Source organism: Manis pentadactyla, chromosome 15 (assembly GCF_030020395.1).
Source record: "Manis pentadactyla isolate mManPen7 chromosome 15, mManPen7.hap1, whole genome shotgun sequence".
Lineage (NCBI taxonomy): Eukaryota > Metazoa > Chordata > Mammalia > Pholidota > Manidae > Manis > Manis pentadactyla.
Window position 1 is genome coordinate 58,195,353 of NC_080033.1, and position 72,089 is coordinate 58,267,441.

General features: G+C 42.0%; 1 long non-coding RNA gene across 1 annotated transcript; it reads right to left on the minus strand.

Annotated features, from left to right (window-relative positions):
• Window positions 1-33,719: 33,719 nt before the first annotated feature.
• Window positions 33,720-40,767, minus strand: LOC118918725 (uncharacterized). Its single transcript, XR_005027235.2, has 3 exons — window positions 39,073-40,767; window positions 38,008-38,094; window positions 33,720-33,810 (listed from the first exon to the last, which is right to left on the minus strand). It is a non-coding gene; the product is annotated as an uncharacterized LOC118918725 (long non-coding RNA).
• Between the last annotated feature and the right edge of the window lie 31,322 nt (window positions 40,768-72,089).

The following is a 72,089-nucleotide window of genomic DNA, read 5'->3' on the forward strand; positions in this document are numbered from 1 at the left end:
AACTGAATAGGCACATCTGGCCGGCAGCTTTAAACAGGACCGAGTCCCCGAGCCTCTGCACCCAACGCCTCTGTGCTTTTGCAGGCTGCCTGCCATTTTCCCTAGGTGAAGAAAGGCATATCAGCTGCCGGTGAAGGAGTAAGTCTGCAGGGCTCCGTCCCTGCTGCTGTGCCATTTAGGAGCCAGCAGAGCGCATCGGCAAAGGCGCCTCGGCCCCCGGGCTCCTGTTCCTTCCTGCGCTGTAGGACAGGATCAGGGAGCAGAAACCCACGGAGGGATGCCGAGTCCAGCTTCTGTCTGAGCCTGGGACCGGATTCCCTGGTTGGATTCGCGTTTGGGAAATGATTTTGGATGCTTTCAAAGGCCCTCTGCTGTCACCTTCCGGCCTCCCGGCCCCCAGCCCCTGGTTACCCTCCCCGCTTCTCCCACCGTGGGGTGGCAGGCAGGAGATGCAGGCAGCCAGGCTGACAACAGCGTCAGCCCTCGGCCTCTGCCCTGGCATGGAGACAGGAGCGGGGTCAGAGCGACGTTACCCAGGCTCTGGGCGGCCCTCTCTGCCCGGCCCGGATGCTCGGTGGGAAGTCTTCAGTCCGCGGGTGAGAGGGCGGGACCCAGGGGGCCAGCAGGGCTCCTCAGTCAGGTCGGGCTGGATGTGGGTGTTTGTCTTCCGGGGCTCTGAATAAGTCTGATGCTGATACACACGTGCGCACATGCAGGCACACGCACACACACCCTCCCTCGTCTCCCAACGCATAGGCTTGCCAAGGTGATGGAGGTTTGGACCCCTCCTCCTGTACACCGGCCACACAATTTGATTTCAGATTCGGTTTTTGTTCTCAGAGTCACAGCTTGATAAATCTGAGGAATGTACTTTACAAGGGTTCCCAGAGTCACTTCCCTAAGTTGTGGTCACCCAATCTGTAGAGTTTTGAACTTAACATGAAGTTACTTTGCCTGACGATTTTTGCACAACTTTGAAAATCAGGTTTATTCCTACCAGAGCATTCTTCTGGGGCTATTGTTCCAATACTGCTTTTGTTATTTATTTGTGTGGTGTGACATACGACAGGAGGGGGAGAAGGGGTGTGTGTGTGTGTGTGTGTGTGTGTGTGTGTTCACGCCAGAGAGAGAGAGAGAGAGGGAGAGAGGGACCATGCAAGCTGCCAAAGGAAGAATTGGTTGGCTCAGTCTAAAGCATTTGTATGGTGGTGACTTCTAGAAATGTGTGTGCATGACAGACTGTCTCAGATCCAGCAAGATACGGGCAGCTTTTCCAGCATATATTATGAATTCCAAAATGTATAATAAATACACATTTTACAAACGCAGTATATGTTTTAAAATATAATATATGCAAACAATCTTATAAATCACTAGGCTTGACACTAGTCAGCCGAAGAGGCTTCTGGGGAAATGGTGCTGTATGTGTGCGTGTGTTTTTAATAATGTAAAAATATGTGTAATATGTTTGAAAAACAACAGCCAAAAACCCCTTCTACCTGCCAACTTTAAAACTTATTTCCCAGGAGCCTCCTGCAGCCTAGACTCTCAGGGAAGTTGCAGGGGTTTTAAATACAAAGTATAAATATGAATTAGATGGGAAAGCTCCACCCACCTCTGTATATATTTCCCTGATGGACCTGACCAGCCAAGGCTTCATGTGTCAAAAAATAATTATTTTATGGTCTTCATGCAAAGGTTTCTGCAGTATTATTACACGAGTCAAAGTCACAGACGGCAGAGAGAGTTCCGGCAGATGCCCTGTTCTGATATACCCCGTGGAGCCTCATGCTGTCATGGTGTGTTAGGGGCTCAATGTCAACCCAGACTATGAATATCGTGTCCTTTGTCATCTGGAGACACCCTTTGGATTTTTTCTCAGGCCCATTTTTAGTATTTAGTGGTTTAATGGAGCTCTCCTGGTGGTGGGTGGGAATGGTCACAATGGGATTCTGCCTCTCACAGTTACACTTTACTGGACCCCTTAATCTCAAGTTACTATGTGGGTTTCACCTACTTGTGGATACTGACTCATAGGGCATCAATATCCTAATCCTAATCCAGGATTGACTGGTAAACAGTGACCCTCACCCACGCCTCCATTCTGCCTCCATTACCTCCCACCAACCAACCAAAACTAGCAAAAGGGACAAGAATTTCTCAATGTTGCAGCCAAATTTCCAACACAAAAATATGACAAGTGCCCAGACAAGATAAAGTATACTTATAAAGAAGAAGAATTCTACAATGTAAAGTACATACTGGAAAAAAAACAATATATGCATATATTTAGATGAAAAGGATATTTATTCCAGTGTTGTTTAGTATACTGGAAAAATAGAAGCAAAGCAAGTTCCCAACAATGAGAGATTCTTTAAATAAATGATGGTAAATATGTGCAGTGAAATATTATGCAACCATTACAAAAAAGAATATTTGGAGTCTTGGAAAACATTCATTATACATTAGTAAATGTAAAAAGGATACAAAGCAGACCAATTTAAGAGCATTCTGTATTCTATTACATATGTGATTGCCATCATGTCTTACTTATTGAAAGCTGCAGAATGCTAGATACTCAATATGAGCCCATTTTAATGTTTCTGTAAAAATAATACATAATTATACATTTAATATATATTAATATCCTATATATTCATTGAAAAATACTTGGAAGAATATACTTCAAAATGTTAACATCGGTTATCTCCAGGTGGGAATTTGATGCCATTTTTATTTTCTTCTCTTTGCCTATCTGCCTTTGTTTCTGCAGTGAGTAAAAACTGTTTTTGAATAAAAATTAAAAATGTATTTTGAAAGTATCTGGTGTCCCAGGGAAATAAGCCAGCAGTTAAAGGCTTAAAGTCTGCCCTACGTAACGTGGGAATCAGGCAGTAGAATCAGTGCCCTTACAACACCACTCTGCCCTCATACTCCCTTAAGGGGCTGTCCTTGGTGAATGCCCATGGTCTCTTATTCTCTGGGCCCCTCATTAGTTGGTAGTTACCCCAGGACTGCCTGAAGATCTCCAGGGAGAAGTCAGTACCAGGTTCCAAACTAAGTCTTTTCACATTGGCGGCAAGAAAGGCGCCATGGCCGGAAGTGACCCGAGTGACCCTTTCCCCTTGGTCTTAAAAAGCTTGTGGCTAAAGGGACGGGGTTCAGCAGAGGCAGAATCACTCGTAGCTCTTCTTCATCCCCTCCTTGCTGGGTTTTCATTGGCCTTCTGTTTCTTCACTTCTCACTTCAGGACTTTACACCTCATTGTCATAAAATAGGTAGAATGCAGCCAAGGAAGCAATCCCAGTGAGAGGATGAGAATACCACTGATAAAGAGCTGCCCTAAACCAAGTGTCTGAAAATTTCATTAGAACACAGCAATGCTCATGAGTTGACGTATCATCTGTGGCTGCCTTTGAGTTACCCTGGCAGAGTTCAGAAGATGAAAGACACACCATACGGCCCACAAAGCCAGATTATTTACTATCTGGCTCTTCCCAGAGAAAGTTTTACTTCATGTTTTATTATGTATTTGGGTTTTTTGTTTTTTTGTCTAACTTCTCTTTCTGGGATGTAATATCCATGAGGGCAGGGAACTTGATTTTCCTGAAGGTTCTCTCCCTAGCATCAAGGGTAGTCCCTGGTATGTAAGAGATACTCAGTAAATCAGTGTGGAATGAATGAAACTGAGCATAAAAAATGACAGATGAAAAACTTCATCTGGAGGCAAACATTAGCCAAGGAAAAGAAGACAATCCTGTGTAGTTGTATCACATTGTTAAAGAAGGTAATAAAAACATAATTTTTAAAGGGGAACAAAGATCATAAAACAAGAAGAGAAGGGAGACTGCAAAGTTAAATAAATTAGGGACAAAAACACTATTGTAGAATGTACAGATAAATTAGAATAGCAAGGGCTAAAATATGACTAGCTAAAATAAAATTCTGATATAAAGAAAATGCCTAATCATGATGAGTGGTGAGGGAAAAGACACATAGGAGAGAAAGTCATCAATGTAAGGGCAGTCCAAAAGTGATTCTGAATAAGGATAATTGATGTTCTTAAAGTAGAGAACCCACAAATGAAATTTTTTTCAGAGATGTTGTAGCCAAAAGAATTTCCTACAATGAAGAAATACCAACATTGAAAATAAAAGGTAAATTAGACTGGTAGAGAAATAATACACCTGAGCTATATTCTGGTTAAAATTTTAACTTTGGAAACAAAGAAAAATTGTTTAGCTTTTTCTCACATCTAAAATGCAAGTCACCAGCAAAGGGGATGGAGTGGGAATCTGACAGCATCTTGACTTTACACAAACAATGCTCATTGACAGAGACACAGAGTAATGTCTATCCAGTATCAGGGAAAGGAAATGTGACTCTGATGGGGGGAAAGTGCAAAAAAAAAAGTTATCTACCTTGCAAGCATATATCTATACAAATAAAAGACACCCACATACACAATCTATGGACTTTGGAAACTTTCTTTAGAATTACAATTAGATTTTGTTATGCTATGTTTCATTTAGGCATATGTACTGAATTCTTTGAGGCATCATTGTGTTGGGAGCCCGGTAGGTTCTCATTTGGTTGTCTCTAAAGTTGTCTTCTCCAAGTCTGGCCCGAGTCAGGCCAGTTAATCAGGGGGGCTGCCTCTCCAACTCCCTGGTGCCCTGCTATTTGTATTGTCTGGTTAGTGTGTTCCACAAGCCTTTCTAACATGCATAATTGTTATCAGAAGATTCCAGGAGCATCTTACATACTTTTTAATCAGTTGCAGTGTGTTATTTGTGGAGCTGATGGTTGGTCCTTCGGATCAGTTGTGGGATTGTTCTGCCAGGAACAGTGTTAGGAGTTCGTGTCACCTTCTTCAAGCTGTAGCTGTCCATCCTCATGCCTTGAGCCTGATCTGCTTGAGAAATAGCTCGTTTCTAACTGCCAGGTTTCTATCTAAAAGGTTTAATGCTATTGTTGAAAAGATCCAAAACCACATAAGTGAAAATATCTGGCTGTTTTTCTGTGGAGCATAAGACTATGAGAAGTATAACAAAGGAATTATTCAATACTGATACCTTAGAGAGTTGAGTAGCGATTTCCACTGGGCTCCCCATTACCTTTGTCTTAAAATTTTCTTAATGTAAAAGATACAATGTTCCAAGGAATGTGAGCCTGTCCTTTTCTTCCTTGTAGCTGTAACATCTTATATTACTTTTGATCACTAATATGTGATAAACTATAAATACATTGTATACTGCTGACTGAAAGCAGAGTAAAATACCAAGTAGGCTTATTTCTGGGAGATATATGTATCTATTTTGAGGAGTAACAGGAACATGACTACTATCTGAGACTCAATTCTCTGAAAACTCTTTGAAGGGGAAAACCAATACCTTTGATGCGTCACTGGGGTCACAATTTCTGTCCTAGTTTAAAATTTGTGCAAAATGAAAAGATTATGAACTGGAAGCTAAACAAGAAGGTTCAAGAAAGTTATATATATTTTCTAATTATTATATTTAGTTATAATCAGCTGAGAAGTGTGGGATTGCCTCCCTTCACCCCTACCCCCCACTTACTGGTAGAAAAAGCAGAAGAGAGGTGAAAATTCTTTGAAACTGTCCTCTGAGCAAACAGTTACCACTGTCTTCCTCCTTAATATGAAGACTTTGCCCCAAAACAAGCACGTTGGAAGGGACTCCCTATTTTGGCTGTCTGAAACTATAGTTACAACATGAAAATGATGAAGTTGCTTAATAGGAGATTTATAGCAACCACAAAAACAGCAAATACTTTATTTTAACTGAGTAGAATATGAAGACATATATTCTTATCATGATTCAGTTTGAGAAACTTCTTCCTGGGGTTTAAATACCATTTTAATCAAATTAATGGAAAAGAAAAAAGTACCCAAGAATCTTTCCTTTTGGACACAAAAATTGAAAGGTACATCTCTTTCCATCATAAGTATGAATTTAAGATGAATTTAAAGTAGAGTGAATCCAAAAATCTCCAGTGATTGCTCTCCCAGCTTTTATTAGGCGCTCAGCTTGGTGTCCTGCAGACAGAAATGCTTTCTTTGGGCAAGAACTACAAAGTGAAAAAAGTCATGAAACTTTAATTCCTCCTACAATTTTGGGAGTTATTCTCCTCTATGAATGGTAGGCCCTAAGGAAAACACTATCGTAGTTTTGGATTTTAAGAAATATTTCTCGTACCCAGTAAGAAGGACAAATAGGATGCCATCTAGAGCTAAAAGCCACAGAAAGTGGCCTTGCTCTGGGACTCTGGAGCCACAGGGCTGCCCTTGGGAATGATGAATCATTCTTAGGCAAGGTTGGTATTAAGTAAAGCTGGGGTGACTTTCAGTTCATTCTGAGAATTAAATATTTTCATTAGACAGGAAACAAGGACACCAACATGCAGTTTGTCAGCCCAGAGATTTATCATGATTAAAATGCTGAGAGAGTACCAACAGTGTTTCCTAAGTCTACTTAACAAGTGTTTGTCAAGCCCTTAGCAAGACTTTTTGAGAAAAAAGAACAACTATGAGGCATAAGCGCTCACTGAAGAATCAGGCCAGTGTGTTTAGTGAAAATAACTCAGGATACCTGAAAATGCGTTATGTAATTTCATCAATTTCTCAGTCTCTATAGAACCCTTTCCTTAAGAAGCTCTGAATTTTGTTCTAATCAACAAAAGTTTCTTCTAAATTGGAAGATGGGAAAGAGAATGATAGGATTTTCTGAAACAGCCTTGATTTGGCCCATATGATAAAATGTTTGGGCCATCCCCAAAACATGCTTTCCGTCATGCAAACAAAAGTTTGCCACATTCCTGGAAGATCTGGCATTTGTCTTAAGAGGTTCTCCTGTGAGAGTCTAAAAGTATTCTACTTTTGAAAAAATAAGGAAATAACCAGAACAGAAACATAACAAGAAGATTTCACATTTACGAATCAAAGAAATAAGGGAGGGGTGTAATTTCCTTATATTTTATTGATTTCAATATTATGCAAACCAGTACCATGTTAGTAATAATATTGTAAGAAATACAGCCATTGAAAAACAATTACAACTCCAATACCTGGTTTCCTAAATCAAACAGCACAGCCAACTAGATCACAAGATACATAATATACAATCCACTGTGTTAAAAAAGAAAAAGGTGGGGGTGGAGCATATAAGCTTCATCATCTAATACGTCCTCAATACTATCCTTTCCCTGTCCCCACCCATCACTGTTTATTACTGTTGACTTTAGGGTAAAGCAAAAGATGTTACCTGCAGATTAAATCCTCTAAAAGCCTCACTATATTGCTGAGCAAAAACATAGAGTGAAAGCCTAGATCATGCATGGGGTGTTTAGCCTATTGGACTTTCTAAATGTAGAAAAACACCTCCGCAAGATCACCCAGTGAGAGATGACCCATGAACTTGTGCCTAAGCACATGTAAACCATGATGCACTGAAGCTTCATCAAATAATAACTATACTTTTACAGTCTGAGAATCTCCTTTTAAAAACCTAAGGAAATACATACACACATACATGCACAGCACATGCGAGGACTCCCTATCAAGAGAGCATGGTAAATTCACACATTGATTCACTTCCTTTGCACCCTTGCTTCCTAAATATAGGAAGAGAAAATCTAATAAATAGTTGGACTTAAAAGCACAGTAGATCTCCCCATGGACCAAAATGGAACAGAAATATGAAATGAAGAATGGGACTAAAGCCATGGATCCCCTAGACTCTCCATCTGGAATTAGGCAGTGGCATCTTGGAATTGGGTTCCTGTGGGGTAACAGAGACTAAATATGCTTCATGAAAGATGGGAAATCAGCAGGCTCTGTGCAGAAGCGAAGGTAAGGTTAAAAAGAGGACAATTTCTTTTAAAATCCTGCCTGGAGATATAACTTTTTAGGGAATTATGGATGTGGTGAAGTAAGAGGACAAAAATACAGCTTCCAGATAATTGGAACCAATTTACCATGCTATCTATTAATTCCTAAAGATAGCTTATGAGGTACCCACATATGTCTACTATGAATTTCAAAAAAAGAGAATAGGAATGTGGTGATTATTATATAATTAAAAGCATAATTTCTTATGTCAGTGCACTCTAAGTTTAAAGGAAGCTAAATTAAAATAATTCCACACCAGATATATTGTAATGAAAAAACAGAAAAAAAGAAAACTATTAGAAAGGCAGATTATTTTCAGAATAAATGAAAATTGGATTACTTGTAAGTCTGTAATTAGTGGCAGCAATAATTATCAGAAACAGAGTACTAAAAAAAAATTTAACTGACACCATACACTTTAATACCCAGCTAAACTCTTTTTAAGACTAAGAGCAAAATAAAATTCTTTTTAGTTATATATACATTAGGAGTTAAACCTCTCAGAGCTTTACCAATAGAACCTAGAAGGGACTTTTAAAAATCAATAAGATGAAAAAAAAGGAAAGAAGTAAAATATGTTAATAAATGTAATTGTTTACATTTTTAAACAATTTTGTACTTTAAAATAAAAATGCTAGACAACAACAACAAGCTGGAGTAGGGAAGAGTTTAAAAGAGAAAGTGCCATGATCAAGAACATGATATAAATAGGTTTGTTATAAAAATCTAGTTAAGTTTATGTTTTAAGAAATGTGTAACCTTTAAAAGAATACACATACAATCAATAGTTCAAAACCAATATAGATCAACATGACCAAAAATTGGTTTTTTGAAAACTAAGAAAGTAGACAAATCTTTGTGGAAAAATTGATAAAGAAAATAAATAAAATTTTTAAATGAAATTATAGGAATGAAAAAAGTAAATTAACTACAGGTTGAGGATTTCAATAGTCATAATTTTATGCCAATAAATTTGAAACAGAAAAAACTTAACAGTTATTGAGAGAAAATGTAAAGTGCATTGTCTCCAGAGGGAATGAAAATAATAACAATTTAAAATTTGAATATATGATCAAATCTCCCACCACAGAAGACACTAAATTTGGAAAGCTTTACAGATTTTTTACCAAATTTTAAGGAACCAAAAAAAATCCCTAACAACCTATTTGTGAGAATGAAGAAAAGAGGAATTTTACCCAACTTATATTGTGAGGCTAATAGAATCCCCAAATCTGTCAAGACCAAAACAAGAAAAGAAAGCCAAAACCAAACTCATTTATGAACCCAATGCAACCTAAATAAGCAAGCAAATAAATGTAAAAAACTAGCAAGTTGAATTCAATATATAAAACATAAAATCTCATATTAATGAAGAATTAATTTTAGGAATGCAAAATGGTTCAAACTCAGAAAATTTGTGCAACTACTGGAAGACAACTTGATAATAAACTATAAAACATTGAAATGCATAACATTCTCTATCTTGTATTCCACTTACAGGAATTTGTAGATATGCCTCAAAAGTACACCAAAAAATATATATGAAAGACATTCACTGGAGCATTATTTTTAAATAGGATAAAGACCACTAAATTTCTGGCAAATGGAGGACTGGTTAACAGAAGTATATGGTAACCCTGTGGTGGAACACTGTGTGGCCTTTACAGAAGGGCATGGGTCCTAACAGACTAACACAGAAACATCCCTAAGATACACTGTCAAGTGAAAAGTACAAAGTGCAGAAGAATGTGGTTTAGTTTGAGTCCTTTGAGAAAAAAAAAAGGGTGGGGGGGAATGAATGGGTTATATATATTGTGTATATTTTACAAATAAATTTTGATCACGTACACATGGAAAATGTTTGTGATCAAATACATGGAAATGTCCTGCTGAGTAGAGAAAGAACTTATTTTTATTCAATGCCTTCCTTTTTTAAGATGAAATTTTATAACCATGTGATAAACTACTTTTTATATATATATATCCAAAAGGGCCTATCTAGATAGTAGGTTTATGGGCAATACATATTCTTCATATTTTAATAAATATTTTTCAAGTGCTCCATAACCTTTATACCTATTGCTCTCTGTACTACCTCCCTGTAGCATGTGAAGAGCAAGGATATGACCCAGTGAGTCTTGGGACACCCTTATCAGTTTAGCCTCATCCGGGGCTGATAGATTGTTGTGGAGCAGGAATATTGTGTGGTGTGCTGTCTAGTGGCATTTTTTTTCTCCTGGGGTGAGGGGTGTCAAAGGAGTAACAAATATTGATTGAATATTTTAGTAATATACTGATAATATTGAGAATTTGATATTTCTAGCAGACAGGTTTCCTTTTACTTTTCCTAAATGGCATTAAAGCTTACTGAGGGCAGCTATTATTTTATTTGTTTTATGTCCCTCCTCTGACTCCAGGACAGTGCTTAGCACAAATTAGAAGCTCAGTAACTACTGGTGAGAGAAATTAAATCAGAAGCTGTGGGACTTTCTCTTCCTTCTTCCCATTGACAGTGTTTGCATTGGAAGATAAAGTGTCAAATTCATTGATTTAACAAATATATGTTGTGTGTACTTTTATGCATAGCTATTCCTTAGAGTAATGGATCTCAGACTTCTTCATTTCACAGACCAATAACGTTTCACCAAAACAATTGAGAGAGACAAATATTTTATTTTGTGATGTAAAGTCATTTAAAAATACATACTGCAATCTACTATCACCAACAGGCCATTAATGAAAAGACATTTAACACACACACATACAAAAAGTAGGGAGGCTGTAATCTCAGAATCAAAGCCGGTTGTCTAAATAACAATAGTTAGTACTTTCTTTTTTTTTTCATTTTTGCCTCCTATTAGTGAAAACGCATCAGGGATGAATGGTATCCCATGGGCTGTGTGACTTTGCCCAATTACTAGGGCTTCCTGAGGTTCAAGTTGCTGCTCTAAAACGGGGCAATGCTATTACCGAGTTCTGGGAGTTACCATGAGGATTAAGTGAAGACATGCATGCAAATCACCTACCAGTACTGGACACATGTAAGCACAGTAAATGTTAGCTATTATTATTGTTGTGAATGACAATACTGTTGTCTTGGAATGGCCACTGTGGAGACTAAGAGGAAGCATAAGACCTCATTTCTTCCCTCTAAGAATTCAACATCTAAGTGGGAAGAGAAGCAGGCAGTAGTAAAATGCCCATGAGTGATGTGGACCATGAGAGGCAGAAGGGTGCTGCACAGGATGGAAACTGTGTAGTGGAGGGGGAGGCGTGGTGGGTGGGCTGGAAGATCCTCAGGTCTGTGTCAGCTGGGATGGAATATTGCCCTTTATTAGGTGCTTACTGTGCATTAGGCCTGTATCAGGTACTTCACCATCATCTCACTTCATCCCCACTCAAAAGCTATGTAGCTGTTCCTATTGTCATTCCCATTGTACAGGTGAAGGAACTGAGGTGCAAAGTCACAAAGCTGGTCAGAGGTGAGATTCTGATTCAGTTCTCCCTGCAGCCAGGCTGCAGCATGGACCCAGGCTTCTGCCCCATGCTCATCCAGCCCCACACTGCCCCTGTAGAGCATCTGGCTTTAGCCAGTAGGCCAGGAAGAGCCAAGGAGGATGAGTGAGGGGCACAGCCTGCCCCAGGGGGTGGCCTAGGAAGGTGGCACATGGGATACAGTGAAATGGACTGAAAGCAACAAGACAACTTTAGAGGGAAACAAAAATGGCCCATTTGGTTGAAATGACTGCTGCTAAGAATGAGCCCTTCCGTCCCCCAAGATTTTACCTTGTGGCTTGTAGCCTAGACTTGGTCATTAGTGATCACTGTGTACCCACATGGCTCAACCCTGTGGCATGTTCCACTCAATGCCAAATTCTAAAAGATGGCCACGCCTGTGCCACAGCCAAAAAAATCAAATCATAGCCTCTGGGGTGAAGCCCAGTGGACAGATCTGGTGTCATGAGAACATCTTGAAAAAAAGAACCCCAGGTCACCACCACCACCACCACCACCACCACCATCAAAGCCCAGGCTTAGCATTTCTTTAAAATCAGGACAGAAATCACACAAATCACTGAGATTCAGGTGCCTTCCTTCCAAGATCTCTGCAAGTGCCTGATTGCAACCTGGCTTCTTCTCTCCCCACCTAGAACACTCTTCAGCTCTCAGCACCTCCCAGCGCTCAGGGCACCAGGCCAGTGAGAAGCCCTGAAGCTTTGGCCCCATCAGCATCCAGGAAAATCTGTGTCTGGTCCTCATCTCTCCTTATTTAAACTCCCCACCTGATTCCTCTGAGCAGCCCAACAGAGGACCTGTGCTGTGCTGTGTTAATGCCCTCCACAGGGCATCAACCTCTTAATGAGGGGCCAGTCAGCCCTGTGTGGTTTTCACATCAACCCAGCACATACACTCACGCCCTAGTCATGTCCTCTCGGAAGGCGAGCCACCACCTCAGTCAATCATCAGATACTTATTGAAGTCCCTACTGTGTGTTTGGCCCTGAGCTGGGTGCTCTGGGATGAAAAGACCCAGTCCCTGCCCCAAGACGAGGTCAGCAGGTAGCAAATGCTAATTAGCACCAGTTGCTGTTCTCAAGGCACATCGCTGGTCATTGCTCTATTTTGCCTTTTCTGGATTGCATTTTTTTTTTAGGCACTTGGGAGGGATTTGACAAATCTCTACTAAAATGAGGTGCCTGAGAACCTGTTTGAACAAGAATTTGGGCAGAGTGGATTCAAAGTGATTTTTTAAATGCATTATACCATGGGAAGAACCTCAGTGTCATTTGTCATTAGGAAAATGTAATTTAAAATCACAATGAGATACTTGTAGACAACCTATTAGAATGACTGATACCCAGGGCTGGCAAGGATGTGGAGCGACTCTAACAGGCCCACACTGCTGAAGGGAATGCAAAGTGATACGTCCACTGTGGGAAATGTGTGGGCAGTTTCTTCTCAAGTTCAATATAGTTAAGAACCAAGCAATGGCACTTCTAGGTATCTACCCAAGAGAAATGAAAACATATGCCCGTACAAAGACTTGTATATGAATGTTCATAGCAGCACTGTTCTCAATAGCCAAAAAGTGGGAACAACCAACATGTGCAAATGCTGGAGGATAAGTGCTGGGGAGTGTGGGGTAACCGAGGATACCCCTTAACCATAAATGCAGCAAACTACTGATACCTGCGACGGCAACAATTCATCTCAGAAGACTTGTGCTAAGTGAAAAGAGCCACTAACAAAACCTACTTCCTGAATTATCCCAGAATTAATGACCTCCTGGAAAAAAAATAGGGACAAAAATAAGATCAGTGGTTGCCCTGGAGACCCAAAAGGGTGATTAACAAAAGAAGGACAAGAAGGAATTTTTTAGAGGCAGTGGAACTGTTCTGTACCTTGAGTGTGGTGATGGTCACGTGACTGCTCACATTTGTCAGAACTTATAGAACCATACACTTTAAAAGAGCAAATTTCCCTGAACATAAATGATGCCTTAATAAGACTGTTAAAGAAACAAAAAAGAATAAATGATAACTATCATATTAGGATAAAGGGTGTGCTCTTGGCATAAGACAGTTGCTCAGTTAGATGACAAGGCTGAAAGGAAGCAATAACCAGAGAGCCTTTCACCCCAGAAGTGGAGTCAGCCCAGGGCTTCATTCCCTTACGTATGTCCGCAGTGAGTTCTGAACAGCCTACAGCAGTGGGCACTGCTCAAAGCCGTGCTCAAGCCCTTTGGGGTGTGTTCCCCGGCCCGCCCTGCTTGCAGTTGCCTCACTGTAAGGGGCTGCAGAGGTTCCCACCACCCTCTGTCCTAGTTTGTAGGAAGCTTGTCTTTAGGGCTGGCAGCCAGGCCACCCTCCAGGCCTTCCCCGGTCTCCGTGGTTATCCCTAACCAAGGGGAGAATGCAATGTTTCGGGTTGCGCCAACCCTTCATTTTAAAACAAAAGCCTAATGAAAGGGCAGGTGTGCCCAGAGCCCTCTATGATTAGCTGTAATTCTTGGCAGAGTGTGACATGCTTATTCTTCTGAATTAGCACAGGGCACAAGGCATTTACCACGGTGCTAATTGCTATTGGATGAAAACAAGCAGCCCCAGTATGTGGGCATGAGGCAAGACAGAACAGATGCCAAAGCCATTCAGAGCCATACCCTGCAGCGGGCGCTGCGCCAGCGCCTGAGAACATGTCTGTCTAAATGTCAGTCTCCTGTGGGTAGGGTGTGGGGAGGTGAGCCTGGCATCCAACATGATTCTGGTTGGGTAACTGGGCAGCCACACACCTTTCTTCCTGCCCTCCATGCAGTCAGGACTCGCAATTGGGGCCATTCCTTTATATTATGTAGACAGGGAAAGAATGTACGTATTCTAAACCATCTCCCCCCAAACTCAGGAGTATATGGAATTTCTTCTGTAAGGGGATGATTGTTCTCAAGCAAAGAGAATCATAGGCCAAGTTTAACTCATACTCCAGACTTCTTCGAAAATACAGGTCTAGGAAAAATGACAGATTTCGGTGTCATTTATCGTGGAAAAAGATTTGTGCCACCTACTTCATTTTCTTCTTTCTTCCCAAAAATCACCAAAGACATATGGAGACGGAAATGTCTAGTAAGCTAAATCTTCTGAGATCTTCCAAGTATAGTAACAGAGATCAGTAATAGAGCTAATATCCCTGTCCATTGTTATCAACAGATAGGTCTGGAGGTGATGAGGGGGCTTCATAAAATGAAATGACAAATACCCTTCTTGTGGCTCTTAATTACTTCTATAGATAAAAATAAAACTCTGGAAAAAAATAAAATTAGGAAAAAAGTCTCACTGAAAGTGAGTTTGCTTAGCACCTCAAGACGAATGGCAACAGCGATACTGAATCTTTCCTGTTCCACTGGGGTGACCGGGTCTGCTTCTGAGAGTCTCGTCGGCTGCCCCTCAAGGATACCCCCAGGCGGGAGCACGCTGCTGATGGAGACCCTCGTCAGGCAGAAGGGAGGCCAAACGCAAAGGTGTCATGGCAGATAGTCAGGGCTCGGGAGGGAAAAGCATCCTGTAAGGAGGAAGCCACCCTCTGATGTCACCTAGACTTATCTGCTCTGTGGGAGAAAGCTCCTTGTTTCAGTAAATGTCACATCTTCTTGACTGGGATCTCAAGAAGGAACGAATCTAAGCTGGGTTAGTCATCACCAAGGGCTCCTCTGTATGCCCACAGCCTGCTTCTCCCAAACCTAGCCAGGATTATTCTCCCCGCTGAAACCTAGCTGCCCCATCACAGCTTGGGGTGATACGTTGAAGCCATGTGTTTCTGGTGTAAGCAAGATGAGCCCCCTGCAAGACCACTGTGCCCTTGGTCTCAGGATGACATCCCCCAGCAGAGCACAGGCTCATAAAAGGAATGGGTGTTCCACAGAAACTGAAGGAGAGATGGTAATTAAAGTGTTTGCTTGAGGCCATCAGAAATGGATGAGAACCCCCTTTTCCCCTTCCTCTTCCTAATCAGCCTTCTCCGCTGTAGATACTTGCCCCTCTTCAACTGCCCCAGACCCCTGAGGTTCTCACGAAGATACAATCAAGCCACAAATCATGTTTTTGCTCTTTCATCAGCATGCCTTCAACTGCAAGGGTGTATTGGCGTAGGACTCAAGGTGCCTGGTTTCAAATCTCTTTTCTGCCTCCCAATAACCAAGTAATTGTGGCCAAGCCCTAAGTGCTTGAAGTCTGCCTTTGCGTCTGTGAAATGCACACTGATGAATATTCCCCCTTCATGGAGCCTTCTGAATATTCCAGGTAATAACACCTCTCATAATGCCTGTCACCTCTAGCTGCTCACGTATTTCTTGAATCTCAAAGGGGAAAGTGTAGATAATATCGTGTATGTAAGTTTCCTTCAGAAAGGGAAATGTGTAGTCATTCTTTAAAATGTGTAGTAGCTACATCAACCCCCCTACCCCGAAAAATGAAGAATTTGTGATGATAGGGTTGTAAAACTCTGGATTTCAGAAAAGACCCCAGCTTAAACTGCCTACTGGGTGCAAACTGGCAACAGACACACCAGTTCAGCGGCGACTATTTGCTTATAGCACCTAAAGGTTACATTTGCATTTAAGATCACCGCCCTGTCACATTTTGATGAATTAGGGACCAGCTAGATCTTTCCTCAAAAAACTTCAGTCCCTGTGATGTAAAGCGTAAGTGGTTTGTTTTCAGAACTGGCTGCTCCATTGCCATGTTCCCTCCACTGTTAGCAATTGAGAAAGTGGTCAGGTTTGGGGAATTCCTGCTGGAAGATGAGGTAAGCGTGGGACACCCACACCCAGGGGCTGCTTACATGTTTATTATCCTTGGGAACCCTAGCTTTTCCCTTCAGGGCCAGCGGACATCAACTGCCAGGAGGACTAGGACCTGAACTACCTTCTTCTGTTGCCAATCAAAATGCTATAAATCACCACAACCATTTTTATACAAATGCCCAGAAACCTCAAGTAAAGTAGAAGATCTGCGTTTGGGACAGAAAACTGACCAGGGAAATTCCAGAAGGGCTGATAGGGTCACAGACCAGAATTTCCAGGGTGACAACACAGTAATTTCCTCATTCCTCTTCTAAAGTACCTCTCAAAAGTACCAAATACCCCGCAGGCTGATGGGATTGGTCAAAACCACTTTCCTCCAACCTGAATGATCAGAGCACCTCAGCTTATGCAAGAGTCCTGTGAAGAAACCTGCCATTCACAGAAAACCATTGTGGACGTCTGAGGGACGTTCAAGGATGATGGACGTCTGGAAGCTGTGCCCACCCCCCGCTAGGAGCGAGGGAACCAGCCGGGCTCAGAAGGAAACGGCGGCCACGCTGACCCCAGCTCACTTCCTCCCATCAGCCCCTCGTTCCCGCGTGCTTTGCGGGTCCCCGGCTGACCCACCCTCGTCTGCAAAGCCAGGTTCTTCCTTTGCCACATGTACTCGGCTGCCTAGTAATAGAGGAGTCAGGACTTCCTAGATTCTGATTAGGAGAATCTTGCGGCTTTAATCAGGAGCCCAGTGTTTCCAGAATCACCTGTAGGAGGGCGGTTAGGAGGAAAGTTTTAAAGAAGAAAATGAAAAGTTGCCCACACTTGGAGGGAAGGGGACTAGATGGAGGATGCTGCCAGGAAATTTAAAGGGAACCAGGAAATGTTTGATTTATTTCTGGAAATGGAAATGGGTGTGTTGAAGGGATCGGGGGAGGGAACTATTAATGAAAGCCGGGCAAAAGGGAAATGAGGGAGAAAAGGAGAATGGTGAGCAAAACCTTGGGGTCATGTGACTTGAGGTCACTCCTGGGCTTTCATTTTTATAGGATGTCCTCCTCTGTTGCCCAGCACCACCCAGCCAGTGCCTGCTAAGCCCCGTCTTTTATCCCTACAGAAATACTTTTAACAACAGTGGATTTATAAAGCTGGCAATAGCAGCCTGAGTCTGTGACAGGTGAGGTGGACAGGAGGGCTCCACAGCCAGCAGCTCCCTGGGGCCTGTGCCAGTCTCTCTCTCTCTCTTGTTGTGGCTGCAGAGCTACGGCTGTGACTCCGGCACATGGCTCTTTCCTTCCTTCATTAGGGTCCCAGATAGAGGGAGGGGTATCCTTGGGAGCAGAGGGACATGGACCAGGCAGCACATGGGTGGAGAGAGAGAGTCAACTAGGTGGGGAGTTGGTCATCCCAGACATCCTAACAATGAATTATAAATGCCATCTCATTGAGAGAGGCCATCGTTGGGTTCATTATCAATTAGTTCTGCTATACAAAACACCACCCCAAAACTTAGTGGCTTAAAACATCAAAAATGTATTATTTAGCTCATGATTCCATGGGATGGTTGGATGGCTGGACAGCTAGGGCAGCTCTTCTGGCCTGGGCCAGCTCAACTGAGATGGAATGACTTGCCCCAGGTCACACAGCTAGTGTGGCAGAGCCAAAATATGAACGCAAGCTCCTTGACTCCGATGCCCATGGTCTTAACTGCCAGGCTGGGCTGGCTGCCAGGATCCAGCTGGGGCATCACAGTTCTTAGCTGAAGTATTGAATAACAGCAGTGCATTAAAGGTGACCTGTCTACCTTAGGGCTGCTCCTTAAATGTATTCATGTGTTTTTAAATGTTCTTTACCTGAAATTCAAGTGGCTAAACATAACTCTTCTCCCAGCTTCCTTCTCTCATCACTCTGTCCATCCATCCATTCTTTCATTCACAGATATTTATCAAATTCACATAAATGTGAAAATGTGTCACGGTGAACAGACCCTGGCACTCTGTGTCTTTACTTGTACTTCAGTTTATTTCCTCTGGCTTGTAGGTTAATATTATACCCATATTACAGATAGAGAAGTTAAATCATAAAAGGATCCTGAGACTGTTTGTATTTATACTAAGGGATAGTAATCAAGTGATAGTTAATGATTTTCTCTAGCCCGTTGTCCCAGACAACAGATTTCCTTTTCTGATATTTGAATTAGAAATGAATACTTTACATTAAAATGAGACTTTATGATTTATATATTTTTTAATACTTCATATGGTCTCAAGTTTAAATGGTACCAGAAAGTTTTAATAAAGGCCTTCTTCCCTCTGTTCCCCAAGCTGCAATTTTTCCTCCCCACAAATGATCAATGATTTTGGTTTCTTGTACATTTTTCCAGAGGCATTTTATGCATTTATCATCAAGCACATATACATACACATATATATATATTGTGTGTGTGTGTGTGTGTGTGTGTGTATTTTTCCCCTTTTAGTATATAAATGGTAAGTTACCAGATAATGCAGTTCTATATTTTGATTTTAACTTAATATATTTTAGATGTAATTACCCAATCATTTATGAATGCACATAGTATTCTATCATATGGATTTAAATAATATATTTAACCAGTCCCCTATGGATGTACCTTTAGGTTATATCTAATCTTTTACTATTCTTTATAGTGCTGTAATTAATAATTTCATACATAATTCCTTTAATAAATATGTAGGTATATCTGTTGCTGAAATTTCTGAAAGAGAATCATTAGTTTAAAAGTCAAGGGCACCAGGAACAAAGAACACACGTAACACCCAGATCTTGGTTTCTAAATATCCTTCTCTACTTAAAGAAACCAGGGCTCCTTGGAAAAGTGTCAGTTCCAGGGCAGGAGCTGGGAGGGCACAGGATGAGCCTGGGATACCTTATGATGCCAGAAAGTAAGGAAGTATTCAAAGAATGATGTGGGCATGTCAAAAGGACACAGAAGTCAGCTTGAAAGGCCATTGGCTGATCAAGCATGACACAGTTTGGCTACCGAACTAACTAATGATGGTGAGACAGGGACCATAGATGTAGTCAGAGTAGAGTGAGGGCCTCCAGAGGGGGCAGGGCAGGATATTTGCAGTCAGAGCAATGTAACTACATGCAAGGAAACCCCCCTGCTAAAACTCTATGTTAAACATTGAGCTCTAGAATCATTCTTCAGTGAAATCAGTTAATGTTCCCCAGATAAAGAAGAGTAGCACAAGTTTTATTATGCTAATCATTTGTAACCATGTGTAAGATTCACTTTAGCATGCTAAAAGGCCCAGGCCTGTGTGCTGTCTTTCCTCCTTCAGATCTGACGAGGTAATTCTGCAAACTGAGCAGCTAACTGAGCATGCAGACCCAGCTGTAGACGGCATGGTAAAAGGCAGGAAGAATTCCATCTTAAAGATAAGATTGCATTTTAACACCCAGGAAGTTCAAGAGGCAAGATTCTTTAGCAAGTAGACAATACCTCAGCCCACCTTGGGGGCTGGGCAGGCAGCCTTTTGATGTGCTCCCGGACCAAGGCGCCAGGTGTCCTAGAGAGAAATCAAGGCAGGAAATTCCTTACAGGTAAGTTAATTTTTAATATTCAGGGCCACTTAACAAGTCCACACCCCTAAGTATTTTCATGTTCTCGAAAAATCCTCAACTGCCTATAAAACCCCTAGACAACGCACCACCACGGACTCTCTTGTCCCCTCCTGGCGTGAGCTGGGAGCTCTGTCCTTTCACTTTGTCTCTAAATAAAAGCCTGTACCTTGCTCTCCTACCTTGACTGTTTGTGAAGCTCATTCTTCGGCTCTGCAAACAAGAACCTCGGCATCAATGGTATAACACAGTACAACCTATTAAATTTATGAGTCCATCCTGATATAAACAGAATATTTTCACAGTCACAAAATATCTTTCCAAAAGATACTTATTAATTACAAAGCAGTCTGTTTCACAAAACAGTAATCTGGCAGATACCATCATAACCAAGCGATCAAAATCGGATCACCAGTAATGGGGCAAACTGACATTTAGTACTTCTGCGATGCACTGAGGGGTACACAACCTCACTCCTGCGGCATCTTTGCCAAACCCATGTGCCCTCTAGCCAATCATGAGGAAACATCAGACACCCAAAAGTGAGCTATTCTACAAAGCAACTGACCAGTTCTGTTCCCAATACCTCAAAAGTCTGAAAAGGACTGAAAGAATTATTCCACGTTAAAGGATACTGAAGACACATGACAACTAAGTGCCAACAGATGATTTTAGATTGGCTCCTACAAGAGGAAAAATATATATATTTTTTTATGGTGAAGGACATTAGGATGCAAGTGGACAAAATTTGAATAAACTATGTAGATTAGATAATCGTATTATGTTGATGCTAATTTCCTGATTTTGACAACTTTTCTATGGTTCAGTAACAGAATGTTTTTGTTTCCACATAATTTTCAGAGGTAAGGTCATTGGAAAAATGGTATATGTGTATGTAAATATATAGATGCATGTAGATGTAGACATAGATATAGCTATGTACAAAAAGAGTGATGGGGAGGGACAAGGAGGAGAGAGGAGATTGGGAATTATAATGCAAATGTTAAATGTGAGCATTTTGCAAATCTTGTCGTGGGAAGTCTCATTATTTTTGCAACTTTGCTATAATCTTGAGATTATTTTATAAGCTAAAAGAAATACATGTGCATTTGAAATTTTGATAGATTTTGTCAAATTGCTAGCTACAGAAACTCTACAAACATCCTCTTCTTCCACCAGCAATGTACACAAGTGCAAAATATACTCACCCGCTACCCCAGAAGAATGTATTACTCCTAGAAGGAATAGGCAAAGGTGTTGTCTCCATTTTACATAACTGAAGCCTCCTACTCTTCAAGTGAGAGTAGTGGTTAAGAACACAGGATTTTGAAACAATCATTATGTGCCACTTCACCCCAATCAGACCGGCAAACATTATAAAGTTTGAAAATACCAGGCGTTGGCAGGAATATGAAGAAATGAAAACTCTCATAATCTGTTGGAGGGAGTGTAATTAATACAATCATTTTAGAGAGTGATTTGGCAGTATTTAATAAAGTTGAAGATGTGTACATGTATCCTAGAGAAATGCTCACACACATGTGTGCACAGACACACACACATGGCCGTGTTCCCAGCAGTGCAACTTGTGATCATGAAAAATGGGAACAAACTAAATGTCCCCCGAAAAGGAGAATGGTTGAATACATCGTGACTATTTATTACTGTGCAGTAATTAAAAGAACTAGAACTATAATTTCAACATAGAAAAAGTTCAAAAACACAATATTAAATAAAGAAAGCAAACCACAGAAGAATGTGTACCCTTTCTGTGCATTTTTTAGAGTGCTTTATGTTGTTTGTGACACACATACCATAAGCAAAGTACAAAATCTTTCCCAGGGGGACTATGGCACCAGCTTCAATAGCATGGTTATCTGGGGGAGAAAGTGAGAGGCACAGGCGTGAAAAAGTACAAAAGGGAGCTTCATCTGTATTTGTAACATTTTATTGCCAAAAAAAAAAAGGTATATATAGGTATATAACAAACATGACAAAAGTATTAACATTTATTAAATTGGGCTGCTAAATACATAGGCACTTATTAGGTTATTCTTTGTACTTTTCTGATTGTTTAAAACATATCATAGCAAAAGAAAAAAGTGGGGAACAATGAATATGAGCCTCAAGGTCAAATAGTTCTGGGTTCAAATCTTCAACACTTACCAGTTGCATAATATTGGGTGATTTTCTTAACATCTGTGGGTTCAGTTTCACCATTTGTAAAATGGGAGTGATACTGCTTGCTTTGAGAAGCTGATGCCAAGAATGAATGTGATGTGTATATAAAGCCCCAACACAATGTCCTAATAGGTGTTCAGAAATGGTGGTTATTACTGCAATCCAGTGGTTCTCAACTGGGAACGATTTTGCCCCCCACCGCAAGGGACATTTGCCAATGGCGCCTTCGTTTAGTTGCCACAAATGGGGTTGGGAGATGCTGATGGCATGTAGGAAGTGGAGGTGGGGGATGCTGTTAGACATTTTGCGATGCATAGGAAATTGCCTCCTGCTACCACAGCCAAGAAGTATTTGGCCCAAAATGTCAATAGCATTGAGGCTGAGAAACTGCTATAGCCCAAAGTTGCCCAAAATTTGAGGTGGCCTCCTGACTCCCGGTTGCTCTTGCACCTACTGCACATGAGGTTGTCAGACCCTCGCCTAGTAAGTGAGTAGTGTAACCGGTGATGGGTACTAATCCTTCTAGCTGATCAGCTTCATTCTGGGCAAAACTTCATATGTTACTGAGCAGAACAGCTGCCTGGTGTATAGACGTCTTCATAAATATTTCTTGAATCAGTGAATGAATGAATGAGTCAATTCATTATGAATGAGTGCAACCTCCTGAAGGGTGGAGACCTAGTCACTGTTCTTGGCATGGCTTCTCTGGTCTCCCATTCATTTGAAATGGGGGTCTACTCCGCTTTCACTTTCTTATATAAAGAGAACAACCAAAAAACAAGTGAGTCAGAACTGCAGCCCACCTCAGAGGGGTCTTCTAACAACTAGGGGCTAATCTTCCAATGACCTTTGTCAAGACACCTCTGGAATTTGAATTTGTTCAGGCACAGAACTCTCCAACTTCAATGGGCCATGGCCGCACAAAGTGAGGATTAACCTCGATATGATGAGCTTAATTATGACTCTTACATTTGATTCCAGCACAGCTTGCAAAATGTACATATTGTTATTTTAAAGCACTGTCAGGAATACATACAATTCCTTGCAATTGTGTACTTTTTGCTTTATTCTAGGTGCTGATTTGGGGAACCCAGACACTGCGGTGGTTCAGAGGATGACTTTGAGAACCTTCTATCACCTTCTTGACCATCGTTTTTAGAGAGAGTAAGTCCCACTTCTTTCTGAACCTCATTTTTTCTAATGTTTGCTTTGGCAATGCAGAAAACCTCACCAATTGTTTCAAAGGATATAAAAGTTACTAAAATAGTCCAGACATGTTCTAGTTTCTACTTTGTTCATGTATATCCACAAGACAGGCAGGAGAGGAGCTTTATCAAACAGCACAGTGAATATAAAAGGTACTAGGACTAGACTTCACTTCTAGTCCAAACTCTCCATGTGTAACTGGCTGAGTGACATTGAGAAAGTTACTCAACTCCACTTCATCTGCAAAATGGGAGATCTGGGCTGGATTGTTTGGAAGGTATTTCTCTAAACTCTTTAATATCACACCCTCTTGAAGACTGAACCTCCAAAGTATCACAGGCAATCCATCTGCTTCTATCTGGAGTGCTTGTTAAAAAAAGGACCTTCCCCAATCCCCACCCTTGATCTACTGAACAGAATCTCTGAGGCTGCAGAGCAGAAATCTGCTTTTTTAACAAGCTCCTCAGGTGAATTGGATGCACAGTAACTTTTGAGGACTGCTGCCCTAAGCATTCAGAGCACTATTCTGTGCACACGTACACTGAGTTCTGTGAGATGGAATGAGCTAGGTCTGGACCCGGCAGGAACTGGCTGGAATCACTTGTATCAGTAGACTTAGCAAGAATGATACCTGATGGCTGTTTTGCCTTTTGTTTCTTGGCTCTGTACCTCCCCCTTTGGCTCAGTCCTTCACTCAACACTTCTTTGGCCACATCGAGGTGTCTTGCATAGTGTCCTTGGCGCTCCTCCCCTGGGCTGCATTTGAATGAGAGCAAAAGTCTTTTGAAAATAACCATTGAGGGAGAGAAGCTCCTCTAGACTCTATTCAAAGCATGGTCGTGTCAGTCTGTCACTCCCAGAGATGCTGTAGTCATCGCCTCCTCATTTGCAATAGGATTTGCTGTTGTTCGTTTGCTATGGAAGGCTGGGCTCTGCTCCGGAGAATGTCATCACTATAAAATGACTAAGGGGATGTGGTTGGAGGTAAATCATGCTTGTATGTGGAACCAAGATGGAGACTCCTTAGAGAGAGGCGGCTGTGCCCAGAGACCCCAAATCAGACAGCACAGACGATGCTCAGAGCTCTGGACTGTGAATGAGAAAAGCATTCAGACCACACTTTAGTCCAATTCGGTTGCCAATACAGGATATGTTGCATTTCGGGCTTTCTAGATTGTGTGCCTAAATCCTCAAGGAATCACAGGCACCTCTAAGGAGATTGATGTCTTAGAGGAAAACTAAATCCTGGCTTTGAAATATAAACAGTGTCTCCCAGGACTGCCTGCAGAGACTCCCCATCAGGATCATTCTAATTGCTCAGTGGGGTGACTATTGCTCTTCTCCAGAGCTTCAGTAGACATAATTTTCTGGAATCAAATAAAGGGAATTGGAGCTTTAAGAACACAGCGTTACTGTTGTCTGGGGGTCAGATACAAACCTCTCCTCCCAAATCCCAGCCAAGGCATTATGTGTGATGTGTAGTGACAAGTGCCCCTTCATGAGAAAACCACTCACCCATAAAGAGTTTTCCAGACAACACCCATTGCTAGCTGGGGATGGATGTGGGCTTTATTTGATCTGGGTTGATTTATTTGTTTGTCTTGCTTCTAGAACAGCATACCTTGGATTTAATGTCTTGAATACTGAATCCAATACTTCTAGGTTCACTGACTTGTTATTATTTAGCATTTATGAAATATATGTCAATGCACTTGGCACTTTACAATGGTTCATAAAAAGGCAGGATCCTTGCCATTGAGCAGACACTTGCTACTGGTTGAATTCTGCCTACATGGAAATGATCACAGGACAGATCTGGATGTCCTTCACCCCAAAACAACTGTCCTCACTGCATCTGAGTCCAAACAGAATTGTGGTTGCTGCTACCATTTTGACAATCAGTGTCCTAATACAATAGGCTCAGCATATAGTTCCTGGTACTTAGGAAAGCTTAGCAAGCACAGATGGATGGACTGATGGATGGACGGATGGATGGATGGGTGGATGGATGGATGGATGGAGAACTCTATAACTTAGTGGACATCTGTCATTTCCTATTTGTCCCTCCACCTGTGGCTTTATTTATGTGTCTTACAAACCTGTGGTTATAGCTGGCTGACTTGGAAGGGAACTGTCACTTAAAGGGCTTTTTTCAATGAAGATGAGATCAATATATCTATGAGGTGGACAGAAACATAATGAGAAACTGGTAATGCAAACCTATATGAACTTGTTGACAATATGATATCGATGTCAATTTCTTTGTTTTAAGTAAGTAAGATATTACCATTGAAGAAAACAAGGTGATCGGTATAGGAGGGGAATCCCTGTACTATTTTTACAACTTCCTGTGAGTCTATAATTACTTCAGAAATGAACCACGTGGACTTCAGCCTTCACATCTTTGTAGTCACCTCACTGCCTACATCTTCCAGTCACTGGGCCCTCTACTAATAAAAGCACAACCAAGTATGTCCTTGCAGGACTCCCAAAAAGCAGAAGCCAAAAAAGAATTAGACGCGCAAGAGATTTATGGGGGAAATGCCTGGGTAGCATAGAGTGAGAGGGAGGCAGGCAGGGAGTCTTGAGCAGTGCTGGGCAGTCCTGACACCTGTGAAGGGACAGAGGGAAGGCAGCTTTGGGTGGGAAGAGTGGGACTGCATGAGGTCAGAGGAAACTCCCAGCTGAGCCAGCGAGGAGTCCCTGAACACTCTTTGCCAGTTAGAGGGGTCCCGGCGGGGCAGGAGGGCCCAGTGTTAGCATCCCCACCAAGTCCAGTTGTCATTGGAGCTGCCTGGGAACAGCCTGTCCTGGAACAAATACTGGGTGAGCCCAGCGGCCCTGCCTCCATAGCAGCTTATCTCCGGAGAGCGTGAGCAGGATGCCTCCAAGGGCACTATACCAAGCCGTTCTCTCCATCATCCTGCCTTCCTGCCCAGCTCTTTGGTGACCTTGATACCTTATCCCTCTGTTGGACTCATATTCTAACTACCAAACCAGAGTGACCGCCACCTTCTGCTGCTTCTATGTATCTGTCCCCTGCCTATCCTGTATACCGTAAAAAGTCTTAGACCTAAGACAGTTCATCCACCAGATGCGTGTGTCATCCAATGTCAGGTGGCCCTCCCCACCCATCAGTATCTCTCACTTTCCTTCTCCTGTTGATTCAACGTCACATTTCTCCACCCATTTATTGAAACCCTGCTCCGCCTTCATCAAGCGCCTCTACACTGCCCCCACCCAGCGTTTCTGGGCGGACTTCCCACGCAAGCTCCCTAAGTACCCCTTCTCCCTGCTCCACACTCTTCGTCTTCTCCCCCTTTCCTTGAGTGTTGGAGAAAGAAAGGTCCTTCCCCTCTGCGGTGTCCCCTCCCTTTTTGGGCTCTCCCTTGCCTCCTGCCTGCCTACGTTGCTTACATCAGTCACCCCCGCTGTGGCATACTCTCTGCCCCACTGGATTCTTCCCCTTGTCTATGAACGCTGGCTTCTTTGTCCAAATGGGACTTCCCTCCGGATCCTTCTACCCGTCTGAGCTATCCTCGGGGATGTCTCCTTCCTTCTCCAGACCTCTGGGGAGACGTGCCCCCTTGCTGCGCCCTCCCCGTCCTCCCCAGACGCCGGCGCCGCCTCCCCACTCAGGCGAAGCTGCCCCTTCCCAGGCCCGCGCCGCGGAGCCCCGCGCCTCCCCTCGCGCCCCAGCTCCCGTGGCTTTCGGGCTCAGCTGGCCCCGTCCACTCTCCAGACACCCCCCCCTGGCCTCAAGGCCGTGCCGCCCTCCCCTCTCTTCCTACCTTTTCATCCTTATCTCTTCTGACCTCTCTTCTTACTGCCTCTAGACGTAAACGTTCCCTCAGGATTCGGCCTTCACACCTCTGGATTTGACTTCACATTCTCCTCCGTTTTCGGGATTTCCTCTCTCCATGCTCTGCAGAGACTCTAGACTCCAGCTCCAACTCCTCTCTCAAAGGTTTTGCCAGAGCTTCAAGTTCTGCGCTGGCAACGTCCCTCCCGTAAGCTCTTCTCTCCAAGCCCTTGTCTCCGCTGCTTCCCTGTTTGTCTTCCTGAGACCCTGATCTGCCAGCCGCGCGGGCTGAAGTCCCGTCGTCACCTTGGCCCTCCGTCTCCATTGCTCTTCCCTCCCCGGTGGGGTCTCCCCGGCCCTTCTGTGCCCGCAGTCGCTGCCCCGGCTCCAGCCCTTGCTCCCTGTCCCGCGGGTTCCTGTAGACACCTCTCAGTTGGTGTTTCCACCCTGGGTCTTCCCTCCTTCAAGGCCCTCCCAGCCACTGATGGCAGTTTTATTTTCCTATAAGCATAGCTTTCACTAGATCCCTTTTGTGCTGTTGAAACCTTTGATGACTCTACATTTAACTCAACTCTTTCCTGCCTAGTAGCTAAAAATAATCTCCTCCAAACTAAACTGCCATGATATTTTTTTCTAAGGATTTTTTTCTAAGGATAAATTTTAGGATTTATTATTAACTGATTATTACTAAAAGGCTAATTCTCCCAGTTCCCTCCCTCATCACTCACTGAGCACCCCCGAAAAGAAATAAATGTATGTGTGTATGTGTTTTATTCTTGTTCCCAACCTCTTCCTGTATGTTTTCCCCGGGAGTGACCAGCTCTCAGGGGGAATGGGCAGGTAAAGCATTCTGCTGGGTTCTTCTCTTAAACAGGGGTCATGGTGTGGGGACTAAGAGCAAGGTTCTGGGAGAGTTCCGCCCACATTCAAATCCTGTAACCTTGGACATATAGTCTACCTCTCTGAGCCTTGGTCTCTTCATCTATAAAATAGGCTAATAAGTGTATAGATGCCATAGGATTATTTTGATGAATAATTAAGTGATGCACATAGGCTGAGAACCATGCTGGGCACCTAACAGAGGTCGGCGTTCACCACTGTTATTGTCATCCCCACTGTTGTTTTATCATGCTTGCAGCATGACATTATCCACAGCTTAATTATTCACTGTTTGGCACGAGAGACCAGCTTGGGAATTATACACAACTGGTGAATTAATATCCTGAGTACTTCCACTAAGACATCAGGCTAATAATTTTTGGTACTTTAGATAACCCATGATGGGTCCCAGAGGATCCTGCAACCAAGAGTCTACATTTTTTCTTAGTAAGAATGGACATGTTTTTGAGTTTTAAGTCTCCGTAGTTTAATGTAGCAGCTTCCACTATGGGACAACTGTAAATTAAGCTAAGGAAGGAAAGAAAATCCCATTGACATAGAAATCTCTCCCCCCACCCCACTCCCCACACATGAGATAATACATGTGACTCAGATTGTAAATGAAAGCAAAGACCTGGCAAAGACGGCCAAAGACAGAATGCAGGAAGAAGGAGGGGCTACATTAGAGGAAGTTTTTAAAAAGCAATCTGAAATATATAGAGGCTGATTCTAACAAATAAAGACATTAAAATGAGGATTAAAATTGGATGGCTAAATGGCTGCCCAACATTGCCAATATAATTAATACCACTAAACTGTACAGGTAAAAATGGTAAAATGGTAAATTTTATGTTGTTTTTTCACACAGTAAAAAGCAATAAATACACACACCGAAAGTATATAGCAGTTTATAATAATATTTTTCTTGCAGAAATGTTTTTATATGCCATATCTGCTTATGTCAGGTTAGTGTTCACTGAGCACCTACTATGTACAAACCCCATGCTTGGGACATTGTATCATGATATGTAGCTGTATTTCTTTAATGTGTTACTACTCAAGTATTCATTATTACTGATGAAAGGATCATATCATACATGAAAGGGTAAATGGCTCTCAATGTAATCTTCATAGACCTGTGGGAAAACTACACTTGTCTTAATTTACAGAAAAAAAAACTAAGGACCTGGCTTCAAAAGCGTTTGAAAAGCACTTCTGCTATAAACATGGACAGCTGGAGTATGAGCCAACTAGCTCCTGTAATATCAGCATTATACTTAAAAGAACAAATATGTTGTTTTTTCCCATCTTACTTTGCATGAATCAGTCTAATGGCAATCACTAAAGAAGGTCACAGATAAACAACAAAGTCCCTTGTAACTGGCAGCAGAAACCTGGCTCCCGTAAGTGGCATCAGGCCTTCCCACTGAGAGGCTGTCCCTACAGTTTGCTTTTGGACTTCTCCACATATGGACAATGACTCTGGTTGATAAATGATCCACTTCGAGTCTGTTTCTAACTGGCTTTCCACTTGGAAGACACAAAGAGTAAGAATAAAAATAGTGATGTAGTAGAACAGACAGCTTCTTACAGTGGGAAGCAGAATTAAGCAGATTTATGAAGGAAGGTAGATTATAATTTGGTGAAACTCCATGTGGGCAGCAGCACTGAATAGTTTCAGTAGACACAACTGTTTTCATTGTAAAGTGTAATACACATTTGGAAGAGCGCATATATACGGTTTCAAGTATAATCATAAAGGAAACAAGTATGTCATCACCTCCTAGATCAAAGCATGGAACATTGCCAGCCCCTCAGAAGCCCCAGCCCCTGACTGTGAGTTCCTTTTTAATTGTAACCTCCTTTTCCAATACAGGTAACCATTTTCCTAGGTTTTATAGTAATCATTTCCTTGCTTTTCTTGAGGGTCTTAATGTATCTGTCTTGCTTCTTTTGGTCAACATAATGATTAAGATTCATCCACAAAATGCTTTCATGTTCATTGCAGTGTACTATTCCATTGCACAAATAGAATGCAAAGTATTCCTGTCGATGGATACATGGTTGCTGCGGTGAACATTCTTATCAGGCATCCTGGGCGTGTGCTCACAGGTTTCTCTCAGGTGAGGGCTCATCATCACCCCAGGGAGTCCACAGAGGGTGCAGTCCCACCTCAGAGTGTCAGTTCAGTAGAGCTGGAGTAGGATCTGAGAGTTCACACTTCCAGAAAGTTCCCAGGAAGCAGATGCTGCCAGGAGTGGGGACCACACTTTGAGAGCCACTGCTTTAAGTTATAGAAAGGGATTTGTCAGGTCAAAGCATATACAACTTTTCAACTTTATTAATTAATGCAAAACTATTTCCGAAAGTGTCTTTACGTTCCTGCCAGCAGTGTGTGGGTGTCCGATTGTTCTTAGGCCCATGCTAAGAGTTGTAACTGTCATACTTCAATTTTTGCCAAGTCAGTGGGTGTGGAAGTAGTATCTCACTGTAGTTTTAATTTGCATTTTCTTAATTCCAACAAATTTGAGCACTGATTGGCCATTTGGATTTCTCTTTTTGGTGAAGTGCCTATTCCCGTCTTTTGCTCATTCTTCTGAGGGTTATCTGTCTTTTTCTTACTGATATGCCAATACTCTCTTCAGAAAAGGCCACCATAAAATTTTCACTAATTAATTTTTTAAAACTTAAAGAAATCTTGGTATAGTTGAACCAAATCTCCCTTTGTAATAGCAAGAATGAGTGCTGAAGAGAAATCTTTAGATAGCCTCTCTTTTGCAAATGGCTTCATGAAAAATAAGGATATTTTCACCAAACAAGTTACTAACTATAAAGGCAAAACCATATACAAGAATATCAGCATTCTTCATACACTGACAGAAAATGTGTCTGAAAGCACAAGGCCATCTTTAAATGGTAATAATGCAACTGAAACAGATCATTCAAGAAAAGGAGACCTATTATTGAGGCCAACATGTCCATCAACAGTTGTTAGCTTGTCGCTGAAGAACAAAATTCTGAGTAGCAGAGGCTTCAAGTGAATGAAATTGTATCCAATTCTCAATCTAATGAAAATGCTTTGGGCTCTGAGCCAGAGAGTAGATTTGGACCATGGATGGGAATTTTTTCAGGGCCTGAAATTTAAATGACTTAAATTATTTTTAAAGTATCATCCTACTCAGTCTTTTGGAATAAAAACATGGTTTTCAATTTTTTTTTTAAAACTTCATCTCAGTATAAGAATAGAAAGCAACATCTTTGCCCTGACATGGTCCAGAAAAGCAGACACCTCCTTCTAGTCCACACAGCAGAGAATAAAGACACCTATCATAACCTCCTTTGGCCCACAACACACACACACATACAAGCATACAAATCTACACAGTATACATACATATGCATGCACAAAACACATTAACACACAGGCACATATATACATAAACATATTAAATACACACATATGTATGCAGACACACACATTTTGTGCTGGAAAATTTGAGGCAAATATGCATATATATCAACTTCATATAAAGGATGTATCTTCCATTCTGAAAACACTCAATATCATGTCATGAAAATGTCAATAACCCTCAGTTTGTCAACAGTCAAGAACAAAGGAACTCTTTTAGGGCTACTAGTTTGTGTAAAATGTAATTATTTGGGAACTAACTGAAGGCAGCTGCAAGTTTTAAGAATAGAAAAGTATACTTCAAATTGTTGCTTATTTTAAGAATGTCATCCCCTAAAGAATATGTAGATTTGCTTTAAGATACAAACACTTAAAAGGAAAACGTGTTGCTATGGCTCACTCATGTGCTTTCTCTCTCTCTCTCTCTCTTTTTCTTCCTCTCACTGTCTTAACTAAGGTGGAATTAACAGTAAGTAGAGATTAACTGAGAGATCTGTATAGCTGGAAAAGATCCCCAAGCCCTTACTCCGTAAGAGGCATAATCAAACTACTACCTAAAGCCTGCCCTCCCACCCCCAGCACCTCAGGGCTCAATGGGTGGCAGTGGCCCAGCTGGCTACTTAGGGACCCAGTCAACCCAGAATCTACATTCCCAGTCCATTTACCTCTAGACTTCTTGTCCTGAGCCCTGTGCTCACAGCTCCAAATATAGCTGGAGAAGTCCTGCTCAGGAACACAGACCATTAAATCTGTGACTTAGGAGCCCTTTGCTGTTCTACCCTCATTCCTCCAAGCCCCTGGCCATGAGGAGCAAGCCAGACCCTAGTGATCATCAGAGCCTTCCAGCAGGGCCTGGCTTTCAGGATGCTTCAGGACCATGGACCAGCTCTCTCTTAGAATGTCTCAACTCTGGGGCTGGGAATCAGAAGACAGATGCCCGCCTGTCGGCCGGTGAAGCTCGCCTAGCCTTACCGGGACTGTGCCTGGGGAACCTTGGCTGAAGCCTGGGACTGAGGAGTGGAGCTCCTCACTACAGTCCAGGAGAAGATGGATGTGTGGCCTCATGCTGTGACAGTGTCTGCCACCCCACAGCCGCCTGACGCCCATAACCCACCAAAGTACATCTGATCACTGTTCAAGGCCAAGGATCCAACCCTCTCAAAGTCCACAGATCTAAAGAGGCAGCACAAGTGCATCAGCCTTTCCTTCTACCCTGGAAAGTCCCTTCCTTCTCTTACCCTTTCTTTTCTTCAATTATCAAGACCTTAAAGTAGTTGGGGTATCAGACTGTCACTCTTCACAGAGTTGCAGGGACCTGTTTGGAACACCTAGACCATCACTAAGGACTACAATCCGGTGAGGTTCCAGAAAGTTCTAAAAGCCCATGTAGGAACCGGCTTTGGACTGTACATATTCCCCTCCATGCTCCTCAGCCCTTGTAGAGCTCTGAATGAGGTCTTCTACTTCTTTCTGGAAAATGTCCTTGAACACAGCCCTCATTGATTTACATCGGCTCATCTCAGATGGCCATCACATTTGTGACATCTCGTGTTTTATTCACATATTTATCTATTCACCCAACAAATATTCATTGTCTGCTGTATGCCTGACACTGTGTTGAGTAGGAGAATCTAAAGAATAAAACATAGTCCCTTTCATCAGGGAGCTTACAGCTTACAAGAGGAGAAAAATGAGCAAATCAAAAATAAGAGAACGATGTGGTAACTGCTTTTAGCTTTGGGGAAATGGAGCTGGAAGCTTCTCAATCAGGTGTCCTTGCCCATGGGAGTGGAATTTGACTGCAGGCAGTGGCCTGCCTCTGACAGCCATCCTCCCGTCTGTCCTTCACAGGGTGTCTCAGTACAGGGTGCCAAGATAACAAACTTCTCCAGGTCCTGCCAGTGTGGAGCTGGGGTCATGGCAATGCGGGTGGCTTCGCCTTCCACCTGCAATTGTAGGACCTTCATCCTCACCCAGAATCTCCCCCGGGTGCCTGGAGAGTAACCCAGTGGGGGATGCATGTGCGCTCACACTAGTCCCCTCCACTCCCACTGATCTCTGAGTCCTCCGCCACGTATCGGTCTTTGTGAGTGGGCCTCACCCTGCCACTGTCATGGCGGCCGTGAGGGTGTGTGGCCACTGTCCATGCGAAAGCACTGCCTCTTGTCATTCCCAAATCTGGTGGCACTGCTGCCTGCCAGCTTCCCCCTGCTGCCGAAGCTGGGATACCCCGCATCACTGAGCCAGTCGCTGAGGGCGGCCTGCCAGGGCAGGGGCCCATACGGCACGAGTGCCCACGTCTGTGTTAGGTTGACCCTTCCCACAGTTCTGCTTTGCCACAGCCCCACCCGCAAGCTACTGTGCTGCTCGGGGAGAAGCCCTTTCCTTCGCTCCGGCTCTGCGTTCAGTCAGTCGCCTTGGTCTCCATGTGCCCCAGGCTCCCACATCCTGTCGCTCAAAAAGATGCTGTGTGAAACCAGCTCTCGAGCTTCCCACTCCACCGAGACTCAGACCTGTGTCGTGCGCTTTGGCCTAAAAGAAGGAAAAGGGAAGGATCATCTTCACAGGGAAAGGCACCCTGTGCCCCAGACCTGCCCACCCGTTTGATCACCCTGTCGTTCTTCTTGAGTCAAGTTGATAGATATGCCTGACCCTCTGCTCAGGATGAACACCTCTAGAAGATTCCATCATTGGCCATTCAGAACTACTTCCTGCACATCTTTCCCCAGCTCTCCAGCCATGCCCAGGGTGTGGGAATCCCTGTGGATGCTGCCACTAAATTTTAGAGTTCTGTGGGCAGTGTTTCCTGGCAAAGTCCCGGAGCCCTTTGTCCTCCACTTCTCAGTCCAGATACTCTCGTGTACTCTCTAAAGAGGTGGCAGGTGAATAAGGAGGAGTCCCAGGAACTAGGAGTTTCACATCCTGGAGGACCACCTTTTATTGGACCGGTGGTGCCATTTCCCATTCTTCCCAGGGGCCGACACACCCGATGAAGCCTTCATGAGTGTCCCACGCTAAACAAGGCCTGAGGGCCCACATGCTGCCTTCACAGCCCTTGCTTTAAAGGGGAGGCAGCTCAGCATGCTGTGGTCACCTCCCAGACCTCCTGACCATCAGTGCATCATTCAAACCTGGTACTTAAACGGGACCTCACATCCAGCTGAGACTGAATGCTTGCGGGACTGCAGCATCCCTGAACTTCCACGTATGTCACTTCAGCAACAACTTTTCTGACTTTTCTTTTTAATTAAATCAAGGTAAGTCAGGTAGTTGCTGAATAGTTGGATTCTGGATGAGTGTGAGGCTGTGTAAATCCAAATGACGCCTCTGAACAGACTACACCAACAAGCATTGTGTCGGATGCTCGTGTGTGTTCACTGTGATCTTTTTCTGTGCCTATGGAATGAAATCACTGCGGTCAAACCCTGACGAGAGCTATTCACATTGAGAATTTACCATCTTATGGAAATGTCAATTGCATCTACTGAAGAGAATATTTTAGGCATGTTCAATATAAAATGCAAATATAATAGCTTAGTGGGCTGGTTATGTCAGCTGTGTCTCACTTAAACCTATTACCTTGGCAGATTAAATACAGTTCCAGATCTTTTGCAAGGAATATATTCTAATGAAGTTACATCATCTGTCAGCTTTTGTGGTTCATCAGTTCAATTGCATATGAGTAGAATGAGGACAAATATGGGTGAAGGAAAAGAGTGAGACACAGCCATGGAGAAATAGGAGGATCTCCCCACAGGCCTTGCAGTACCCACTGAGAAATAAGTTATTTGCTAAAAGATAAATATGAGCAATTTGTAGAAAAAAGTTATATCTTATGTGATGAAATAGGTGAGGGTGCATGAATCCCACCCCACCTGCCTAACCACTTCCACATTTTGATACCTGCTTGTATAACCTCACTCGGCTGGGCAGAGGTGGTGCCATCTTGACCTAGGATGCCCACTCCCCTTGGTGCTTCTGCAGTCTTTTGGGGCACCCAGCTCTCGCACCTGGACTCCACAAGATTCCCCTCTCATTTGACCACGCACTCCACACTCTGACCTCAGCTTCCCCTTTAGTTCTTATTGCTCATCATGCCTTGTCTTACGGTAGCCTCGTCCTTCTAGATGAAACTTCTTGCTTGATGTCACATAATCCACCCTTCCTTGGCCAGCCACTTCCTGCAAGAGCTTCCCCAGGACTGCCCTGTCTCACCCCACCCCAATAGAAAGGTTGCTGGCTCCTGGAACAGCCCACTTTAAGCCTCCACTCCATGGGACAGGGTTGGTAGAAATTATTCAGCCCCGTCCAGTGTGTCTAGCACAGCTCTCTTATCTCATCTTTGCATGGTGAGTTATAAGCTTTGGGGTTTATATATCTAGCAACACTCTGCTGTAGACTTTTCCAAGGGAGCATCTTGGAAATTACTACAGAGAACTGCAGAAATCATTACTCCCTTTTACGAAGACCTTCTTTCTATGCCTTCTGTGATCCTTTTTGCTTTGTCTTACGTCAGTATTCTATGAATGTATCTGTTCATAGCTCTTTATATTTGTACTAAAAAAAAAATGAAGAAGTTGTGCTCAATGGTTCCTGCTCTAAAATATTCTACACGGCTAATGCTGTTAGCACCAAGTCTTACAGTAAAAGAAGATAGTAGCCTATAGAGCTATGGTTACCAAACTGTTAGGTAGGGGAAGTAGGGGTAGGAGAAGTTGATAATTGTGGAAGAAGGCTCTAGAAGGGAAATCTGGGCACACAGGACTTCACTGTACAGTTGTGAACTGGGCTTCAGAGAGCTGGATTCTCTTTTGGGTCCTGCCCTAACTGGCTGTGTGGTACTGCACTGGTTGATCCTGCTCAGCCCATTTCTCCTCTATACAATGAGGAAGTTGACCTAGAGCAGGTTTTCAACTCCAGTCTTGCATGTTTCCATGAAAATGCCTTCCCCAGAAGTCAGGACAGATGGATAGTTGGTAATCTAGAAAATTATAACAAAAGCAACAATGACCAACTTCCATTTTCAAAGTATTTACTGCTGGACTTCAAACTCAGCACTTTACATATATTATCTCATTTAATTCTCACAGTCATTCCTGGAGGTTCATGTCATGGTCCATTTCACAGAAGAGGGGACAGATTTCAGTGCAGTCACCCAAGCTCATTACAACCACAGCAAGAAGCAGTAACAGAGATTCCCATCCTGCTGGGACCAAGTCCAAGCTCACGTGTAGTGAGATAGAGCAAGAAGTTCCAGAGCCTCCTCTCATTATCCTCATTACGTGAACTCTTGCCACACTTCCCTTCCCTCTATACACAGATTCCTGATTTATCTTCTTTCCTGACTTTTAAAACACATGTGTCTGTGCCTTTGGCTCACGTGGAAGGGTAGCATTGTGTTTTAGAGTTCTGCATCTGTTCTTTGCAGCAAGATGTGAATCAATAAGAAAACAGCAAAAATGAATTTCCAAGCAGATGCTTTCAATATGAAATGTAAGTTAAGATATGACCCCAAGAGGGCAAGATTTAGCTCAAAAGAATAACTTTTTAAGCCAGCCCTGTACAGTCCTCTTCAAATAGGCAGAGATGCCAAACACGAGGCAATTGTAATTTTGCTGATGCCTCCTTTGAATCACAAACATTACTGAGGTGGGGGAAGCTGGCACTGGGAGACTTCTCCTCACTGGTGACGGAGTCCATATAACCGCCCAGCCTTTCCATGTCATCAGAGCAAACCAAGTTTGTGTCTTTGAAAAAAATGTAGCACCCCACTCACAACCATCAGACAATGTCTAATGAGTGGCAATTATTACTTATGTGAAGGGTTCCAAGAAAGTGAAGATAATCCTTTGCCAGAAAGTTTTCCACAAATTAAAGAATGGACTCCAAAGTCAGAATTGTGTCATGAACAAGGTCATCACCGTCTCTATTTGGAAATAAGGAAAACCTCTACTGTTTTCATCAATATCTTCTAGGGGGAAAGTCAATCCTCATTACTCATAGATTCCATATTTGCAAATTCACCTACTCACTAAATTGATTTACAGCCTCCAAATCAGTACTTAACTAGTGCTTTCATGGTCACTCATCGACATGCAGAGAGAGGCAAAAATTTCAAGTCATCCGATACGCACATTCCCAGCTGAGGTTGAATTAGGCAACACCCTACCTTCTTGTCTCAAGCTTGACACTGTAAACTAGCATTCTTTTCACTGTCTGTTTACTGTCACGTTTTGCACTTTTGGTTCCATTTAAAATGCTTCCAAGCACAGTGCTGAAGTGCCATCTAGTCTCCTTAAGCACAAGAAAGCTGTGAAATGCTTTACACAGAAAACATGTTTATTAGATAAGCTTCAATCAAGCTGGAGTTATACTGCTTTGGCCATGAGTTCATTACTAATGAATTAACGATATATATTAAGTAAGACATCTTTAAACACAAACACACCTAAAACAAGATTATATACTGATAGGTTGACAAAAATATTGTGACCAGAGGCTCACAGGAACCCAGGCCTGTATTTCCCCTAGGAGCAATGGTTCAGTATTTGCTAATCCAGAATCTGTAGCAACTTTATAGAGCACAACTACCATGAATAATGACAACTGACTATATTTGCAAATTTAGAACTTCCTAATGATGTCTTGAGGTATTTCTTGGGACCGCCAGGAGACTGAAGAACTACTGATCTCATGCCATTTTCTGCTTTGTAGAAGATGGGAACTTACCAAACCATCCTCATTGTTCCTTCTGTGGCGGGCAGCTTTCTCAGCATTCATTCAACTAGCAACAGTTGAGTGCTCCAGAATCTACCGCTGTTGGAAGATATGCAAAAGGAGCATTTAGCAGTCTCTGACCTCAAGGGATCTCACTTCTCTTGGAAAGATCGGGCTTAAGGTTGCAGACGTAGCCAGGTCAAAAGCAAAGTGGAAACATCTTAGAAATGGCAAGGAGAGGAACAAGCTCCCTGAAGCATAACCTAAGGGAAACAGGCTATTTTTCTAATAGTGACCTTGAACTGTTAATTTAGTGTTTCCTCCCAGGAACTCCACTAAGGAAGTTCAGCTTTAGCCAAAGCTCCTAATTAACTCCAAAGTTTCTACCACATCAGCAAACACCTAAAGACCACCCCAGTGTACATTTCTCACCTGACAGAAGTGGAAAAAAAACTGATATAAGTGAGAATTGCACTATAGGAAATCCTTTTTTAGCTATAAGAAATGATTGCTATAGTTCCCTCGGTTTGATTATTATGGGGGCCTGGTTAATATTTTACCCTTCAGATGAAACAGAGTTGCCCATTGTCAACAGCCTTGTGATGTCTTGATTCTTTTTTTTTTATTAAGGTATCATTGATATACAATCTTATGAAGGTTTCACAGGAACAACATTGTGGTATTACAGTCACCCATATTACCAAGTCCCCCCCACACACACCCCATTGCAGTCACTGTCCATCAGCATAGTAAGATGCTATAGAGTCACTACCCGTCTTCTCTGTGCTATACTACCTTCCCCGTGACCCCCCTACATTATGTGTGTTAATCATAATTGGGGCCTGTAAACTTACAGCTAAAAATCTGTATTTATGATATTCATAATCAAATAGTATCATTAATTAATTAAGCACCCAATGTACTCCAGGACTTGTGCTGGGTGCTGGAAACACAGGGATAAAAAGTATGGTCCTGTAAACACCCCACAGTCAAACAGGAGAGCCTGGCCATTGTGAAAGTGGGGTAAATGCTGAGATAGAAGGAATCAGGGGTAGGGGGCTTGCCGCAGTACATAACCCAAAGCAGGAGTCTTGGGAGCATAGTCTTGAAGGTGAAGGAGTTGGCCAAGTGAAGAAAGTAGAACTGAACATTCCAGGAGGCAGAAACTTTGTATGAAAGCCGAGAGGCATCACAGAACTATGGGGTATTCTATGACCTAGCACACAGAGTGGGAAGTGGGAGAATTTCAAGAGAGGAAGCTGGGGAGATGCAAGACCCAGATCATCAGAAGCCTTGAAGGCCAAGTTAGGAAGATGAACTCCACTAGAGACTTTTACAGAGGCAAGCAAAGCAATCATATTTGTACTTTCTATAGATCAATTGGAAGTAGTACAGAGAATGTATTATGAGCAGAGCCCATCTGAGAAGGAAGAGAGCAGCTGGGGTATTAGAAGAGCCCCTGGGGAAATACACCAAGAGAGAAGCAGTAAGGAGATAGCAAAAGAGGGTGGGTACCAGGGAATCAGGAAAGCAAACTGAAAGAACTTAAAGAGCAGTTGGCAGTAAAGGCAGGAGGGAGAAGAGATGTAGAAGGAGGAGCAGGTTTGGGGGTGATGATGAGTTCAACTTGGGGTGTATTGAGTTGGGGGTGCTGTGGATCATCCCAAGGAGATGTTGTCAGGCAGCCAGAAACCTGGGGCTGAGTTCAGGTGAGTTGCTTGGTCTGGAGATGATAACCTGATGACCAGCTTACAGAGGACTATCCAAGTCAAGGGTTTACATTTATACAAGAAAAGTATGTGCAGTTGAGAAGAGAAGAAGACCACAGAGACCCTCTTCAGGAACACTAATGTTTAAATGTAAAAAAAAAAAGGTAAGTCTGAGCTGAAGCAGCCATAAATGAAAGAGGGAATCTGACATAGAACAGCATGAGACAAGACAAACAAGAGTGTCATGGAGGGAAGGATGGTCAGTGGGGCCCAACTGCAGGGAAAGGAAAGCACAGATTACTTGGTCATTACCGCCCTAGAGCAGTTTCATGGCGAAGTTGAAATGAAAGCAAAGTGCTTTGTGAAGAGATGCAAAAAGGGGTGAAGACCTAAAGACAGGGGAGATGTTTACCCAGCCTGTGGGTAAACTTGGCTTACAAGGGAATGAGGGAGATAGAAACAAATAGTGGGTAATGGAAAGTTAAGGAGAGTTTTTGCCACTGCCATTGGAACTCAGCAATGCTCCTTAATTGCTGGCAGGATAGAGGGAACATTTTCAAATTGCACATGACTATAGATTCCACAGACTATACAATGAAAATCTCATAGTGAGGGAGTTGGGTATGGAGATGAGAGAGGATCAAGAATAGAGGAAGCCTTGGGTCAGGGGTTCTGAACAGGATATTTTTTCTGAGAACCTATGAAGAATAATAAAATGGCATCAGATTAAGACTCAGAAGACCCTAGAATGCCTCTACCAGTTTTCAACCTTAGGCAATTTCATCACCTCTCTGAGCTCAAGTATCATCATCTATAAAATAAGTTAAATACTATCTATCAGGTCTGGTTGTAGTGAGAATTAAACAGGATAATATGTGTGAAGGGCACCTTGGAAATTGGAAAGCCCTGTCCAATTGTGTGAGAAGAAGAACCTTTTTGCTTCCCTTTGCCATTTGCTGAGGTGCCTTTTCCTGTTGAAGTTATTTCAGGTGCCATGGAAAATTTTCCTTCCAAACCATAGGCAGGATCTCTCTCTTTCGGGGATTTCTCTCACTCTCTCTCTCTCTCTTTTTTTTTTTTTTTTTTGTCCTACACACTTGGGATGTAGAGTTCTGTGAATGAATAAGAAGAAAAAACATTTTTTTTATTGTTTTAAATGTTAACTTGGCACTAATCACTAACCATTTTTAAAAATGATCCAAGATGCACATGCAAATATACAAACACATTTCTTTCTAGGTACTGAAATCTTCCCAGTTATGATCTCTGGGGAAAACAAAAAGTCTTTGTAGAGATCACTACCATAGGTAAAGATGACATAACACCATGCCTGCTAAGATGCCAGTGACCACGAGGCAAGGCAAGCAGGCCATGCTGACATCTGTTTCCTTCCCCTCTTTATTGTTTTAAATTAGCACTTCCTTCTTGGCCCAACAAAACACATACTCCAATAATGTTTGCCATGCAGCTGCTAAAGTCTACACTTTTTTAATTAAAACAAAATAAAATATTTCACAGAAAGACTAGACTTAAAAAAATACAAAATGGAAAACAATTCTATTCACAATTGCATCAAAAAGAATAAAATACCCAGAAATAAACCTAACCAAGGAAGTGAAAGACTTCCCTGAAAACTACAAGACTCTCTTAAAGATAAATTAGAGGACACTAATAAATGTAAATTCATCCCATGCTCTTGGATAGGAAGAATTAATATTGTCAAAATGGCCATCCTGCCTAAAGCAACCTACTGATTCAATGCAGTCCCTATCAAAATACCAACAGCATTCTTCAATGAACTGCAACAAATAGTTCTAAAATTCATATGGAACCACAAAATACCCCAAATAGCCAAAGCAACCCTGAGAAGGAAGAATAAAGCAGGGGGGATCTCACTTCCCAACTTCAAGTTCTGCTACAAAGCCACAGTAATCAAGACAATGTGGTACTGGCACAAGAACAGACCCACAAATCAGTGGAACAGAATAGAAAGTCCAGATATAAACCCACACATATATGGCCAATTAATATATGATAAAGAAGCCATGGACATACAGTGGGGAAATGACAGCCTCTTCAAAGCTGCAGCTACATGTAAGAGAATGAAACTGGATTACTGTATAACTCCACATGCAAAAGTAAACTCAAAAAGGATCAAAGACCTGAATGTAAGTCATGAAACCATAGAACTCTTAGAAGAAAACATAGATAAAACTCTTTTGAATATAAACAGAGCAACTTCTTCATGAACATATCTCCATGGGCAAGGGAAACAAAAGCAAAAATGAACAACTGGGACTACATTAAACTGAAAAGCTTCTGTACAGCAAAGGACACCATCAGTAGAAGAAAAAGACATCCTACAGTATGGGAGAATATATTCATATATGACATATCCAATAAGGGGTTGACATCCAAAATATATAAAGAGCTCACTTGCCTGAACAAACAAAAAACAAATAAGGCAATTCAAAAATGGACAGAGGATCTGAACAGACACTTCTCCAAAGAAGAAATTCAGATGGCCAACAGGCACATGAAAAGATGCTCCACATCACTAATCATCAGAGAAATGCTAATTAAAACTACAATGAGGTATCACCTCACACCAGTTAGGATGGCCACCATCCAAAAGACAAACAACAACAAATGTTGGCGAGGATGTGGAGAAAGGGGGACCCTCCTACACTGCTGGTGGGAATGTAAATTAGTTCAACCATTGTGGAAAGCAGTATGGAGGTTCCTCAAAAAACTAAAAGTACAAATACCATTTGACCCAGGAATTCAACTCCTAGGAATTTACCCTAAGAATGCAAGAGCCCAGTTTGAAAAAGACATATGCACCCCTATGTTTATCACAGCACTATTCACAACAGCCAAGAAATGGAGGCAACCTAAGTGTCCATCAGTAGATGAATGGATAAAGAAGATGTGGTACATATACACAATGAAATATTATTCAGCCATAAGAAGAAAACAAATCCTACTATTTGCAACAACATGGATGGAGCTAGAGGGTATTATGCTCAGTGAAATAAGCCAGGTTGAGAAAGACAAGTACCAAATGATTTCACTCATCTGTAGAGTATAAGAACAAAGCAAAAACTGAAGGAACAAAACAGCAGCAGACTCACAGAACCCAAGAATGGACTAACAGTTACCAAAGGGAAAGTGACTTAGTAGGATGGGTGGGAAGGGAGGGATAAGGGGAATAAGGGGCATTATGATTAGCACACATAGCGTAGGAGGGTGGCACAGGGAAGGCAGTATAGCACAGAGAAGACAAGTAGTGAGTCTCTAGCATCTTACTACACTGATGGACAGTGACTGTAATGGGGTTTGTGGTGGGGACTTGATAATGGGGGAATCTAGTACCCACAATGTTGCTCATGTAATTGTGTATTAAGGATACCAAAATAAAAAATAATAAAATAAAAAATAAAAAAAAAACACCTGTGCCGGGTATTTTAGACTAGAAGAAAGACTACAAACTGGTATGCTGTGGGCCTCCACAAATGTGGTTTTTTGACCCATAGATCATATAAAAAAAACAAACTCTGAGCCAATATTTCAAAATGTATGTATTTGATATTTAAACATACAGATTTAATGCCTCTTGGGACATGAGGGTGGAGAGGCTGATTCCTAGCTCTTAAACGGCATTCTGTCTACTTAAGTTTGAGGCTCTACAGAAGTGGAAGTCAAATCTTTGTATGCTCCTTTGTATATTAGAGATTAAAATAAAAGCCACTACTTCCTTTTGGAAAAGCCTAACATGTAGCCCAAAAGAAAAATTTGTATTACTTCAAAAGCTGAGGCAATTGGCCAAAGGATTTCAGAGAGCTATTCCTACCCTCACAAGGTCAAGAAACTTTGATAACCTGTGGCAGAATGGAAAGACATCTGGTAGACCACACTTCAGCGTTAGGGAGATAAAGCTCTTTCTAAGTTTTATTAGCACATCCATACTGGCCGTGGCTGGTCTTTGCCACATAGAAGAAATTCCCAAACAATGCATTCTTGGGCTCTCATCAAGTGGTCTGTTGTCTGTGGAATTTCCTATTCTCCAGCCCCAGAGCAGAAAGCAACCACCGCCCCCCTGCATTTGGCCGCTGTGAGGTTTAAAGAGGATCATTTGTTTTCATTACAGCCCCTTGAAGCCCTTCCTTCCCTCCTCATTAATGAATTTCCAGTCTTTCATCAAAAAACAAAAACAAAAAAACAAACACAGAAAAGGACCTGACAGAGGACATGGTTAAGTGGCTGGCGCGCATGGCGATGCCGGCTTTAAAGAGAGGAGACAGCCATTTACTGATTGCAAGGAGGGGTTGACATCCTTGGTTAATATGCTAATTTCGTCCCCCGCATTTAACATTCAGATCAGGTCTGTCCAGGCCCTTCAGAGCTGCAGAGTCCAGGGATGGGTGGCTGGCTGCCTTGCAGCACTGAACATTCTCTGCATGAATTACAAAAATGCCCAAACATTTTGTCTTTTCTGACTTCACTCTTTTCCTCACTCTCAGCGAGACACACGAACGCAGAGCCACACACATGTGAGCACACTCTGTACACACACACACACACACTACAGACATAGGTCTTTATGAATGCTGAAGAAATGCAATGTAAGGTGCCCGAGTCATCCACAACTGGCTTAATTCCTCCTCCTTGGGGTCTCCAAGGCATACTTCTGCAGGAGGATATATTTCTCTTGCTCAAGAAACTTGCAGTGTACTGGGGAGTCCAAAATAAAGAAGCAACAGAGGAGTAAAACCCCAGTCAGAAGGAAGACATCACATCTATTGACCTTGCAGTCCCAGAAATCCTAAAAAAAAAAAACAAAAATAAACCACAAAAAACTGCACTCAATGTGAAAGAGAACCTCAGTTAACTGAACACCCAGGAAGGAGGAGGCTCCAGTTCTTTTATTCCTCGGGTTCCCCACTTTGTCATGTGTGTTTGGAACCCTTTATTCAAAGAATCCTATTCATGACTGGTTTTGGACTCACCAAGCCACAGCTGGGTGACAACATAAGAAGAATCCCAAACTAGCTCCCACATGGCCGTCCAAATGGCAAAGAGAGGTGCCCGGCGCATTTGCCAGAAGCCTAGCCTACCGAAAACTGAATTTCCTCAACCTTTTTTCCCAGGGTATTTCTGTCACATTGCAGCAGCTTCCTGGAGACAAACAGAATCAGCAGCTCCTATTATCAGAAGGCACATTTAGGGGTTGCTTTTAATAGACTGAAGCAATTTTGAGCAAGCAGGAGCTCCGATTAAAAGGACAGGACAGGTCGGTTTTTACTGTCTTGTTTTCTCAAGTATGACATAAGTGTGGACCCTGGCATGCCGTGGTTCCTTCGTCTGGACCCTCCAGCAGTCCCCGGTCCTGTCCCCTGGTGCCCGCACATTATTCCACATTCGGCTGAGCAACACCAGGCAAATCCTGTCCGAGCCTCCGCCAGGAGCGACGGGTGTTTTCTCCGAGCTGCAGACTTGATTTGCCTCGATTTTTTTTTTTTTTTGGCTCTCGTCCAAGATGTTTTCCTGTCATCATTTCACTGTCTTTTCCAGTAATCCCTTTTTTAAACATTGCCAACAATTAGTTGATTTATCTCCACCACTACCCCCACCTCCCACCCCCATATCCACGCAAACACACACTCCACTAAGCCCCATCACTGTCTTGTTTTGCCTTGAAGTATAAGAAATTACAGCTTCTCATTAGCTGGAGAGCACGTTTGGAACGGCTTTGTATTTACTCACTTAGTAAGTGACGCTGGCCTTTTTAATTATTCTCCCTCTGCGTGCCATCAGAGAGCAGCAAGCTGTTCCAGCCAAACCAAGCGACTGCGTATCCTCCGCAAGGCAGTTGGAAGGAGTCGTGTTTTACCTCACTGCTGCTTTCTTCTTTCTTGTCAGCAAGCCAAGGAACCCCCCCAAAGCTCTTACGTAGGAGATACCAAAACTGTGAGTCACTTCGCCCTCCCAGAGCGAGTCCCCTGCGTGTGGCACCTACAGCAGACCCAAGATGGGGGTTTCCTCCAGGCCACCGAGAACCCTGGAACCAGACGTCCGGGCACCACTTCGTCTTTCTTGCTGTTGCTCCCGCTTTCTCATCCGCCCTTGTGCCTGCCTTCGTCTTGCAGCGCCTTGCTCCTCTTCGCTTCTGTGCTGCCGACAGCCAGCCGCAGACCGAGCGGGGCCCTTCTCGCCTTCTGTTATTTTTTTTTTTTCCCCCTGCAGCAGGCTTTGGCTGCTACCTCTGCAAGCTGGATCACCAAAGACCCACGACTCACTCACAATGAATAATCAATACAGATATTGATCTGTGGGAAATGTTTGTAAATTCCTGAAAGGGAATCAGGAGCAGGCAGGGGGCAGGGAGGCTCGTGGGGGACGACGCTGAAGTGCCCGCGGCGGTAGGAGGCAGAACTTCATTCGGATCCCAGGGCTTGCAGGCTCCGAGGTGACGGTACCGGAATGCGTGCGGACGAGGGTGTGCGCGTGGGAGTGCGCGTGTGGCCAGGGTGTTGTGTGTGCTCCTTTCTCTACAGCTGCTCTCCCCGAAGCATCAAGAGCCAAATGGTCGGGAGCCCCCGTCAGTGCCATGTCTTGGCTGCGGGCCAGCGCTGTTTTGTTTTCATTATCACACGCTACTTTGCAATTTGCATAAATACAAGGTTATTTTTTATCGTGTCGCCCAAAAGATAGAAAGAAAAAAAAAATAGAAGTCTTTGTTGTGTGCAAGAGGGGCTTGCTGCCTACTCATCATGGCTAAGGATTTAGCGTATGGAGAGGGCACCGGAAGAAATAGGGGCAAAGAAGTGGTGATCACAGGAAAAGACAAAAGGAGGAATTTAAAGATAAGTGCAGGGCTCCCAGCTTGGTGGAGCCAAATATATTAGGGATACATTTCCCTCTAAGGAGAAGTGGTAGAGCCTTAGACGAGCAAAGAACAGAAAAAGACCACCAAGGTCCAACCAGGGCCCTGTTATATACACGGTTCACTCTTGCAGCTGGAATGAACCGTTTATCCTTGGTGGAGGTGGAACACAGGATGCCGAACACAAGCTCGCTCTCTCTGCCCTCATCCGAAACCTGGGAGCAGGTGCAGCATCCCCGTCAGCTGCTCTGTGCCCACGGTTTTCCAGCAGGCAGGAAGTTTGGGACCTTGGCCTTTTCCTCCTTCCCTCCTTGCAGCTGGGTCAGTTCATCTGAGCTTCCCGAACTGCACTTGCCCTGGCACCGAGTGGAATTTGCATCCTCCCGTTGGCTTTTTCCCCTTCTGGAAAGTGGGCACAGTCTTCAGCTCAAGGGCACACTTGGGATGACTCTCCTGGCTGTGGAGACCAGGCCTCCTGAAGCTGCACCCCCAAGCGGATGCCAGCCATGGTCAGGAGTCCCAGGGAGTGGCACCTCGTTTCAGAAAAAGCTGCTGGCTCTCTGAGGCTATTGGAGGGCCACCCCCACCTTGATGTCCTATCCTTTCATCTCTCCCCAGTTCACTCTGTTTCTGTGATTCGGTAGCAACATCTCTTTGGGATCATTCTGCTCTTTCCTCCCACTGCTGCCTCCATCTGTCTCCTCTGGCCTGGTGACAGAAGGGATGCGTCGCCTCTGAGATAGCCATCTAGAGTAAGACCTCCACATGAGGATTCAATTCCAGCACCCCGTCCTGAAAGGGGCTGTCTGCTTTATCAGCCAGCAGCAGCGGCTGCAGCGGGAACGTGGAGTTGTTATTCCCTTTCTGGCTTCTGATTAGCTCCAGCAATCCAATTAGCAGAGGAATTTATATCACACTGGCTGAGGTGCCCGTACTCATCACAGCAGCTCAAACCCACTCATAAACTCTGAGGACACTACATCTTCCTGTGACATGGATTAATTACAGCACCAGGCCTTCCTGAGTAGGTCGACCAGCGAAGGTATATGTGAATATCAGAGTTAAACAAGAGGCAAAGGGATGACTTTTACGTGTCACCAAGGAAGCCTGGAGGCTGCCCTGCGCTTCCTCCGCTCTGCACATCCCACACTGTTCTAGTGTGAACCACAGAGGCCAAATGGGCCGGGACTGAGCGTTACGGAAGACAGAGAAGGGGATAAATCGCGGCACACCCACGTCTCTTCTTCCCTTCATTGAGACATTAGTTGTGAAACTTGAGGGCTCATAGAGACTGACTAATTCCTTGCCTCCAGCCTATACTTCCCCCAAAATAGTTAAACTATTTAAAAATAGCTCCATGAAAAGAAATGTCATTATCTTCATTTGTATTCCATTCCAGTTGGGTACAATCCTGATGGTGGTGTACCCTTACATCCATCTACAATTTCATTCCAAATTTATCCTAACATTCATCAATCTCTAGCATCTATCTATCCATTCATCCAGCTATATTCATTTATACATCAACTATTTATTCTGCTTCCCAGTCATCTATTCACCCATGTGCGTCTAGCTGTCCATTTTCTAACCATGTATTGATCTATGAATATCTTTCTATTATCTGTCATCTACTTGTCTATCCATTTGTGTCTCTATTAATTCATTCATCTGTATTATCCATCTATCTGTTTTTCTATCTATTCATTAATCTATTCATGTATCCATCCATTCAATCATCTGTCATTTTCTTATCAGTTACCCTTTTACTTTTTGCCTTTTGTTAGCTATGATCTTAACAGAATCCAAGATTCACATCCTTAATCATTTTTCAGGTAAACAATGCCCAATTTTCAAATGCAGTCTATAATGCTGTATACCTGGTTATCTGTCCTCTGGTTTAAACGAGTCTTGTAAAGAAATAAGTCAGTAAAATCACATGATTTTAAATGAGTTAAAAACTACAAGGGAAATATTTTACCCTGGATTCCTGGAACATTTTCCTTGCTTAATAAAATATGCATGCCTATTCCCTTTTAAACCATTGCCTTAATAGACAGGAATTTCAGATAATGTCTACCCGTAAATCTCATTCAGGTTGTTATGTGTATCACTGAGGCCTTCATGCGAGGAATCCAATTCACCCAAAGATAACTTGAAATTACTCTTATCATAAAGCAAAACAGATACTAAACCCTAACATCGTTATACTTGTTTGGATTCACCCCGTATTCAGGGTGGGTGTCCAGTAACAATTTGGAAACTAAAAATCGATGTTTTCCCCTTACTTCTTTTATTCAGAATATATTCAAGTCTGAGCCAAAACTTGAGATTCAACAACTTCTCAGGGCAACCGCTCGTTTGTTAGGTAGAATGGGCCAAATGAGGCATTATTGGGTTGGGGAGAAGTGGCAATGGATGAAGTTTGTTTCTGTTTGGGACAGAAACTACAGTCTGTTGCTGTGAGCGAGGACTGAAGAGTTTAACTGGCTTTTCCCCGTGTTTCCAGGGAATCACCCCCATCATAAACAGTAGGAGATCAGAATCCTGACCAAGCAGCTCATCTTGTCTCTAAAACACTGGCCATCTCTAACTAGTAGTCTGTTAGTTTGTAGGCAGTATTATCAGTTAAGGACCCAAATTTATTTGTTTGTTTGTTTTTAAACTAAACCAAAGTACAGTTGATCCTTGAAAAATGGGATTAGGGGTACTGAACACCCCCATGCAGTCCAAAACCCACATATAACTTTTGACTCCCCCAAAACTTAACTGCAAAGAGCCTACCATGGACTGAAGCCTTACCAATAACATACACAAACAGTTAACACATATTTATGTATATTATATGCATTATATACTGTATTCTTACAATAAGTATATAATAGTAATGTTCTAGTAAGATAGGAATAATCAAATGTTTTCTTGAATTATCACAAATATCCAAAAGATTTTCCAGTGTATTTTTTCCTTTGAAAAAAATCCATGTCTAAGTGGACCCACACAGGTCAAATCCATTTTGGCCTAGGGTCAACTGTATATTGATTAAGGTCAAGCCCCTTAAAGACCTCATCATTTCTGCAGTGGCAATGCTCAAAGAACAGGAAAGCACCCAAGCCATGTGTCCCCCAAAATCAAGGGAGTTGGAAGCCACCCCGATCCTTTTCTCATGTTATTTCCATTTGTTCCATCACCATCATTGATTAGAAATGGATTTGGTTGCAATCAGAAAGGATGCTACATGCCCTCACGTTCTCATCTTACTTTTATCACACCAGCCATCTATGTGCCGACATCTCCAGCAGGCATAGTAGCTGCATTGCTGAGGACCCATGGTCTTTTTAGGGGCCCACCAAAGTGTTAAACATTAAAAAGGTAGACTTCTTGGTCCAAAAAAAAGCTGTTTTAATATTAATATATCCATCTTTATGCTGTGCAGTCATAACATAGAAATTTGAAGTTTTTTAGAGAGGAAGGAGCCCGTGAAAGCAAAAGCACCCAGAGCCAGTGGAAGCCGTGTATAATATGGTTTTGACATTAACCGGATTACTTATAACTTAGTTATGCTCAAAAGAGCATGGTGGTTGAGGCCCTGCTCAGGAGCCAGGCTACCTGGGTTCAAATCTTGGTGCCACCACTTGCTAAAGTCACTTAGCTACTCTCAGTCTCGGTTTCTTTAGCTGTTAAGTGGAGATAATAATAACACCTAACCCGCAGGGATGATGTAAAGGTTAAATGAGACTGTACATTTAAATGGCTTCGCATAGAGCCTGCACATGGTGAGGGCTCAGCAAAATTTGTTATAATTGTTTAAGCTTGGATGTCTCTGCTTTAAATGTCCACGTCTGTGTAATCTAGCAGCTATAAATAAATCAAGTCCTTTGATTTAAAAAATCTGATTATCTTCTAGTCACCATGGATAGATGCAAAAGGTGGTAGTTGAAGTTTCCTCCCTACTGTGGAAATCGTAAAATTTTCTCTCCTAGAAGTAGTAAATTCTGTACTCTCTACCTGGAGCAAGGTCTTTATTCAGTACTTTAAAACCCCTCTAATAAATCAGTGTCATCTCTCTTGATCAGAGATTTGATTCCTTCCTAACCTAAAACAATCCTGCAAAAATCTTATTAAGAACCACAGGTTAAAAAGAATATTGTCAAAACTTTCTCTCTCCTTTTCTGTCTTTACTTTATTATCCCCTCATTTTTTTTGTCATTTAACTCCAATTATGAGATGCTAAGTGCTTTTGGAAATTTCATTGTTAATATCTTCTTACAGTGCTATTAACGTAAATCAAGTTTAATAGTGTCCCAGAAAGTGTAAAAGCAATCAAAAATTCAGTACTCACGAATCATTCTGTAATTTCAGCATAAAATGTTAATAGAAATAATATCCAATACCATAAAATATCGGTAAATTCAACTTTAAATATATGTGATGGATTACATCACCATCCTATTGCATTCATGGACTATTCTAGTATGAAGTACTTAATTGGCTAAGCCATACCTCAGTCATGCTCAGGCTATCTGAAGTCCCCTCCTCTGCTTTCCCCAGTCCTGGCAGAATGGACAGCTCAGTGACAGGCATTTCTTCATCCCAGACATCCTGAGTTATTTGACCATATGGAAAAATGACTCAGGATCAGGGTGGAAAGTACAGTCAACTTGAAGGAATACAAATTAATGAGAACAAAGACACTGTAGTTCGATTTTAAGAGTATTGATGAGTAGCTGCAAGGTCTTAGCGCCATGTAATCAGCAAATATGGCTAAGATAGAGGCCCTGTCCTTGGGAAGCCAACATCTCATGAGACAGGCCAAGGCCAAGAGACATACAACATACAGTATTTCATGCACAGCCGTGAAAAGAGCCATCATGTGTACCCATAGGAAGGCTCTGATGGACGAGTAGTTGGTTAATTTTAAAAATTGGCTAAAGCAGGGAAACATAAGGAAATAAATATACAATAGCATATACTTTAAGCATTTTGAACAAATACAGAAATAAAACAACACACATCTTTTGTGCATGAACCACTGCCATATTGCTTATCTACAGTTTCCAGTCTTGGAAGTGAAGAGAAAATTCAAGGCACCCAAGAGACCATCAGAGAGCAGACTCCTTCAGTTACCATCATCCTATCCACACAGCAATTTTTAGCAACAAACCTGTGTGTTTCCACAGAATTAATTTAGCTGTCATAGAAACAACTCTTTTTGCATCCATATATCTCTGATTTATATTTTATTTAAGTTGTGAATTGCATGAATGAATAAATTCAATAAAGAGATTTGGGGAGAAACACAGCTGACTCTTTGGAAGGATGCAGCTCAGCTGGTGGGGCCAGGACTGCTCAGGTGCCCCAGGGTACAGTTATCATCCGGGACCACTGGATATCTGGTAGTGCTGTGGGTGTCGGTCAGCAGGGCTTCCAAACAGCATAAAGAGTGATTGTCAGTTCAGCTATTTAGGGATATTGCTTAAGGAATTTCTTCTCCATAAGCAGGAAGGTAAGCCCAGAGACAAAGGATCTAATATTGGGTCAGAACAAAGATCCACATGGATCAATATTCAATCTGTGCTAGGATTATAAAATGTAGAACCCAGTGTTAATGGGGCCATCTGACATCAGGGAGTCAAGTTAGAATCTTGAATACCCGTAACTGAACAGCTTATTGTGACTCAGACCTCCAGACATGTGTCCAAATCTCAAACCTGCCTTCATTTAGTCCAAAAGGTATTCAGAAAAACAAGTCTCCAATGTTCTCTCTCTATCGTAAACAGTCCTATTTTCTGTATTTGTACTAAAAGAGCTTTCCTTAAATTTGTACTTCCTCAAGTGTGGACTGCATGGTCTCAGTGAGGGGAAAGATCATGTTTGGGGGTGCACTAACTTTTTTTTTTTTTTAACATTTACACATATATAAAAATATAACCAGCACGTGATCTCATGATTCCATGATATTGTCTCTTAGGAGAAGGCTAACTCTGTTTAAGTAAAACTGTAAGTCCATTAAAAGAAAAATATTAAGTCACAATGAAGGTGGTACAAGAACAGGACAGAATCATGAACGTTTCTGTACCGGGTGAGTGAAGGTGAAGAAGGGGAGCTTAAGCTTCAGGGATGCTCTACATCCAAGTATCCTACAGCTCAGCCACTCCACCATTCAGGCTTTTCAAGGAGAAGTCTCTGGAAGTCATAGGTGGTCTGTGTTCATGTGAAACAGCTTACCTTGATTTTGTGCCATTTTTCTGTGCTTTACTGTCTTTGTTTGATTGAAACATTCAGGCTTCTATTCACGGGCCTCTGTTTTAAAAAGACACTGGAGAAACCTCTCTTTAGCAAAAAATTCCAGGTGGTTGGTGCAGCCTTTCATCAAGAAGGCCAACATGGAGTCCTTTTGCCTATAAATTAGACTCTTTTGGCCATGATTCCGCAAAAGCTCTTCTTCCTTCACAGGCCACATTACGTTGCCTCACAGGCTAGAGATGTGGTGCAGGGCACTTAGAAACAGCGCTTGAGGAACATCGTGTATTTGACTTAACTGTCTTGCTTAGGTGAGCTTGGCCTCTCTCCGTGACTCTGTCCTTGGAAAGTTTCATGTCAAGAAAAGGAATACAACCACAGAAAAGTGATCTAGAAGCTCAGGACATAGCTGATTTGAACAAGAAACATTTCTACTTTATATACGTGTTGTGTTAAACCTACTTTTTATTTTCCATTTTCTTACGTTGTCAGGAAAAGTAATCCTTTAAAGCCAAGTATTAGCAACATGACATTTTGCATTGTTGATCTTAGTGTATGACACTCATATACGTAAAGGTGAGTCACACCTGGTATCTTGTTCCTCTTTGGTAAACAATTATTTCCAACAGTGACCACTTCAGGATTTGTGGTGCTATTAAGCTATAAGGAGAAGATGTGAGAGGCTCCTGGGAAACAGAGATGTAGGGGGAAAATGGGTGCATCACTGAGTTTTGTATAATCGAGAAAAATTTAAAACAATCTAAATACCCCACAACAGGGGGTATATTAAGTAAAATATAGTTTGTCCACACAATGACATACTGCACAGCCACATTATAAAGTAACATTTAAAAACATGGAAAGTATACACAATACATAGATGTGATTTTAAAAAGTTTAAAAAAACAACATAGATAGGAGATTCTGATTTTATTTTTGAACCTATAAAAAGGTGCAACTAAAAAACAAAATGTATAAAATATATATTCATACATGAGCAATCTATAAAGATAAAATACATATTTATTATAAAGGTGTATAAAATATATTCACCAAAATTAAATTGTGAACAGAAGTATTAAGGTGTTCTTTATTTTCTCTTTTGTGTTTTTTGTATTTTCCAAATTTTCTACAATGGTCATGTATCTTTTATAAACAGAAAAAAATAACACATGATATATAAATATATGTATATTAGAAGGCAAGACACAGATAGCAAGCTGACATACAGAATTACTTTTATTTATGAGCCATTTGGCTTTAATGCCACCAATTTTGTAATCCTAGAAGCATGTTTATCTAGTAAACCCTGTTTTCCATTATGATCATGGCCATGAGTTGGTGTGTTGTGATTAGTCAAATCTTCTTAGAAGTATCCCACATGGAATACCAGTTTTCAGAGAATTTGAATATAAATACATGAGACTAGGCAATATCAAAAATAATTTACTCATTTTGAATTGATTCAGAAGGAATCTCATAATCCCTTAGTGCTCCAGTATTCTTTCCATTCTGAACCCCAGTGACCTCTGAGCAGAGGAAGCGCAGAGGTGAGGTGAGAGTTAATAGATGCGTCCGTTCGGTGCCCAGCTCAACTTCTCTCTGAGGCTTTCTGGCCCATCTGGCCCACCAGCTGCTCTGTCTCTGAGTTCTTGGGCTTTTAGAGTATATGCCTCATCCTTTGGCAGTCTGTCAACTCCTTCCCTACCTTTGCCCAGACCTCCGACCTGGACCCCCCAAGGCCTATCATGACCAAATAGGAAAGTGCAGCCTCAAGCTCAATATCCTAGAGGGTCAGAATCCAGTCAAGTCTGGGACCTCAGCTATGGAGGCTCAGTTACAGCAATAGGGTTCTACTGTGCTTCCCGAGATTCCTTGTCTAATGGATTCCAGGGTGCGGCAGCCATGGGGACCAACCCTTAGGTTCCTGTCTTAGCCCATTCAAGCTACTATAACAAAAATACCATAGACTGGGAGGCATATAAACAGCAGAAGTTTGTTTTTCACAGTTCTGGAGGCTGGGAAGTCTATGGTCAAGACAGCAACAGATTCAGTGTCTGGGCAGAGCCTGCTGTCTGGTTCGTAGATGGCCCTCTTCTTACTGTGGCCTCTCATGGTGGAAGGGAGAAGCAAGCTCACTGAGGTCTCTTTTATAATGGTACTAATCCATTCATGAGGACTTCACCCTTGTGACCTAACGCCTCCCTAAGGCCCCATCTCCTAATACTATGACACTGGGGATTAGGTTTCAACATACAAATTTGGGGAACACAAACATTTAGTCACTAGCAATTACACTGCTGTTGCTAACAGGGCTCCTTCCCAGGGCTACAGCTTTGCCTGATATAAGGTGCACCCAGCAGTTCCCTAGAACGCTCTTGTGCCCTGCATACATCTTCCCTCACACACACAAACACATCCATCCCCAATGCTCTGCCATAAAGGGTTCGGGAGACTCTGCCAACTGCACAGCATCCTTATGAAAATTTGAAAATGAAGCCCATTCTTGGAAGACCAACAAACAGACAAGCAAAAACCAGAAGGCAACCCCAGAAGGTGAACCCAGCCCCGCAGACACCTGCTTTGGCCAGCAGAGCACAGGACACCCACCTTTCAGCTTCCAGTAGTGCCCTTGACTAGATGCCTCTGTATAGCACAAAAACTGCACAGTGGACACAGCAGCACTGAAGGACTCCATAGTCAAAGACTTAGAGAATACTTGCATCCTGTGTCTGCCTCCTGAAGCTTCAGAATGCACATGGGTATATTGAAAGATTCTGCAAAGACCTGTATACTATAGCCTATTTATTTTCCTTTAACCTAACCTTTCTCAGCCTTTTTTGTCAATGAAGCCCACCACTTTCTTGTTAAAAAATGGTTTGCAGTTCACCTAGCTTTCCCCAAATGTATTTTCCGAAGGAAATCTTACCCACCTTCCTGGAACTCTACTACCAGAGAAGACAGCTTCCAAGCTCTCACCAACCCAGGCTCCTGGATCGGGCCAGGCCAGAAGCAGCCATCACAGCACTCTCTACTCTCTGTCTTGTGGACCAGTCCCTTTATTTAAGGATCTCTCATCACTGACCATTTGCTGAAACAGTGGTAGGAAATTGCAATATTGTTCAGACACATGGCCTCCAAGGTCCAAAAGGGCTTTGGCTGTCAGCCAAGCATGTTGGCCCCAGCAGCATATCGCACCCATCTCAACTCCCTCCGGTTCCACATAGACCACCTGCGCCTTCCCCTTATTATTTCATATCATTCTTTCATTATTTCTGCTCTACCTAACCAGAGCCCTTGAAGGCAAGAACATGAACTTATCAAGCAATGTTGGTTGAGTTGCCTCTAGTGCTGGTACATGGTGACAGATGACTGAGAGTAAAATATGTTAATGACATGACTTGTTAAAAACAACCACCACAGCAACATTAGATCCGCATGTTGTTTTTATGAATTTCTCTTACATAAAGAGAAGCAAAAATCAGACCTAAGAACCCAAATGTCCATCAACAGACAAATTGTGGTATATCCATACAATGGAATATTATTCAACCATAAAAATGAATGAAGTACTAGTACATGTTACAATAGGAATGAACTTTGAAAACATTATGTTAAGTAGAAGAATCCAACACAAAAGACCACAAATTGTGTGATCCTATTTATATGAAATATCCAGAATAGGTAAATCCGTAGAGACACAAAGCAGATTTGTGATTGCCAGGAGCTCGGGGAAGGAGAGATGGGGAGTGACTACTAATAAGTACAGAGTTTCTATTAATAAAAAGGTCGGGAATTGGATAGTAGTGATGGTTGCACTACCACAATGATTTTTTTTTTATCAAACTAGTTCTAAGAAAGTTCTAGACCTGTAGAAATGCTTTAAAAAATTAGTTGGGTCATTCCCCTTGAGCCAGTGCAGGATTATTCTCCATAATCCTCACCTGAAAAGAAAAGGCTTCACTGGACAGCTGATCACCACATTGCTCTTGTGAGATTTTAAGACTGTAATTCCTTTTGATCATGAAGGCCAAAGCATACTGAGTAGGTTCCTTTTTCTTTTTTAGTCCTTATTATAACATTACAGAATTTTCTGGTGTGCTCTCTCTAGCCTCCTACTATGTATATGTACCTACAGGGTGTAGGTAAGGCCATGCTTTGTATTATGCTCCATTCTGGGCACCCCATTCTGCAGGGTGAATGATTCTAAACTACCCTAAATTTGGAATAATTGAAGAGACACGGAGTAATGGGGGAGGATGAAGCGGCAGAAAGGCTTTCTCTCTCAGAATGGAACTGGAGGAAACCGTAACTTCTGTGCTCTAGAAATGACTGATGGGCAATACAAACCACTAATCAATTTTGTTTTTTTAAAGTCCTAGCACCTATAGGTTAAAAGAAATTAAGATTCTTTTTTTTTAGGTTAACTACAAAGCCACCAGTAGGGGGAAGTATACAAAGGGATGTCGGGACCGCCGTGGGGCCCCAAAATGTCCTGGGCTCCTCCGTAAACAGGGAGGTTTCTTTTGTGTCTTCAGTAGAAAAAAAAAATAGCCCTATTGTGAAGCTGTGAGAGAAACAACCTTTAATCCTTGCAAAGCCCAATAATATTATGTATATTGACTAAAACCCCGTAGAGTGGGCCTGACGGGGTTTTTTCATTACCACGGTACATTGTAACCTAGCTACCTTTGAAAAGTAACCAACATCAAGAGGCACTTGACATTTGCAAAGTATTATGGGTGTCCTCTCTATGTCCTCTCAAGTTCCCAAATTTACAATGGTCTTAATTTAAAAGTTAAGCCAGGGGATCAATTGCTTAGTGTAGGGCCAGGCTGCCCTTTTTAAAACAAAACAAAAAATGCCAAACCGCTGTGGGCCAGTTTGACCTGACTTCCTCATATGGCTCAGGTATTGGTGGGTCATATGTTGTCTTGTGTCTAATTTTGAAGGAAGGTGTCTGAACCCCAACTGGACGGTCATGTTCCAGTCCTCCAGGTGTTGCTGAGATGTACAAAGGCAGCAACAGCTGGTAATGAGTTGGTGAAAATGAAAAGGGAACATAAGTAGCTTCTTTAGCAAATCCCCTGAAAATGACATGGAGCCTTGAAGATCGATAGCATCGATCTCTCCCAGGGCTACAGCCCTGAGCTGTCTGACTCACCTGCAACAGTCAGCCCAGGGAACAAAGCAACATTATTGCAAGTGAAACTGTGACCGCATCAACTGGGAAAATCAAACTCCAGTCTGCTTTCAGCTCCCTCTATTTGGGCAATGGCCATGGGTCAACATTAGAGCAAGGATCACTCTGAAATCCCAAGAGAGAACTTAAGTGGGCCATGGCCTTGCTTTCGGAACATATCTTTATGACCTTCAGTGATATTTGCACCACTGTCTATCTCCTACCAAAACCTAGACTCCTGAACTAGGAAACTGGGAGTCCAAGCTACTTTTTTGAAAATTTTCAGATAACATTTGTATGTCATAAGCAAATAGTCTTTCAATGTGTCCTATCAAAACCAGGCCTGTTGTAATCATTACTAAATAAATCCAATTTGCTTACTACAGGCTAGTGCTGAGTCTACAAAGATGAACAGGCTGACTCTTGGCTCAAGTTTGCAGTCTTTCCAGGGAGGCAGATATAATACCAATGACATTCAGTATGACAAGTACTGTTGTAGCTCTGGAAACTGAAAGGAAGGGGACCAGTTCAGTTCAGGAAGGTGTTGCAGAGAGACTGACACTTAGGCTAGAGCTGGACTGCGAGTCCCTGAGTGCTGAGGTAAAGAGTTTGGACTTGCCCTGTAAGTGGCCAGGAGCCATGAAACAAGAGACTAAGATAATCCCATGGTAGTTTGGGAAAGATAAAGTCAGGTGCCAAGTGTACCTGTCAGCTATTGCCACAACACTGCTGTGTAACAAACCTTTCCAAAACATAGTGTCTTAAAACAGCAAAACGTGTATTTTTTCCTTGTGTGTCTATAGGCCAGCTTTGGCTCTGCTCTGCTTGTCTGGGATCAGCTGGACTTGGCTGCAGGCTCTCAGATGGATTCAAGTCAGCTCCAAGCATTCTGCCATTCTTCTTAGACCAGTCACTATCCAGGGCTTACTATTCTCACAGCAGATCAACATTGTGTAGAATCAGGAACAGAAAGATACAGTCCCTCTGGAGGTCTCAATTCAGAGCACACACACACACACACACACACACACACACTCTCCACTAGCCAAATCAAGTCACATGGTTAAGCCACACACCAGTTCAATGAGGAAACTCTACTTTCAGTGGGGAAAAACTGCCAAGTCTTAAGGCAGAGGCTGCAGATGTCTCCTCCTAATATAGAGGTCATGAAGAACTGCACACAGTGATTCATTCCACTCCACCAGGAAGAGGACAAGCTGGGGGTGGAGAAACCATGGGAGCTTATGATATATTGAGTACGGTCCATGTAAGACAGAAGGAAGCAATCCGTTGAGTGACACAGAAAGCTTTTCTAAGACTGCATAGCCCAACCAAGTTGGCCTCACCCATATATTTAGAACAGGGGGAAAGCTCTAGCTAGAACATTATTAAATGGTTGGTTGAAACATTTAGGAATTCCTGGTTGAATTATAGCCTTGGCAGCAGCTGCCTTCCAGACCCATCTGGTTTGAATTGGCAAAACTGCAGCTGTGCTTGTTGGTATGGGTAAGCCTTTCTTCTGAGTAACGGGCCTGCATGGAAGGGGTGGAGAAAGGAAGAGAAGGATAAAACTGTTGTCATGAAAAATGGGTAAAGGGAACAACAGAGCTACTACTGTTTTGCTTTGCAACATGGAAGTGGGCCTGCGGTTCTGAACTGGAGGACATTCTTGGTGGATTACTGGGTTCCCTCTGCTTCTCTAGAGCTGTCATCCCCAGTAGATGCTGTCACATCACATACTTGGGGTTATGAATTGATTGTTTCGCTTTTATGGGGCTGGTATAATTAGTTTCACATTTTTAATTTATAGCATCGGCTAAGCTTTTTAATCCGTTATTTATGGCAAAAAACTAAAAACTAAATTGCCTCCTGCACCCCCACCCCCACAGAAAACATTTCATTCCCACAGTTTTGTAATCAGTTGTTTGGCTAAGGCATGTGGCCTTCTTAAAGGAAAACTTTTCTCACAGAGGACTTGCTGCAACTTCTTTGGATTTCTTCATATATGAGTCCTGGACACCCTGAAAAAAAAAAACAAAAGCCTCAGATGTTTACATGGAGTAACATTTTTCTAAAGCTCTGCTTTGGGAGAAGGTGAAGCTGGCAGGGTCGAGAAACTCATGCCAGAAAAGGTCCATTTAAAGAGAGACTCTTATGAAGGCAAATAGTGACTCTGTGGCATCTTGCTGCACTGATGGACAGTGACTGCATTGGGGTATGGGTGGGGACTTGATAATATGGGTAAATGTAGTAACCACATTGTTTTTTCATGTGAAACCTTCATAAGAGTGTATATCAATCATACCTTAAAAAATATTTAATAAGTAAAGAGAGACTCTTGTGTTTGGGCACAGTTCCTGTCTTTGGCCACCTCCTATGCAGTCCTTGGGTATATCATTATTTTTCTAGAAGGTGAGCCTATGAAATGTGAACTCAAGGAGCTGGAGTAGGTGAGACAAGGTCGGCGCCATGAACCAAGGACATTGGGGTGAGGCAAGTGAAGGGGGAAGCAGGCTGATTGACTCAGAAAGCAGCCTGAGACGCATGCATTCCCTCTCTGAGAGGGGTCCCAGAGCATCTCATCTGGTTCGGGAGAGCAGCTAGAGGTTTTTGGCATCCTTGTCCTCTGGAGTTGTATTGATGGTCACATCAGAATTCACTTCAAAAAAAAAAATCACCATCACACCCACAGATCTGGAAAGACAGGATAGCCCATAGCTCACCCTTAGTGTTGCTGCTGAGATGGCACCAGGGGAACATGGCCTGCATCCAGACTGGTAGCCCCCATGGCAGTCAGAGCTGCAAGCTCCAGTCCAGGCTCCAGCCCGGGCTTTGATGCTTTGCCCAAGCCCGGTTGAGCTGGAGTGCGGAAGGGTTAAAGCTGACGCACCAGCGCACCCCACAGCAGGAGCAGCTCCTACAGGACAAAGGAAGCACTGGTGCTGAGCGGGGTTCCTCCCCCGCCCCACCGCCCCGGCCAGACTGAGGGGTCTCAGTGTTTACTGAATGTTAAATAAATACCAATTGAATCGTATGTTTAATGAGGTGTATCAAACATGTAATAAGATACATATCTATTAAACAGTTGTGAAATCTCAGTAAATATGTTCTTAATAATAAAGGGTGCAGATGGCTTGCAGATCGGACCAAAGAACAAAGACTAAAGGAGCTTATGGAAGGAATAGGAGAGCCATCTTCTGAAAACTGAGAAGACAGCTGATTTTCAGCCAGAATTTGATACATGTATCTGCGCTCAACTAGAGCGAAAATGGGACCCCAGCCCATAAAGGAGAAGACTATAAACTTCGAAACCTAAAGACCAGGAGAAATAGCAATGAAAATTAAAGCCAGAAATAGGGGCTAACAAAAATGTCATCAATGTTTTACATATACCTTCAGGTTTCAACAGTGCGTGATTCTCAATATCACACATTTATTCCTTGAATGTCCCCAAACTGCAGTGACTAGCTGAGTATCAGAAAACAAAAGAGTCACATGATATGAAGGTTAAAGGATTATTAACTTGTTTTTCTTTCTCTAAAAAGTGGTAATTATCATATTATATTGCAAAATGCTATTGAAGTTACATCAGAAAACTACTCTTGAAAACTGATCTCTTTCTCCTTCCACACATAGGTCAGGCTGAGAGTCTGGTTAAGCATGGTTGTTTGCCAAATAATTGGTGCTCTGAGTTAAGAAAAAAGAGGGGCGAGCAAAAATCGCAGAGGCAGAGTGTCTTAGAGTGGATTTGAAATAAACACAAAGCCCATGGCCAGGCTTCCCAATCTTTCGCAAGCCTTTGCACACAACAAAAATAATTCTATTTGCTCAGCAGAGTGGAGTCATCAAAGGCTGGGTGCTATCAGCCCAGGGGCTCAGATCCGTCAGGCCTTGCCATATACCATTTTAAAGGCAAAGAATCACATTATCCTCACCACTCACAGTTTGGGAAGCTATGTTCTATCCCATACAGAGACCCTAGAGCTTCGAGACACCAAATATAACATTCTGTCTTTCAGATCAGAAACCACCCCAGATTTAAAGCAGTCAAAAAGCATGCAGCTGTATATAGCAGGATAATAATAATTAACATGTACTTGACATTATTCTAAGTGTTTACACATATTAACTTATTTAAACAACACAGTAACTATGAGCTAGTTATTAATCATTACCTCCACTTAAGAAATGGAGAAATTGAAAAACACTATAAAGAGTCACTTCCCTGAGATCCTGCAGCTGATAAATGGTGGGACTAAGTGAGGTTCAAAGCCGGCTAGTTGGTCTGGAAGGTATATCTAACTTCTGCTCCACATCAGTACTTTCCAAGAATGTTAGAGTCACAGGAAACATAGAAAAGCCCATTTGTAAAACATAGGGAGATAAACACTGGAGGCAACTCCCAGCCCTGGGCATAGGCATAGGGCCAGATCAACACATGGCTGAGTGGCCCCATCTCTCCCAGACTGGAACCCATCTGCACTGTACCAGGATGCCATGGCATACCAGCTAGACGTTCCAAACCGTGTAGCTATCTGGGATGTTCACTGCAGGATTACTTATTACAGCAGGATAAATGCCTTACAATAAGGCATTACATAGGCTAGAAGCATGATAGAAATGGATAAAGTCAAAATGCTAACATGCTAGGGAACCTTTATAAAGTTGGATGTGGAGGGACATTTGGCATGGAAAGATGTTCATGATATGTAAAAAAAAAAAATCAAGTGACAAAACAGTATGTGAAGTTTGATCTCATTTTCATTTTTTAAAAAAATATATATATGTACATATACATATACCTATACCGGTATGTGTATATATATATACACACACACACACAGAGGACAGGCTTACAGAAGTCACCAAATGGTTACAGCTCAGATCTTAAGGTAACGGGTAGTTTTTTTTTTCTTTTTCCTTACCTGTTTTCTCTATCCTTTTTCTATCATAAACAGAGATGCCTTGAAAGTTATTTTTAAAAGAGAAGTCACCTGCATCATTCCCCCAGAAGAATTATTAATGTTGAGGTTCCATTTCAGTCTGAACCTGGTTTCCCCAGACCAGTAACTTCCAACCTTTCATTGCTGTTGTTTTTAGCAGCAGAATTCTTTTTCTAATAAAATCTTACTTGTTGCCTCAGTATATAAAAACAGACCAAATAGAACCTCTATTTGATGGAAGCCAGGTGTGGGCCAGCACCCATCACCCACTGACCACCCCTTCCTCACAGCCTCTTTCCCAGATGGGCCTAGTACTCAGAAGTCTGCCGTGGATGGCTATGGGAGAATCCCGGTAGCCCAAAAACCATGTTCGGAGGGAAGAAATACATCTAAATCAAAATAATAATAACTGGGAGAAATACTAGAAGACATATTGTTTAAAAAAAAACAAACAGATTCTTTGGGATTTAAATTTAAATATATAGACTTCTGCCAGATCCTGCTGTATGGGCGCTAAGTAGGGGCCTGCAGGCGGTGTACCCATGAGGCTCCTTGCGTCTAGCATGATTCCTTCATCATGGAAACAGGCAAACATCCCCTGCTTTGTGTTTTTACTTCTACTGCTTGATTTCCACTCATTTGTGTATTTTCCTTAAGTATATCCCTTAAGGTACATTTCTATGTAGATTTATTATTCCATCTCAAGAGGAAAGCCAAATAGATCCATAACATATAAGAACTGGGTGCGTCATCCCCAAATTATTGGAGAACTCTGGTCTTGTTATCTTTGTCTACCAACTGTTTAGGAAACTAATATAATATTAGGGGGAAAAAAAATCTTTCTGAAAAAGAAACCAGGACATTCCTAGCTCTTCCCTGTGTCCGTCGCGTTCTTGTCTGCCATCTCTGTAGTTGCCCCACACGTGTAGCCTCAGGACTCTCAGAAAGGATTAATTGTGACACTATAAGCTCAACTCTTCTGAGCTGAGTTGAAGTCTTGTTCTGTATGCCACAGGTTATCTGGGTTAGCTGAAAGAATGTGTATTTATTTACTGAAGGTACTTTATAAATCAATACCTTGTTTTTGAATTCAGGTCAATAGGAATAACTCTGAAACACAACCAACAGCTGCAGCGACCCTAAAACAGCACTTTCAACTTATTGATTTTTAGAAAAGTATCTTTTCCTGGCATTATTCACACACCCTTGATGAGCAACTCAATGTGACTGCAAAATTTAACGGATTTCTTTGGACCCCCCCCCAAAATATATAGTTATATATTTTTCAACATGTCTTTGAATTGCAGCCAGTTAAGGTCTTTGAAAAAAGTCAGTATGAAAGGGAAACAAAAGGCGGAGTTGGCGTTTATTCCTTTCTATTTGCGTGGGGAGGCCTTCTGCCGATTCAGTGTGAGAGCGCAGCTAACCAGCTTCTGCAAGCTACTTACCATTTCATTTCCTTTAGTCTTCTGGTGATTTCCCATGTTTCTCTAATTTTGCTGAGAAGCTTTTATTTCTCCATGTGCAGTAGTATTTATCAGGCACCTTAACTGGACACAGTCTTGACATGGGGCACTTCAAAAAACAAATGTAACCAGAATGATTCTTATTTTCCTTCCACACCAAGTATTTCTAATCTGGGGTGTCCATAGACTTCAAGGTGTTAATGAAACACCAAGTTACCTGCAATCTAGTGTGTTTGTATATGTGTGTGTATACACGTGTGTGTGCACCCTTTTGGGAGAGGGGAGAACATGCACAGGAATCTTGGGGGAACCATGAATTTGAAATGGCTTTGAATCATAGCTCTAGATCAGCCGTTCTCCAAGTGTGGTCCGGGACCTGCTAGATCGCCTGGGGTCTCTGAGGCCAGATGATGCGTATACTAATACAAAGATGTTATTTGCCTATTTCACTCTCAGCCTCTCATAAATGTACAGTGGAGTTTTCCAGAGGCTGCACAATATATTAAACTGCAGCAGATTGAATAAAGAAACAGATCTGAGAATCCAGCTGTCTTCTCCTCAACTAGGCATTCGAGACTTACAAAAATGTGACACAACGTCGCTCTTCTCGCTAAATTATTTAGGTTTGGAAAATATAATTATTTTTATAAAAGTGTGTTATGTACATTAACATGATTTTATTTTAAAATGAATTAATATATCTTTTAATTTCTCCATTGCAGTCTGTAATCTATCTAGAGATAGAACCCAGGCAAAAGCTCTTTGACATCCTTAATAATTTTGAAGGTCATCAACAGGCCCTGACCAGAAGCATTTAGGAATCACTGCTTTAGACTATTTGAGGCTTTCTCTGAGCAACACTAACTGGGAGAAGTAAAAAGAGCAATACACAGTCTGATAATAAATCTCATCATTAGACAGTTTGTGCTGTCCCTGATATACTCTGTCAAACCATATGAAATTGCCAATGTCTGGCCATTATTTGCTTGCAAAAATGGTCATTTCATGTGGTAAGCATAAAAAAAAAGACAATATTAATCTACCAGATGGGTTATAGTTACTTTGGCATTTCAGAATTGTTTGGACAACGCCAGTAAGAGTTTAGCTGTTTGATCTGCACACTCTTAGCTGGGTGCCTTATGTAAAGTAACATTTTCTTTTCTAAGTATTTTATTCATTAACTTCGATTATGAAAGTAATACATGACTTAGGAAAAGTACAGAGAGGTGCTGGACAGGACATCCATAATCCATCATCCAGAGACAGCTTCCTGTGGATTACTTTCATTCCATTTTCTAGGCATATTATAAATAAGAACGTACTGTATTTTCAATCTTCAAGCATACTTTTGTCATTTAACACTATTATAGAAACATTTCCCCTTTTATTTAAATCACTTGATTTAAAAATATGCAACCCTCCTACACTGCTGGTGGGAATGTAAGTTAGTTCAACCATTGTGGAAAGCAGTATGGAGGTACATCAAAATGCTCAAAACAGACTTACCATTTGACCCAGGAATTCCACTCCTAGGAATTTACCCTAAGAACGCAGCAATCAAGTTTGAGAAAGACAGATGCACCCCTATGTTTATTGCAGCACTATTTACAATAGCCAAGAATTGGAAGCAACCTAAATGTCCATCGATAGCTGAATGGATAAAGAAGATGTGGTACATATACACAATGGAATACTACTCAGCCATAAGAAAAGGGCAAATCCAACCATTTGCAGCAACATGGATGGAGCTGGAGGGTATTATGCTCAGTGAAACAAGCCAAGTGGAGAAAGAGAAATACCAAATGATTTCACTGATCTGTGGAATATAAGAACAAAGGAAAAACTGAAGGAACAAAACAGCAGCAGAATCACAGAACTCAAGAATGGACTAACAGGTACCAAAGGGAAAGGGACTGGGGAGGATGGGTGGGTAGGGAGGGATAAGGGGTGGGGAGAATTAGGGGGGTATTAAGATTAACATGCATGGGGGGGTAGGAGAAAAGGGAGGGCTGTACAACACAGAGAAGGCAAGTAGTGATTCTACAACATTTTGCTATGCTGATGGACAGTGACTGTAAAGGGGTTTATAGGGGAGACCTGGTATAGGGGAGAGCCTAGTAAACATAACATTTGTCATGTAAGTGTAGATTAGTGATACCAAAAACAAAGCAAAAAAAAAAAAAAAAAGGGCAGTTCCTGTGTGGTAACCTCCAACGAGTTCTACACAAGGGTATAAAGGGCATATAAAAGTGTAGGCAAAGGGTCTGTTTGTGTTTATACAGAGGATCAAAGCCTAATTGGGCTACCCCAAAAATGAACTAAGATATGATATTAAAAAGAACTTCCAACATCTGCACTCTCTGGAAGACTCATGCCAGAAGATGATCATCAAAAAACCCCAACAAAGATCCACGCACTGCTACAGCTGTAGATGCACTCATCCCACCAGTTCCTGGACTTGCCATGGGAATGAGGAAGGAGATATCTAAGCTGGCCTGTGCATACAGTAAAACAACAAATTTGACTGGATCTGTACTGTTGGAACTCAACCAAGAATTAGGAGAAGTGCAAATTGTAGTGCTCCAAAATCTTACAACTACAGACTATTTACTGTTAAAAGAACATAAGGGAGGTGAACATTCCCCAGGAATGGGTTGTTTTAATTTGTCTGATTTCTCTCAGACTGTTCAAGTTCAGTTGGACAATATCCACCATATCATAGATAAGTTTTCACAAATGCCTAAGGTGCCTAACTGGTTTTCTTGGTTTCACTGGAGATGGCTGGTAATTACAGATATGCTTTGGTTATGTAACTATACTCCTATTATGTTAATGTGTGTGCGCAATTTAAGTAGTAGCTTAAAACCTATACATGCTGAAGTTACTCTACAAGAAGATATATCAAAGAAATAATCAATCTTCCCATGTTTTCTTCCGCCTGCTACTTCTATAGCTTTTCTTCTTCCTTCCTAATTACAATCCTTAAATAGAATTCGTGCCTCATATCAAATTTACCGAGTATCATAATTCTTCCAAGTGGTAAAGATACCTCAAGACAAATGCTGGGCATAGAAGCCACAGGGCATAAATATGCAAAGAAGTAAAAAGCTAACTTTTTCAAACAATAAGGCTTCTCTCTCACTTACCAACTTCACATTTCCCTGTATGGCCCCGGAAGATGACTGGTTAGCCAGAGACGGGTAAGATTCCTCAAGGGAGGAACAACCTAAGACAGGCACAGTCGCAGGGGAGCCATCAGGTGAGAAATTGGGGATCAACAGAGGTGAGGCTTAGAACCTCACCCCCCCGTTCTGAGAGAAATCTTCTGCATACATGGATGTTTATTGCCCTGGTCTAGCTTGGATTAACACATAGTCTACAGGCACACACCTGATCATCTACATGTGCTCTCTTACAACACTAAACTATGTTTTCTACCTTTATCTTGTATCTACCTACCACTTCAGCATTTTATTAAAAATAATAATAATAAAGAGAGAAATGTGGTATCCACATATAAATCAAGTATAAAAACCAAATGAGTATTCATATTTGAACTGACTGTTTATAGTTCATAATGCATGAGCAAAACCGAAAGTTTCTGTGATGACTGCCCTTGTACTGTTCACCATGTAACTTATTCATTATGTAAGAATTTGTTCTCCATGTAAGAACTTGTTTGTTATGCCTCAGAAGATTGGAGACTGACGAAAATTAGGCTTGGGGTGGATTAATGATTGTGCATTGAGCATTGACTCCCCTATACAGAATTTTATTGTCGTTAACAACCATTTGATCAATAAATATGAGAGATGCCCTCACAACAAAAAAAAAAAAGGACAGACTTCCAATGGTAAAATAAATAAGTAACCGGGATGTAATGTATAGCATAAGGAATATAGTCAAGATATTGTAACAGCTTGGTAGGGTGATAGCTGGAACCTAGAATTATGTATATAAATGTTTTACCACTGTGTTGTACACTTGAAACTAATGTAATGTAATACTGTGCATCAACTACCCTTCAATAAAAAATAATTATTTTTAAAAAAAATATGCAAATATTTTTCCTGATAACAAAAATTATATACATTTGAAAATATAGAAAATTGTGAAGAATTAAATCACTCTCAATGTCCCCATCCAGAATAATCATGTGTATGGTTTTGTTGTATTTTTTTCCATTTACACATATTTTTTTGTTGTTTTGTGTTATTTATTTGTTTTTATTATGGTATCATTGATATACAACCTTATGAAGGTTTCACATGAGCAACACTGTGGTTATTACATTCACCCATATTATCAAGTACCCCCATACACCCCATTGCAGTCACTGTCCATCAGCATAGTAAGATGCTATAGAGTCACTACTTGTCTTCTCTGTGCTGTACTGCCTTCCCCGTGACCCCCCTACATTATGTGTGCTAATCGTAATGCCCCTTATTCCCCTTCTCCCTCCCTCCCCACCCATCCTCACCACCCCCTTCCCTGTGGTAACCACTAGTTCTTGAGTTCTGTGAGTCTGCTGCTGTTCTGTTCCTTCAGTTTTGCTTTGTTCTTATACTCCACAAATGAGTGAAATCATTTGGTACTTGTCTTTCTCCACTTGGCTTATTTCCCTGAGCATAATACCCTCTAGCTCCATCCATGTTGTTGCAAATGGTAGGATTTGTTTTCTTCTTATGGCTGACTAATATTCCATTGTATATATGTACAACACCTTCTTTATCTATTCATCTACTGATGGACACTTAGGTTGCTTCCATATCTTGGCTATCATACATAGTGCTGCGATAAACACAGGGGTGCATATGTCTTTTTGAATCTGGGAGCTTGTTTTCTTTGGGTAAATTCATTTCCTCATATTGTTTAACACTCTTGGTGTTATACTGTTTACACAGTTTTGTATTCTGTTTTTCATATGATAAGCAGTTTTCAAGTCAGTGGAAAACTTGTCATAAACAGTTTGTTTATGGGACTAATTTTATCATCTGGACGTAACGTTATTAACTCTTCCACTATTTTTTATATCATTTGCACTTTTTTCACAGACATAAATAAGGCCTGCTGTGAACATCTTTGGGCAGGCATAAATCTTTTTCTCTACTGTACGTTTTTTCACCTTGTTTCTCCATAATGGAATCATCCCATTTCAACTGAAAGGCTTCTGTCACTGATGCTATTAAAGCACAAGAACCAGTGGAGGGAATGTTCTAAAGGCAAAGCGCACCTTCGCCAATCCCACAAGGATAGATTCCTAGAAGTAGAACTAACGGGCCAAAAGGCATGAACATATACTTGCCTCTTTTTTTTGACAAATTGTTTTCTAAAAAGTTGTCCAATTTACATTTGCATCTGCCATGTTAGAATGGCTGTTTTACTGATTCATTCCGGCACTGGGTTTTCTCTGTTTCTCCGTGTTTAGAGAACTCTCTTACTCATCCCCTCCCCTCCCCTCTGTCTTCCAAAGGAACATAGGAAAACTGTTATCTTAATTTACTTTGCATGACTCTGATCTTGCATGACGTAGAAATTGTTTTTCCAAATATTTGCTGGCCACTGACTTTGCCTCTCTCTCCAGTGAGTCACTTTTATTTTCAAGGTGGCTGACTAACTCTTGAATCAAACTTTAATGTCTCTAGTCTGTAGTTATGCAATGAGTGAAGCCAGCTGGCCCATGGGACACCATACTCATTCTTTTGGCTTCATTATTACCTATTTGCTAACCAAATGAACTAACCAGCCACTGTTAGAAATATCCCTGGCTAGAAATACAAAAATGTTGAAACCTCAAGTAGCCTTCTCATTATCCCTATGCTGGTCAACACCCCATTGCAGTCTAATTTGGGGCCCTATAATTTAAGAGGAAAGTGAACAACTTGGACTTCAAAAAAAAAGAGCAGTAACAAAAGAGTGAATTTGAAACTGGTCTTATTTAGCAGGAAATGAGTGGTCAGGAAGTCCTGCATGTCTTTTGGTAACTTACCGGCTCTTCTTTAGGGCTGCAGTTCCCTGAATGGGCTGGACGGCCTTTCTGTGTACATGTGTATCAACATATTTAAGATAGTAAGTCTTAGAAGACAGGGGCCATGTCTAATTCTCTTTCTACAGCCTTGCCAAATAGATCCTTTCTCAGCATTCTGTTTCGTTAGGTGTTGAGATAGGAGATAGCAGCCACGTGTAAGAAGAAAAAAGGAGGGTGGTGAGGAGAATTATTTATAAACAGATTTAATAGAAGAAGTACTCAACATGTGACAACAAAGAGAGGACTTGAGATGCCTGTAAGAATCTCTGAATGATAAACCTTGAGGAATCCTTCTTATAATGTAAGCAAGCTGTGGTCTAGATAGGAAAGGCAATAGTGAACTAAAAGCTTCCCTAGGGATATAAAGAGATCAAAATCGAAAGGAAAACACCCTGCCATAAATGTCCAAAAAGAGCCGACTCCCTTTTTCCTATGCTCTGTTGACCGACCAGCTCTCTTTGCTAACTCTCCTAGGCTTCCCCAGTATGCATAGTGCTGACCTGGGGCGGAGCAAGATCTTGAAGTGCCCTCTGACTCATCAAAGAAATATTAAATTAAATGTATTTTGTGGTGGTCTAATTCTTTTAAAATTGGTAATCCATATGAGGTATATATGATAATTCCCTATTCATCCAATATTTTCTTCGACCAGAGCAATATTTGAGTGATCCGTTTCCCAACCACAGCGAAGACTTGATGCTGGTTTTTCAAATGTGGTTGAGTGTGCACCAATGCATCTCTCCTGTACGTTGCTCAAGGAATTTACATAAACACAGCTGAATATCGGTTGTTTCCTTGCTGTGATAAAAGTTCATTTTTAAAACCCCAAATTGCTGTTTGTCAAAGTCCATTTGCCAGTTCTTTAACAATTTCAGCCAAATTGTAAATTGCATAACTGTCTGCATCATTTGCATACATAATCATGTTAGAGTGATGGTATAATCTAGACACATCATTTATGAGAAGGGGGAACAATAGCAGCCAGCTTCCAATTCTTGGGATACTCAGAGTAATTTATTACATGGCTGGTGTTTTCTTTCTAATTTCCACCAAATGATCTCTTTTAGAATGATGAGCCCTAAAGGCGGCTGTCCCTTGTGTATTATCTTTACTGCCTTCCTAATCTTGAACTGAGGGACAAGACGAGCACCATGCTACATGTCTGCTTCATTCACTCTCTCTCTCACACACACACACACAGAGTAATTTCAGTCCAAATAATATCACAAGAGTTCAATGAAACATCGTCTTCAAATGGTGCCTGTGTTAAATTAATTTAATCTCTGGATCTAGTTATTGAGTATTCTTCTCTGTGCTTTGACAATTTGCCAATTGCTTGCTTCTTATTTTTAATCAATCTTGCAGATAATTTACCAGCCAGCTACATTGTTTTCCTGGCCTGTCACCCTCCTCTACTTGACAGAGAGCAAAAGTAAATACAATCACTCTTGTGTTGCACCATCAGAAATTTATGATGACCCCAGGCAAGCAGCTTTCTGCAACAATAATTTATGTATGGTCACATCTGTCACCATGGCACTTGGACACATCTTTTTGGGCTCTTTTATTAGTTATTCCTGGTAACAACCCTCTGAGATGACAGGGTGGAGCAGACACACCCTTTCTTGAGAGGCCTCTGA